We start from the raw sequence: 60,948 nt of genomic DNA, 5'->3' as shown, positions 1-60,948 counted from the left end.
TTATTGTTGACTCAATGTTGTTATCTTTAATGAAATTATTTATTGTTTCTATGACTTAGTATTTGATCCATCTATTCTTTAAGATTAAATTAATCTCCAATAAATATTAACCATTTCTCAGTGGCTTTTAAAAAATATGATTTTTATTGCATGGTTCCCAGATGTATTTAATTTTTCTGCTTTTCTACATTTGTTTGTGAGATTATTAAGCCCCAATATATGGTCAATTTTTATAAAATTGAAAAGTATGTAGAGCTGAAAAATATGCATAATCCTTTCCATTTCCATTTAATAGACATCAGGCATCTATCATATCCAGCTTTTCAAAAATTCTATTCATGTCCTTAACTTTTAAAAAATTTAGTTATATTTGCCTAGGTCTGAAAGAGTATACTAATATTATAATTTTATGGCCAGTTTCTCCATATAACATATTTAACTTTTCTTTTAGATAATTAGATGCTATCCTACTTGGTATATATGTTATATTATTATGAATTCATTTTCTATAATACCTTTCAGTACAATTCAGTTTCCCTGCTTATCTTTTTAAATTTTATTTTAATAATATATTATTTTTCCAATTAAATATAAAGATGATTTTCACCATTCATTTTTGTAAGGTTTTGAGCTCCAATTTTTTTTCTTTCTTCCCTCCTTTTTTTCCTTCCTCCCCAAGACAGCAAGTGATCTGATACAGGTTATACAAAGATTGTGTCTTTTAATCAAACCTATTTTTGCTAATGCCCTGAGATAATGTTTACTACCTCTGCCTTTTTTTTCTTTACCTCAGCTGAACTCACAATAGAGTTTGCTCTAATCCCTTAATTTTGAATCTGTTTCATATTTCTTGTAAACAACATCTTGCTAGATTCCATTTTCTCATCCATTTAACTATTTTCTTCCATATTATGAATGAGTTCTTCCTGTTCACATGTGCAGTTATAATAGTTAATTTTTCCCTCCACCTTATTTTTCTTTTCTTTTTTTTTCTTGAAATGCACAATTTTATTTATTTATTTTTAGGTTTTACATGCACATTCATTTTTTATAGGCAAAATCAGTCAGTTGATAATAACTTTTTATTTTGTTTATCAATTAAGATAATTTTTTTCTATTATTATAGCTTTTTATTTACAAAACATGCATGGGTAATTTTTCAGCATTGATCCTTGCAAACCTTCTGTTCCAACTTTTCCCCTTCTCTATACCCTCCCCTAGATGGCAGGTAGACCAATACATGTTAAATATGTTAAAGTATATGTTAAATACAATATATGTATACATATTTATACATTTATCTTGCTGTACAAAAAAATCATATCTAGTAAGAAAGTAAAAAAAAACCTGAGAAGGAAAACAAAAATGAAAGCAAACAATAAGAGAGAGAGTGGAAATGCTATGTTGTGGTCCACACTCATTTCCCATAGTTCTCTCTCTGGGTGTTGCTGATTCTCTTCATTACTGAACAATTGGAACTTCCACCTTATTTTTCTATAATTTTTCATTTTTTTCTCATCCTATCATTATAAAGAGGATGCTGAAGAGTATGGTCAGCATCAATACTCTGTGCTTGATCCATTCTGATTCTACCCCCTTATATCTCTTTTCTTTCCCTCAATCAGAGCCCAAGAATAGCTTATTTTTTTCTTTTCCTTTGAACTCTCTTCAAAATATATTCTTCCTGTTAGTATATTTTACATATGACAATCCTTTCAATAATCTGCCCTCTTTATTATTACTCTTTATTATTACCCTCTTTGCTTTTACTCCTGGTCTCCCTGTTGAGTTAAATGTATTTTGGCAATCAACTGTGTGTGTATATTCTTCCTTTTTTTGACCAGTTCAAATGAAAAAGAGGTTCAAGTGGTACACATTCTCTCTACCCCTCCTTCTTGTTGGAATGTTTTATTTGTACTTCCTGATTATGTGAAGTGATTTCCCCTATTCTTCACCCATTTTCCTCCTGGTGTATATTCTTTTTTCTCCCTTCTTTTAAAATGACCAACCTTGACAAATTCAATTCAGGACAAATCTGTCTTTTTTAATTCCCTCTATAACTTTTTAAATTAATTAATTTGTTTTTTCCTGAAGCATTTGGGGTTAAGTAACTTGTCTAAGGTCACAAAGCTAGGAAGTGTTAAATGTCTGAGGTCAAATTTGAATTCAGGTCCTCCTGACAGGGCTGGTGCTCTATCCACTGTGCCACCTAGCTACCCCCCCTTATAACTTTTGATATTAGGATTTTGAAGAGACACTTGCATAATCTTCCCCTATTAGAACATAAACTCTTCATCCTTGTTTAGTATCTTCTAATTTCTCATTTGTAGTTAGCTTTTTTCTATTTCACTTAATTTCTGTTTATATTTCAACATTTGTATCTAGCTTTGGTCTTGTCAGTAGGAATGTTTGGAAGGAGAATTAATGTTCTCCACTCTTAGTCTGGACTCCTGATTCTTTTTTGCTTAACCTTCTAAAGTCTGGATTCTGCTTACATGTCTGGACATGTCTGTTACCTGTCTTTGTTTAAATTTCTGGACTAAATTTGGATATATCTTAATTTACTAGCTCCACCTCCTGTCTTATCAAAATCCTGGACCTATTTTGCTTTTCTGCTCCCGAGGTTCCAGTACAGTATCTACATCAAAGTATTTTGTGAAATTTAAGAAATTGGTAAGTTACTGTTCATTTGTAACCAATTTTGCTAGTTTGTAAATAATACCGCTGAATCACAAAAGGACTCAATTTCATTTTACAAAATTCAGATCACTCATTGTTCTATGCTATAACGATAAAGAATTAAGAGGCCATTTCCAGTTTGATCGTTATTCTTAATGTTTTAATTTCTTTTTCTAAGAGAATATTTTTGTGAATTTTATGAACAACAATGTATAAACTACTGCTTCAAAAAGCATTCCAATACTTGATCAGTTAATATGACATACTTTCACATTTATACATTTTTACAGAGTCCACATAAACCTAATTTGTAATTGCCAGGTTTAGGTTTCAATACTATATGCAAAACAAAGACAGTATGAAATGAAAGTTAATGCTGGTTTTATTCATGAATCATTTTGAAGTCTAACTTTATGAAGATGAAAAAAAAGATCCACAGTATGTTAGTTAGAAGGATATTTTCGAGCAAAAATAACATTAAAAGATACACTGAAATGAATGGAATTAGAAATTAATGACAGACTAAAGAATCCACTATAAAAACCAGTCTTCTAGTATGAAGGAGACTCTTTGCTAGCTATCAGTGATAGTCATGGCAGGCAACTTGACAGAAATAACCAGAGGCTCCCCATTCATAGATATCCAAATCTTTTCTATTGAAGGGACATAATACATAGGCATGAATAAAGATAATTAGCAGCAAAATCAGGGAGAGGAGTGGGCAAAGTAAGGAATTTGTGAACATGCTCTAAGAGGAGATGGGCTGATAAACATTACTTGTTCCTATTCCTCTTTTTAAAAAAGTATACTTTTCTCCATGAAAATTTTCCTGATTTTTCCTAGAGTTAACAACTAAGAGACTCTTAGGAAATCAGGTTAACACTTAGTTCTATAACTCTCTAATGTACTTTCCCTACAAAGCTATTACGGTTTGTCTGGGTTTTTGTCTTCTCTTCCTATTAGATCATAAGCTTCTTGAGGGCTGGCACCATGTTATTTAAACTATTTCCCCCGAGGCCAATTACTTCGTCCAGCTTCAAGTTGTGAATTGTTGCTGAATTAAAATGCCAATGGCAAGAAATTCTACTGTCTTTGACAAGTAAGAGCACCTGATTGAGCAAGGAGATTTGGTTCTTGTCCATGCTCTTAAGCTACTGAGCTCTGTCTGAGCAAGACATTTCCCTTTTCTGGATCTCAGCCTCTTCATCTGAAAAATACAGAGATTTGACTACCCGTTTTCTAAGGTTCTTTTAGCTCCAAGAATATGAGGTATTACACAGGTGTTAGAATACAGGCCCAAAATTTCTGGGAGATAATAACACACAAGGGACATAATTTATAAGCTCTGCCTAGGGCATACAGATTGCTTTTGTTTCAGCTCTAATGAGGAACTTCTGAGGTCTTACATTTAAAATAACTTGATATTTAACTTCTCTTGGCCTACTGTTTTCTTAGCCTGAGAGATTTGGACCAACTATTCTGTAAGGGCATTTCCAGCTCAAAATTCTAAATTAGAAGTTTTTATTTCATTAGCTGATCTGTTTATAATGTAAACAGAAAAGATTCCAGAGCTTCTAGAGCTAAGGCAATTTTTCATTGTGATTACATTTTGCTGACATTTCCTCAATTTAAAGCAATTTCACCGCCTGACATTCACTTTTTTAGTTTTCTTGAATTTCCAGGTCAGGACTTAAAACTCAATATGAAATTCTACCTTGTTTATCAATTTCTTAAAACATGTTTCTAATGTTTGCCCAGATCATATTGGTCTTTCTTTTTCTTTTTAACAAGGATTTGTGTCTAAGTTCAATAAAAATAGAACTGAGAATAAGATTCTAGGTTTTTTTTTTTTTTTCAGTTTTACAAATTCATTTTAGAGATATCAAAACTGGAACTTGAAGATATAATGATAATATTTGACTTTTTCTTCTCTAACTTATATTGCTATAAATTAGCACCCAACACATCCACTTCAAATTGGAAAAAAAAAAATAGAAATTTCCTGCTAATATATAGTCTTGGTCAATGTTAGTTTATATACTCTGCATTTTCCACTTGAGAAATGAATGTGCAAATACAAATATAACCAACATTTCTTTGACCAAAAATTACTGTAAATACTCTTACATACTCAAAAGGAAGACACTATAGGTGACATCCCAATTTAATATCACTGGTTCTTGAACATCTATTGCCAGCAATAGATGTTTCAAATAAGGAAAAAAGAGCTTTTTAAATGAAAAGGTAAAATATTAATTTTCTTTTACATCATGCCATATAAACACTCATAGTTCTCTTTTGTGCAAAGAATAGAAAGTTGTAGGTCTTTCTATAATCAAACAGTCTCTTCTGGAAATGATCCTTTTTCTTATTCTCCACAACTGATCAGTGTTACAAAAAGAGCCCCTGGCTTACATCAGGGAGACATAAACCAGTTTTCATTCTGAGTCTGCTAAAGCCACCTAAAAAAATTAAGCCTCATTTTCGGGTAACAAATCGTACATTGATGGATTCTCCAGGTGTCAGAAGCCCATGTGTTTTAGCATGAACTGTTTTAGTTAGAGGAGAAGTTTTGATCTCAAAATGTTGAAGCAGCTAAAAAGAAAAAGAGAGAAAATGAGCATTCTAACTCTCTAAAGTAAAAAAGTGCAGTTTCCCTACAGGATAAATATTTCATTGTTGTCAATTCCAGGGAGCCAAAGTAATGATAATTTTGAAGAAAATTAAGTTTACCTCCTGGAGAAATACTAAATCTGTGAGGTCTATTCATTTGAAAAAAGAGCATTCACTCCTGAACACTAGCCTAAATGATTCATGGAAGAGCCCGTAAGTCTATACACATTTATTGTGCAACACCTTCGCCCTAAGGCAAAGCTGAGGAACTTAAGGATCTGGGCGACCTGATCTTGGATCTCAGCTCTCCTTCCCCACCTGTGTGATCTTGGGCAGGTTACCTGGGCATTCTGGGCCTCAGTTTCCTCATATAAAATGCAAGGGGAAGGAGATATCCACATACCTCCAAGGTCTTTTCCAACTCTAAGTCTATATTCCTATGATCTCATGAGCAATAATACAGGTCACAAGTGAAAAATCAAAAATTTTAAAGGCTTAAATTTTAGTATTCATTATGAAAGCTCCAGCTTTGTCCCTTCCACTTGGAGTTTTATATCAGTATCTAACATACTGGAAATTCAAATTGGAAGTAAGAAATAGAAACTTCCTTATAATATATGTTTATTTTAGAAAATGTATACTGTGTTCTTCATCTGAGAAATGAACTTGTAAATATGACCAATATTTCCTTGCCCAAAGAACAAAAAAAAGTTATTAATTTAAAACTCTTGCATATTCAAATGGAAAACAATGTATATATCCAAATTCAAGGTGCCTGGTTTTTAAACACCTATACCCAGCAATTGAAATTTCAACCAAAAAAGAGAGAGAGAAAGAGAGAGAGCGAGCTTTAGAATGAAAAGATAAAATATCAATTTTCTTTTACATCACAGCAGATAGCATAGGGATTTATTTTTTAGCATAAGACGATTTAGGAGAACTTGTTAACCTAGAACTTGTGAAGTTGTTTTTCAAATATTTTGATGACTATATTTCAATATCATTGGTTTCTTCTGTAATACTATATATTTTATTTTATATATCTTAAAATATTATATTATTCTGAGAAATGATTCTGACTTGATTCTGAGAAGTGATCAGACTGCCAAAGGGGTCCACACATAAAAAAATTAAGAATTTCTCATTTAAAATAATATTTTCAAGTTTTCAAAATTATTTTTCCTTTTTAACCTAAAACATGCTTTTTACAAAACATAATTCAATTCAGCAGAGTGAAAGGGATCAAATTACAATATGCATCGCTTACCTGTATCATTACAAGATGAATTTCTAGCTCTGCTATTCTTCTTCCTATACAGCTACGGAGGCCATAACCAAACGGGATGGAACCAAAGTTGTCTACTCTGTCCATATTTCCTTTCCTCAGCCAGCGCTCAGGTTTGAAGTCTTTTGCCATTGGGAAATTTTCTTCTTCATAAGATGTAGCATAATGACATAAAGCCAATTGAGTCTGAGAAACCATTTACAACAGAAAAGAATTGTGGCATATAAAAGCTGAGTTAAGTGAAAAATATTAAACAGTCACTACAAAGACATCTTACCCAGAAAGTAACCCATGAAACCATATTATAATCCTAAACAAGGATATATTTGTGTCTTTTTTTAAAAAAATGGTAATTTTTAAAAGCACCTATTATCTCTCCTTCTTATGATTTCTTCCAAATTGAAAAATGGAAAAAAATGAGAAAAGAAAAAAAATTAAAAATATATTTATGTTTCAGCAAAAAAAAATTCCTACATTATCCATATACAAAAATGTACGTCTCATTCTGTGTTTTATCACCTTTCTGTCAGGAGAAGGGTGTCATGTTTCATCTTTAGTATTCTGAATTCATGGCTTACCGTGAGATCTAAAATCTTAAAGCTACTATTCCATGAAAACAGTTATTGTATAATTTACTCTCTTCATTATGCTCATTCTGCATCAGTTCATAGAGGACTTCCTAATTTTCTCTGAAATGGTCCATTTCAACATAATTATAGTTATGTGTGTGTTATTGTCCTTTGTTCTCAAAGAGGATCAAAATGATATCATTATGTTAGTCAAGTTATAGTGTGTCTGACTGTGGTTCCTCAGACGAATACAAACTCAAACTCTTCTGCTGCAAATATTCCATTATATTCATATTATTATTTGTTTTTAATTATATTATTTATTATTTGTTATATTTTATTATATCATAATTTATATTATATTATTTGTTTATTATATTTTGTTTAGTTTATTTTAATTTGTTTAGTCCTTCCCCAATAGGAGAGCACTCTCTTAATTTTCTATTTTTGGCCACTATCCAAAGAAAGCTGTTATAGTTTTCTACACAATGTCCTTTTACTCCTTCTTTGTTCTTTCTGGGATATCAGCCTGGTAATAATATCGGTAAGTCAAACAATATGTACCATTTAGTAACTTTTGGGGAAGAGCTCCAAAATCCTTTCTAGAATAGCTGGACCAATTCATACCAGTTTATCAATGCACCCATTTTCTGATAACCTCTCTAATAATTATCATTTTCCATTTTTGTCAATTTTGCTAAAGAGGACTTTATTTTTGTATGCAAATAATTTCTGGCATATCTAGATTGACACACTTTCAAATATCTCACAACTACTATATTTATTTTGAATAAGAGTTCCTTTTCTAGCTCTTCTTCTTGGTTTTGTCAGTAATTATACAGAATGCTGATGATTTATGTGTATTGTATTTTTGTACCCTACAACTCTGCTGAATTTATTGTTTCAATTAATTTTGGAAAGTCCTTTAAGGTTTTCTCAATAAATCATCATATCACTGGCAAAAAACAATAATTTTGTTTCTTCTCTGACTATGCTTACTCTCCCAATATTTTTTCCTTATCTTATTACTACAGCAGCATTCCTAGGAATGCCTCTAATAACGATAATGATAATGGGGATCTTTGCTTTATTTCTGAACTTTTTGGAAAGATCTGTAACTTTTCTCCATTACATATAATGTTTACTCTTTTAAAAAATCAATATTACTATTTTATGGAAAAGCCTGTCATTTATTTTTATGCTTTCTAGACTATTAAACAGAGAAAGTGTTGGATACATTTTTTTGATAAAATTTTTAATTTTCCTATAATTTGTTTTTTCACTAGCCAGTTTTTAGAACTATGCTACATTGTCTCCAATTACTTTTTAATTTTTTCCTTTAAGGAGATTTTATTGAATATGACTTTTATTATGCTGAAACTACTAAATAATGTATTTAGTATTTCTAATTTTCCATATTTTTGATATTTTTTATGTTCCATTATGTGATCAATTTTTGTAAAAGTACTGTGTACAAACAGCTGGTGTCAGGCTACTCAAGGTAATGAAGCTGAGGACCAAGTTCAATTAATATTTCAAGGGGAAATAAATTTATATCACATTCTACTTATCAGTCATAGTAGGTGCTATAAACAGATTAGCAATAAGTAAACTATTTTCTATTCCTATTTAGTAATTTCTAGAGCTCTATCAATGTTTAATTTTCCTATAGTTCTATTTAGATCTTTTTCCCCCTTTTTTATGCTTTGGTTAGATTTACCTAGATTTATCTAGGTCCAAAAGGGTACAGTGAGAGTCCCTACTTTTATAGTTTTACTAACTATTCTTCCAATTCACTTTTCCTTTAAGTATTTAGGTGCTATGATACTTGTATATGAAGTGCATATGAAGGGATATAAAAATGTGAGTTTTATTGAGGAAAATCTTAAAGAACTATCATTAAAAAGTAAAGCAATAACTTCAGTAAAGTTGCAGAATAAACAAAAAAAACACATAAATCAACAACATCCTGTTACCAACAAAACCCAACAAGAAGACCTAGAAAAAGAAATTCTATTCAAAATAACTGTAACAAATTAAGAACATAAAATGCTTTTAAAAGTTATATTAGGAAGATAAAAATCCCCAAGTGAGTTAAGGCTTGCAAAAAATTGCTAGGAACAAAGAACTTTGCTTTTCAAGTTATGTTGAAGATAAGGAAAGGAAGAAATAATGAATAGGAACACTGCAAAAATAAGAAGGATGATTGTTAATGGATATCAGCTAAAGCAGAATTATTTAACTTCTTTTACATTTCTATTTTTTATATCATGAAGAATATTATTTAAGTTGGAAATAAAAAAGAAAAAAGGTTAAAAGAGAAATGGAAGGAAACACCTACCACATACCAGGCACTATGAGTATGCTAAGCACTACAAAAATGATCTCATTTGATCCTCACAACAACCCTGAGAGGTAAGTGCTATTATTATCATTATTGTTTCACAGTTGAGGAAAGTGCTTTCTCAGTCATCCAATAATTACAAAAATATAAATAAAAAGATGCATAAAAGGAAAATAGACTTTGAGTAACTGAAAAAAATCAATGAAGTTGTTGGAGAATTTATCATGAAATCTGCCTTGATTCTCATAGAAGAGAAATGGGGCACTACTCACACAGAATATTACAGAATATCTTATAGACTTGGATTCAGTTACTGATGTTTTTGCTTAATTATTTTCCTTTGTCACAAGGGAGAAATCAGCAGGAAGAAGGAAGAATTTCTCTGTATAAATAACTAATACAAAGATAAAATTCATTAATGAAACATTTCTTTGTAAATTCATCAATGCAGATTTTTTTTTGCATCTATTCCAAATGCATCTCTTATGCCTCGGTAGGTGACTTCCTGAATTGTTATCACTAAAAAGTATTCATCACCTTGTGTCTAATCTAGTAATGAGACTCTTCTAACTCAGCTAATCTAGTCTTCCCATGACATCCAGATTTGTCACTGGGTCCATACCACATTTTACAGCTTGATATAATCAATGCTCCCAAAACAACTTTTTTTTTTTAGAATTAAAGGCTTAATCTATACAATAATGAACAATCTAAATTGCTGAACTTATGAAAAAAGAGCAAGACGGCATGTAGAATATATATAACCCCAAAAGATGTTCCCCAATAGGGGAAATAGGTCAAAGGATATGAACAAACAGTTTTCAACAGAAAATCTGTAGAGTATTAACAAGCATATGAAAAAATGCTCCAAATCATTAGTAATACAATAAATGTAAATCTAAACAATCCCAGTGTTTCACCTCACATACCTCAAATTGGCAAGGATGACAAAAAGATGAGAATAGTCACTGTTAAAGGGGTTGTGGAAAGACAAGTGCAATGTCCTCTGACCCAGAGATTCTACTACAAGGCTTACTCCAAGATCACTGATAAAAAGAAAGTCCAATATATACCACTATATTTATGACAGCTTTTCTTGTTCAAATTGGTAACAAGTAGATGTCCATCCACTAAGGATTACCTCAGTGGTAAAAACAGACTGTGGCACATGAATATAATGAAATATCACTGTATTATAAGAAATGATGAATGATATATATAGAGATAAATGAAAAGGACTATATGAAGCAATGCAGAATGAAGTACAGCCAAAAAAAATATAGACAATGACCATAAAAATGAAAATGAACAGAACCATTACAAAAAACAAAATCAAAAATCAGTGTTTTAGCATTATAAAGAACAAGCATGGCTCAAAGAAGAGATTCAAGAAGATATTTCTAACTTTCCTTTGCAGTAGTGGGAGATCCACAAGTGTCATATACAGCACATATTTTCAAACATTTTTTTTGATGTACTGATCACTTAAGTTGATTTAACTACTTTTTCTTTTCCCTTTTTTGTGTCTTAAAAATACTACATATTATTTAACAAGGCTCTTTTGGAATGAGAAAGTAAGGATACTAAGGGAAGGAAATAATTGTGAGGTTTAAAAATGAAATGAATAAAGTATTTTTTTAGTGGAAAAAAGCATTTAAAAACTCTAAGAATGCTTTAGCTACTTTATTTTTGAACATCCAGCATTTATAGATAAGATTAGATTTGTAAGGTCGAGTAGGATCTGGGCTGTATCCTGAGCCCCATGCTCTTCAGAACTCTTCTTTCCCTCCTGTCTTTTCATCCCAGTTATAGTCTAAAGCACTGTAAATATGCTATGGCTATCTGTCCTATCCTAAGCAGACCTCTACAATATGGAACCAGGATCTCCACAGCATTTTTTTGGATTCTAGATGTCCTAAATTATGGATACAGATGAAATTTATCTTTGATTTCTGTTTTGCAGAGGTTTGAAAGATTAAGGAAATAAGAGAAAATGTCTCGTTTTTTACCTTATCCTATGACCAAGAACTGTGAAACTCAAAATTACCACAAGTCTCCTAACCTATAGTACAAATGGATAATCCTTCATAGAATCCTTGTTTAAAAAACAGTTCAAAAAGCAATCTAATTATACCCAAATAAAACTGTATGTATCATATTAATACCACTATTAAGTCTGTTTCCCAAGGTGAACAGGGAAAAAGGAAAAGAACCTATATGTTCTAAAATATTTACAGCAACTCTCTTTGTGATAGAAAAATGGAATTTGAGAGGCTGCCCACCAATTGAAGAATGGCTACATACGCTTTAGTATATGATTGTGATAGAATACTACCATGCTGTAAGAAATGATGAGTAGGTTGATTTTTGGAAAATATAGAAAGACCTGCATGAAATAATGAATAGAAACAAAAGAATGTTGTATATAGTAATAGCAATACTATTGGAAGAGTAGATATGAATGATAACACATATATATTGAGAGAAACATACACACATATGAATACTTCAACAAACTACAAAGGACCTATGAAGGAAAATGCTACCTCCATAAAAAGAAATGATATGTAGAACTATGTACTGTACAATTTCACATATTATATACATGCGTGGGTGAAATGATGGCTTTCTTTAGCACGGGGTTAGAAGGAAGGGAAGGAAACAACCTAGAACTCAAATGTACTCAAATGTATAAATACAATAAAAGAAAGTTCAAGTATTATCTTCTACATTTTCTGATCTGTACAATAGCTAGTTTATTCTCTTCCAAATTACCTTGTATTCAATTATTTTGCATATGCTCATATTTACTTTATATTTACTTGCTGCATATATTTGTATATCTATTTTTGCCTCTTCCATTAAAATGTAAGCTCCTTGTGTATAGAGATTATTTCATTCTTTGAACTAGTATTCCCAGGATTCAAATAGTTTTTGGCACATAGGAGAAATTTAAGAAAAGCTTGTTGATTGGATGCAGCATGGATTGAAGAGATGAGAGACTAAGATATTGGAAACCAGTTAAAAAGCTTCAGTAACAGTCTAGGATAAGCAAGGAGAGAAGAGAGACCTAAAATGAAGGCAGAGGCCAAACAAAGGAAGAGATACAGCCTAATGAAGATAATCCATTAGTGGAAAATGAAAATGGTTACCTAAGAAGAAAGAGCCTAAGGAAAAAGCAGCGGTCACAAATGCTCCAGAAGAAAAAACTAACCAGCAGTAGGGGCCAAACACTATGCAGAAGTCAAGAAGGATGAGGTCTGAGAAAAATCCATTAGTCTTAGCTATAAAGAAATTATTGATAACTTTGAAGAAAGTAAATTGAATTGGGTAGAATTGGAAACCAGAGTACAAGGGACTAAGAAGTATGTAGAAGGTGAGGAAGTGGAAGTAATGAGCATAGTAGTTTTTTCTAAGAATTTTGATCACAAAGTCATAGATTTAGAGCTGACCACCTCATTTTACTGATGAGGAATCAGAGGTCCAGACAAATTAAAGAACTTGCCCAGCACACTACATAGGGGGAAAAAAAAGGAGCAGAGCAAGATCTGAAATCAGGTCTTCTAATTCTGAATCCTGGGTCCCTTTAGACTATATCAATAAATACAGGATGCTAGTCTGAGTAGAGGGTTTTTCCTTAAGAGGGAGAAGACTTGGGAATGTTTCTGGGCAGCAGGAACAGTTCTGGGGAATCCAAAGAGAATGATGATTATAGAGAGATCTGACTAAAGGGGCAAACTCCCTTCAAGTCAGAAAGTACAAAAGTCAACAGTATAAGGAAAGGGGTGGAACTCTTAACAAAAAAAGGAACACATTTTCCTCTGACTGAAGGGAGGAGAAAATGGGGGAGAATGCAGAGAAAATTTAAGGTAAAGAACTGTATTCTTCACTGCTCAGATCCCCTGAATTATTGAGTTCAAATCTAAGCATGTTAAATGTGTACTATTTGAAGGACGATCTCAGACTTACACTGTGTGGGCCCTCCAATGGACAGAACTAGGACTATTAACAGGAAATTAAGGGGAAACAAGTTTTAGATTAAAATAAGGACAAACACTGTAATATGATCTGTCCTTTCTAGCCAACTCTATACCATGCAACCTGCACTGCAGCCATCACCTTTATCTCCTAACCCTCCTACTGGAACTTGGAACTCTGCCCTTGGGTTGACAAACTCTAATGGATGAGCTTCTACCTCATTGTGTCTAGAACCAAGCCCTGACATCCCCAGCCATCTCCACACTATGCTGCCATCTCTATGGCTACCTCTTTTTTCTACCTCTCCTTTATTGGTGTCTTCCTCCAGCAAAATGCAAACTTCTTGTAGACTATCCCTTTTCCTCAGTACAGTGCTTAGCATATAAAAAGTGCTTAATCACTGCTCAATTTATCATATATCTATTTAAATTTCACTAAGTAGTGAATTACTTGACACTCCACATTTAAATAGAGACTATAATCCATTTTACATCAATTTACATCAATAAGCATTTACTCATTTGCTTATAAATTTTTTCCTGAGTAATAACTACAAGTGACCTCTCTTAAAAGTAATGCAGTATAGAAATGTGTTGGATTTGATTGTTGATGGAATTGTGAATACATCCAGCCATTCTGGAGAGCAATTTGGAATAAAGTTATCAAACTGTGCATACCTTTTGATCCAATAATTATTACTGGGCTTATATCCCAAAGAGATCTTAAAGGAGGGAATAGGACCCACATGTGCAAAAATGTTTGTAGCAGCCCTCTTTGTAGTGGCAAGAAATTGGAAATTGAATGGATGCCCATCAGTTGGAGAATGGCTGGGTAAATCGTGGTATATGAATGTTATGGAATATTATTCTTCTGTAAGAAATGACCAGCAGGATGAATACAGAGAGGCTTGGAGAAACTTAAATGAACTGATGCTGAGTGAAATGAGCAGGACCAGGAGATCATTATATACTTCAACAACAATACCATATGATGATCAGTTCTGATGGATGTGGCTCTCTTTCAACAATGAGATGAACCAAATCAGTTCCAATAGAACAGTAATGAACTGAACCAGCTACACCCAGGGAAAGAACTCTGGGAAATGAGTATGAGCCATTACATAGAATACTCAATCCTTCTATTTTTGTCCACCTGCATTTTTTATTTCCTTCACAGGTTAATTGTACATTATTTCAAAGTCCAATTCTTCACAGCAAATAACTGTATGGACATGTATACATAGATTGTATTTAACATGTACTTTAACATATTTAACATGTATTGGTCTACCTGCCATCTAGGGGAGGGAGTGGGGGGAAGAAAGGGAAAAATTGGAACACAAGGTCTTGCAATTGTCAATGCTGAAAAATTACCTATGCATATAACTTGTAAATAAAAAGCTATAGTAAAAAATTAAAAAAAAAAAAACGGTGTTGGATTTGGAGTTCAAGAGTAGGTTCAAATTGTAGCTCTGCTACTGACTCCTGATGTGACTATAGGGAATTCATTTCACTTCTCTGCACTCAGTGTCTCTTTGGTTCAGATGATTTCTAGGTTTCTAGCTCTCACGTTTTATAAAAACCTTTCATCCATTTATATCTTGTCCTTCAAAACTCATTAATTCTTTAATTAGGAATGGAACCATTATTTATCTTCTTTTGTATCCCAGGTTCTCCATCCTTCCCCAATATCTTATACAAATGCTCAATAAACATTCACCATTGTTTTAAAAAGATTTAAAACTGAAGTAACAAAAAAATACAGGACTAGGTTGAGAGAAAAAATAAAAAAAGGAGTGGAGAATATATTAAGCACTGTTCTTAGTTTTAACTACTTTTAGTTCTTCCTCTCCTTTTTTTTTTTTTTTTTTTTAAAGGCAATGTTCTGAGGGATACTGGAACTTCCTAAAGTAGATCACTGAGGGAAATTAGAAGGTTCCTTTCTGAAAAAAAAATTATCATTACACATTTTAACTCAAGGTTCATTCAGCTCCCTTTTTACAACAAAGTATCTGCAAAAAAGGGAATGTTTTGAAGTTTTACCTAAGTAACTAGAGAAAGGATTACAATTCCAATCATCTCCCCTAATTACATGCCAAACTCACTCCTTTTGGAATTAGATATCCTCCGATAATCAAATCTTCTTGGGTTACTCTACCATTTCCTGGTAAAACTGGAAATAACCTAGAGAGATATAAAACATGGAATAGTTTTAATTATTGCAAAGATAAACAATTTATATCCCAAATAACTGCATATTTTAGAACCACAATTCTATCAAATAAATAGCTCCCAATATACCTGGAAGAGAAAAAAAATTTTTGATTAATGAAAACTAGTAGACTGAAGAGTTACATTTTTTGTAGAAATTAAATGCTAAATTGTACAATAGACAAGCACTTCAGTTGTTATGCAAATAAAGCTAACAAGTCAGACATGAAAAACTTGCCCTTGATGTATATTAGGCAATGCACATTTTGTCATGAATTTTTTTCCTTATTGAATAATCCAGAAGCTTGAATAATAAATGCTGATCTTATTGGGCATAGATAAAAAGTTTAAGTTCTTAAAAGTAGATGCAAGATTTAAATGAACTGGCTTTCTAAGTTGTTCATTATAATTACCTTGGGAAAGGAATTGAGGCTTTAAAGGTATACTTATTTATATGACTTTTGAAATCTTTCTACCTTAGGGTTTCCTTGAGCAGAGCTCTGATCAATGGTACTTTGGGGATATCCTCTGCTGTTGGAATATGTTTCTTTCCCAAATTCTCAATGATCTCATTATACACTGATTGCTGAACTTCAGGATGCTTTGCCAATAGGTATGCAGCCCAAGACAGAGTGAAAGAAGTCTAATTTTTAAAAACAAACAAAAAACATACATGTATGCACAATTAAAACAAGTTACAAAACAACCAAACATTAAATGCTTCAAAAATGAGGATGTCTAGATAAGACATACCATTTTCTACATATACAGGTATAACGCAGTTGAGTTATAAGGAACATCTAGGTCAAATGGAGTTAAATTACATCACATGCTATTTCTCCATAATACCTTTTACTTTGCCAAAACAAACATGTCTCTTTCTAAATCCATCACAGAAAAAAAAAAAAAAACTACAGCCTAAATATTCTTGAAAACAAAATCATCTAATATTACAAATGCTATTTTTAATAAAGAGCAAGAGATTTTATTTCTGAATTTTTTTTTTTTAATCTTAGTAAATACAGAATGCTTAACTGGTTAGGACTTAAATTGGTCCCTAGATTCAGGATGGAATTACTCTATAACTATTCATATCATTCTTTGGGAGGAAGAATAGTGGCATAGTTCTCAAATTCAGTACCAATATTTCTAACTACTTGCATTTAACCTCAAAGTTTAAACTAATATTAATTTTTATCATTTTTATAATTGTTATTTTCTTATGAGTTCCACATAATATTCCACAATAAATTCCACAATAAAAATGCTTTTCCCAATATCTAAAATTTGAGTTATATAGCCCATAGCAGAGTTTTCTCTGAATTATGGTTTTGTTCTAGGCATCTCAAGGTTTTTCGAAGACTTTTATAATAAAGACTCAGTCCCAGTATAGCTAAATTCTGAGAGCTTCATTATTAGATTGTCTCCAGGGAAAAGGAAGTCATACAGAGGCTGTGATCTGCATCAGCAGACGGAGTACTCATCTTGATCAAAACAAATTAAATAGATAAATCCGCAGATCTTTGAAACACAGAGAATTTTAAAAGCTAAATAAATGTCCATAAAAAGAATGGCAATATGAAAGTGAATAGGAGTACTGTCACAGTTTGTCAACTTATAAATCGAAATTGAGGCACTATCTTGGTAACTTGGAAGTTTTTCCCTTCTCTATTCTTCTTTCTATAATATCCGTACCTACCACTAGATGGCAGGAGGAAATTACATCTGAGTCACTTGTCAATTCTCAGACATTGACAATTATGATAAAAGATCCTAATTCAGTGTTTAAAAAAAAAAAAAGGCTGTTTAAGATGTTCTGTAAACCGAATATTATGTAAAATTAAGTCATAAATAAATTATATCATATAGAATTTTAAAAATATGTAATTAAAATGAAATTCTCTTCTACTGGCATCCTCTCATAATATGTAAGCTTTCTCAGAGCAGACAGTTTTTTTTTTCATTTTTGTCCTTGCTTTCTCATAGTTTAACAGATCTTTTTTTTTTTTTAATGCTACTAGAAGCAGCTTTCCATTTTTTCGGAAAACCTGCTTCTATTTAAAATCCTTGAGCAATGACCTACTGCATCTAAGAGCTTCATCTAAGAATTTCTATAGTAGGCTGCAAGAAATTTTCCCCAACTTATTCCTAGTCCAAGAGTTTCCTGTTCTCTCGATTCCATACCTCAAGTTTGGCAAGCTTTGTCTTTTCTTTTTAGATTTCAAGAAATAAAAACAAGCACATATTAGCCACTTAAATTTCATATAGGTAATAGATATATACATATCTATGTAAACATATATGTATATATGTGTGTATATATAAGCATATGTATATACAAACATAAAACCAAGATACAACAATAACAAAAGAGATTATTTCATTATATAAACAAAACTCATCTTTCCTGCCAGATCCATGAAAAACAATTAACTAAGACTGAGACTCATATTGCTTCTAAATTACCATATTCTATATGATGTTTTCTCAATTAGCATTATTTCAAAAAGATAAGTTCCACATAGGCATGGAAAATCACTTGCAAAATATGTGGAATTTTTGCAAATGACACACTTCATTTTCTTAATGTTGAAATAACTTTGAACTACTCATCAGAACTCATAGGTCAGTCTTCCCAACAGGGGAGGAAAAAATGTGATTACACAATAGTTTTTTCTGTAAAAATTATACCCTCTTAAGTTCTCAGCATCTCCTTTTTCTCTCACTCCCAACATTACACCCGCATTAGTAAAAGACTTAGAAGCCAATAAAAAGAGATCTTACAAAATACTATATGAAATGTTTCACAATCCCTTGGTGTACCTTCACTTTATAATTTGTAAGAAAAATGTCATTTTCTTTTGGAAATCTTTACCAACCCAAAAAACTTGTTAAACAAAACCAGAAATTCAGGCAGCATTAAATTATGCAATGTCCTTAAAGTTTAATAAATCGAATACTTAATTTAAAATTTATAAATGGGGGTCTCATGAGGCTGTGAAGGCTTATTAGGTGAAAATTTGCTTTAATTTTTAAGAAAACAAAACAAACCCGAACAACTTACTGTGTCAACCCCCGCCAGGAGCATTTCAGTCATATTGGCATAGATTTCCTCTAAAGTTAGCTCTTTGCTAATTAAGAGGTAGGTGAGCAACCCTCCTTGGATGCTTTCCCCTCTATCCAGTTGGGACTGAATGTCCTTCAGCTTATTGTCAACATGAATCTGGCCTGTTTAAAAATAAAGTTATTTTTTTAAAAAAAGCTTAGTTGAAAACACTCTATAGTTTGGATGTCATCCTACCTTAGTCCTGACAATCTCAGAAACAACTCCATTTCAAGGTTATTATTAGTCTGAAAATAACATAATTTTGGACCTTGAAATAGAAGCTACATTCAAATGATCACTTTTACATGTAAAGATGACTATGTAGGCATATATATTCCACTTATATATTAATTATTTATTTAAATAAATATGAGCTACATTCAGAACAAGGCAGTTTCACACACAAAGCTAAAAGTCAATGACTTCACCTTCTACGGAAAACATGAAAAACCCACTCTTGCTTGGCAGGGATCTTTACTATTAAATGGAAAAGTAACATGAACTAAAGTAGTGGCTACTAAACCATCTATGAATTTAAAAAAAATTAATTTCAATGTAACTGTATTCCTTTGTAACCCTATGTATTTTATTTTATCCTTTTTGAGAAGGGATCCACAGACTTCTACATACTGCCAATGGGGTCCATGGCATAAAAAATTAAGAACTTTTGCCAGAATGGGCAGTGCATTAGCCTCAGAGTTAAGAAGTCCTGGGTCCAAGTCCTGCTCTGATATAGATTGGCTGGTATTTCCTTGAGAATCATTAAGCCTCTAGTTACTTGGGCAACATCTCAGCTACAAGTTATATAGCAGGTGCCTGATGGTTATCGACAGATAAAATTCTACAATGGGAGCTCCCTAGGGTAATGAAATAGCATATTCTGAAAAAAAAAAAAGTATACCCAAGATATAGCTGTATGTACACCTTTATAGTGATAGAATTGCAATAACTTCTTTTGATATACAAAAACCAGCATTATCTTTTTTAAAATATCCACATATTCAGTTTCAATGACTGCACTTTGCTGAATCAGGAGCAATCATTCTAGAACACAGGGGGATTTCCAGGAGTTAAATAAAGTCACTAATGATTCCATTGTGTTTACTTAGAAAGTTTTTTTTTTTTTAACAGAATTAGGAAATATGCTTTCATTCCTTCTTGCCCTGCCACATTACCCCTCTCCACAAATGGCCTATTTCATAGAAAGCCAGCATGGCTAGGGCAGCTTCTCCAGTCTTCATCAACAGCAAAGCTTGGCTAGTTGGGCTTGGAATAAGTCAAAAAACTCATCCCCTATATTTTTTTCTATGAAAAATTCTGATATTAACAAAAGAAAGCACATTCCCTTCCTGAATTCAGTCCTCATTCTTACTTAGCCCTATCTCTCCTGAGTCCACTCTCTTATCATCAACTACCTATTAGACATGTTGAAGCAGATATTTCTTAGATATTTCAAGCTCAACATGTTGAAAATAGAGCTCATCTTTACTTCAAAACCCTCCCCTTTTCACAACTTTTCTATTACTGTTAACAGCACCACTATCCTTTCCAGAGTTCCAACTTCATAACTTGATATCATCTGGGTTTCCTCACTTTCACTCACCCCTTATATAAAATCTCTTGCCAAATCTTGCAATTTCTACTTCTATAACATCTCTCACATCCATCCCTTTCTCCACTTACCCACTCCATATAGTTATCACCCTACTTTATGTCTTCATTAGCACTTTCCTGGACTATCAAAACAGCCTTTTAATTTAACTCAAGCTTCATCCCACTCCCATCCAACTTCCACAATGGCTGACAAAATGATTTTCCCTAAATGCAGGATTGACTATTTTACTCTCCTGTTTGATAAATTCTACTGATTCCCAGTTAATTTCTCTGAGAGTTATCACTCTTCTAGCTCTTAAAGCCTTTCACAACTTGTCCCCAATCCACCTATATAACTTTATTACATATTATTCCCTTCATGGGCTCCACAGTCCAGCCAATCTAGACCACAAAATAACAATTCATTTCCCATTTTCATACCTTTCAGTGATGATTCTCCAAGTCTGGAATATACTCTCAGTTCTCCTCTGCCTCTTAAAATCCCTGGTTTCCTTTGAGACTAAACTCAAAAACCATTTTCTACTTGAGATCTGTTCCTATCTATTCAGATGCTAGTACCCCTTCTCCTCTACTACACTGTATTTATTTCTCATACACACATACACACACACACACACACACACACACACACACAATATCTGTAAACAAAGCCAAAGCAGGTACTGAATATGTTTAAGAAAAATTCAGTAGGACAGAAAATGACAAAATATTTGAAACATTTCTTCCATTTTAAAATAATTTAATAAGAATTTGCAAAATCCCTTAGACTAAAAATTCAAGTGAAGAAAAAGTTTATAGTGAGTCATATATTGTTGACTTAATCTCTTTCACTGTGTGCATCCCAATAGAAGATCAGGCTAAGGAGAAAAAGCCTGACAAGTTGTTAGTCAAGAAAGTCAGTTGACTATGCAGTGAGAAAATTTAAAGCAAATATATCAGAATTTATACATCTAAATAGTGTTCTTCTTCAAAAGCATCTCCTTGTGAGGAATGAGAAAAATTTAAACAAATATAACAGAATTTACACATCCAAATAGTGTTCTTCTTCAAAGGAGCCCACTGTGGTTAATATTTTTTTAGCATTATTTGGAACTTCCTTTCAAATTAATTTTTGAGATAGTTTATTAGTCATACAAGAAAATTAATATGATTTATAGCTGCACTTGAATTTTTTAAAAAATACTCATTAAATTTGATTGTTTTTGTGTTTGTTATAAATGCTGCCATTACTATTTTTCACAGAAATGTATAGTCAATTGAATTATGAGTTAAACTTTTGTGGGGTAATATGTGGGATTCAAAACTGGTATTCTCTACTTTCATATCCATTTCTGTATCATTTTTAATTTTTATAAATTGATTCCCATTGTTTTTTAAAAAACTGAGTAATTTACCAATATATACCCTGTCTCCTGAATGCTTTGTTTTAATCTCTATAACAAAGAAAAACAATTACACATCTATGACCAAGAAATTAACTGTGTTTGGTAGCTTCTGCAACATTCTGTAGCTATAATCCTTCGTTCCTCTACCAAGAAGAAGGATGTCATACCTTGTCATTCCCTTAATATGTTATTACCAAGAATGATCACATTCTCTATTCAATAGCTTTTGTTCCAAATGACTTTCTGCTGTTTCTGAAAAATCATTTCTATCCTCAAAACATGAATATTTGCTACCATTGAGGATAATTAAAAGAATATACCATAAGCTGTAAAAGTAAATCCAAAAGAGAAATTTAAAATTAAAAAATTTAATCCATTTATTGTTTTATTGGAACAAGTGAATATTCATTTGGATGTATAAGTTCTGGTATATATAAGAATTTTATTCAATCATATTATTCATGTTTCATGTTAATTCTCAAAACTGAGCCAAAGGTCTGTTTACTATAAATAAACTGCACATCAAGTCAATCTCTGCCATAAATAACTCACTATCTTGGATAAAAATTAGTTATATGATAGGTAGTAGAGTCAGAGTTTTATAAAAAGTGACCCTTCAATTCTTCTCTTACTAAATTTGAAGAGTCCATCCCAGGATCTGCAGAATTCTTTCCAAGGTTTAGGGATAAGTGGACGAAGCCATTTGGGAATAGCTCCTGCATACATGGTGGTCTTAAACATACTAAACATCAGTTTCAATGCTTCGATATATTCCACAGTCAGCGGGGGGACACTGTTTTCCAGGCAGCCCAAACGACATTCATAAAGTATAGTAGCAACTCCTAGATGGGAAAAAGGTTAAGAGTTTAAAAGTTCAATTCTGAAATGATGACATTATCAAGACATAAGTTATCATAATAAAAATAAGTTTCAAGAGCTTAGGAGACTTAATAGAAATTGACAAATCACAACTTCATTTTTAAAAAAAAATTTTTTGTTTTATTCTGAATCTTAGAAATAAAACAAACATTTACATAACAAAATGGAATATAAAAAACAGAAATTACACCTGAAATTACAGATCCATTATGTATAACTTGCAATTTCTTTCAAATATACAATGAAGTTATCATGTAACTTTTCCTCCTCCCCCTCCAAACTTCAAGATGGCTACCCATTAAACATAAATATGTACTGTGTGTATATGTATATACATATATGTGTATATACACACACATACATACATATATACACAAGTTATATTTCTGGATGCAAACAGCATCTTCCTTCATAGGTCCTTTGCGATTAGTTTGGGAGTTTATAATCATCAGAATGACTTGATCATTCAAAGTTGTTCTTGAAATAATACTGCTGTTACTTTGTACAATGTTCTCTTCATTCTGCTCTTATTATTCTTCATTATTTCATGAAGGTCTCTCAAGGAGTTTCTAAAATCAATGAGCTCATTTTTTGCAGCAGAGTAATAATAAACATTTTTTCTATTCTATTCCTTCCCAAAAGAACATGACTATTTGACTTGATTAGATTTTTTTATTATCTCTGACACTTTATACTTAAGAACTTGGAGGGTCTTTGGGAACTCTGTCTCAATGGATTGTTGAAGAATGAACAGAAAGAGAGATGATAGAAACAAAGAGACAAAAATATGTAAAAGTAATCTAGTTATTCAGTTTATTATATTGCTATCTTCATTAGTTTATGGTGATTTCTAAGTGATTCCAAAAGTCAGTAAGGCTTTAAGTAGTTATGAATCAGTCTCTTCAAACTAAAAATAAAGGGATGGATCTAGATCCGAAACTCAACCTTTTTTTTTTTTTTTTTTTTTTTTTTTTTTTTTTTTGATGTCATGGACTCGTTTGACATTCTGGTGAAATCTATGGAATCCTTTTGAGAATAATTTTTCTAAATACATAAAATAAAACACATAGGACTGCAAAGAAAACCAATTATATTGAAATATTTATCACAATATTCTTAAAAACTAAATTCACAGATCTCAAGTTAAGAACCACTAATAGATTATTTTTAAGATTCCTAATATCTAATCTCATTAAATCATAAAGTTCTTATGGAATCTGAGTATTAGTACCAGACTATCTATCTACATTTCTATATACTTCAATAAATCATTTCAAATTAATCCTAAAATGAAATATACATATGATATAATGCATTTTGTCACATTTAAAGAAATTTTTTCAAAACTAATATATCTAGGCTTTTGTTATTATGTATGCTACCCTTTTCAGTTTTTTAATTTCTTCTAATCTACAAATTTAAAAATATAAAAACGTCTACTGTATATCCATACTATTTTCTCAGATTTTATCCCTTTTTTCTTATCAGCAATCACACCTTTGCTTAAAATGGGGGCCATGATGACAGACAATAACTTTAGAGAATGCTTAAAGAGTATTCCTAGGGCTAGTGTGAACTCTCTAAATGACAGACACAACTAGATAGGACTAGCTTTACTAGCAAATGAAACAAGTGATTATAAATATTGTGGAAATTAAGGGATTATCACGATCCTAATTCCTATCCCAAAATATTTTTCCCATAATACTGCCATGGTCTGAAATTCTACCAATAGAGAGATTCTTCTGGACCAAGGGGAAGAAAAAGAATATTATTATTAAAATTAAAATGAAATAACACTACAAGGAATGGTATATAAAGCCATAACAACTATTATTAGCATTTTAGGGTGAACTAGTTTAACAAACTATTTTCTAAGATGATATAATTGAAAACTGACTCGGTAGGAGAAAAACAATGAGATGGGCTTGGAAAAAAGTACTACCTAAGAAAGACAGGCCTGGGAATACAAAGTCCTTAAAAGTAGGAACTGTTTTTTCTTTCTTTCCTATTCCCAGGTCCTGGCATAGTGCCTTACACACACATCATAGGTAGATACTTAATAAATGTTTGTTATGTGAACTAAATTAAAATGAACTGGAAAAGGGAAGAGATTAGAATGTGTCAAAGTGAGCAACCAACAAGCAACAAGGGTCTTTTTAAGTAGATATCTGAAGCTACTTTACCACAACAAAGAATACATTTTGTACCTATATTTCAATTCATCTCCTTATTTTGCGAAGGAATAAGCAATCTCTAATCTTAGAACCAAGAAAGGTTTTCATGCTTTTACTACTATACCCCCATATTCACTCTCCAAAGCACACAATTCCAGTTAGATGCTGTCTACATCAGCACTTTCTCCTCAATTACTCTTCTAGTTCAACAGTTCTCCTTCCCTTCTCCATCTCTTTTCCAGTCCAGTGCTCACTGCCTGCTTCCTGTTATGTTATTGCTTCTTTTGTACTTTCCAGGATCTTTCTGTCATTTAAACATAAGTATAATCCATCTTGCATCACCCTCCCCTATAGAATTGTTGTAACTATATGTAAGGCAGATAGTACAAATATAATTGCACTAATGCTAAAAGGGGAGAATCTTAAGCGTCCTTCCTCTAGCTCCTAGGCCAAATCTATGTGTTATAACAAAGACCTCCCGAAGAGCACAAATTATTATTTAGTCTTCCTCATATTAACTTGTACATAAAATAATTAAAATATGCAGTTCAGATGAAGTTGATCTAATATCCTTCTGAAATCAAGTGATATATAACATATAACATATAAACAACAACAATATATAACATATAACATCCATAAATATATTTGAAGAGCTATATGTTTCAAAGACTATTATCAAAAGTTGCTTTTCAAAACAGGGACACTGATACATTATTGGTGGAATTGTGAACACATCCAGCCATTTTGGAGAGCAATTTGGAACTATGCTCAAAAAGTTATCAAACTGTGCATACTCTTTGATCCAGCAGTGTTACTACTGGGCTTATACCCCAAAGAGATACTAAAGAAAGGAAAGGGACCTGTATGTGCCAAAATGTTTGTGGCAGCCCTGTTTGTAGTGGCTAGAAGCTGGAAAATGAAAGGATGCCCATCAATTGGAGAATGGTTGAGTAAATTGTGGTATATGAATGTTATGGAATATTATTGTTCTGTAAGGAATGACCAGCAGGATGAATACAGAGAGGACTGGCGAGACTTACATGAACTGATGCTAAGTGAAATGAGCAGGACCAGGAGATCATTATATACCTCAACAACAATACTGTTTGAGGATGTATTCTGATGGAAGTGGATCTCTTCGATAAAGAGAGCCTTAATTGATCAAAGATGGACAGAAGCAGCTACACCCAGAGAAAGAACACTGGGAAATGAATATAAACTGCTTGCATTTTTATTTTTCTTCCCCGGTTATTTATACCTTCTGAATTCAATTCTCCCTGTGCAACAAGAAAACTGTTCGGTTCTGCACACATATATTGTATCCAGGATATACTGTAACCTATTCAACATGTAAAGGACTGCTTGCCATCTGGGGGAAGAAGTGGAGGGAGGGAGGGGAAAAATCGGAACAGAAATGAATGCAAGGGATAATGCTGTAAAAAATTCCCTGGCATGCGTCTTATCAATAAAAAGATATTAAAAAAAAAAAAACAAGTAATCAGAAAAAAAAAAAGTTGCTTTTCTCCCTTAAAACGATATTGACTCTTAGACTAATATTCTATTTAAAATCTTTTCCTATTATATGATTATGTTTGGATTAATGGTAGTATACATTAATGGAAAAGCTATGACTTTTCCAGCCTTATACTGCCAACCTTGTTAAAGGAATATTCTGGTGACTTTGCTCCTGATATGGGTTCATTAGTACAGAATGAATTCTTCTATATTTCTTGATGCCTATAAATATGCCAAAAAAAAAATAACAGCCATGGGGAATGATTCAAATATACTACTGTTTATTCATTGCCAGAACTCTTTTTGCAGAAAATATTATTGTACTCAGGTTCAATAATGTAGAAAACAAAAAAATCAAATGAGAGGACATCCTCACAACTCTCCTCCTAATGCCACTGACAAGAAAATTTGAATCAATTCTGAATAAAATGCAACAAAGCCTCATTTTTTCTATATTTAAGGTATTCTGACATAAGGGAATTTTCCATACAATTGAAGCCTATCTCTTCAAACAAAATACAAAAACAAAAAAAAAGCTTTAAAGAATGGTTAGCATTCTTGATGGAAATCTCTCCAAAATGTATTACATCCTTCTTTATCTCCTTAAAGAGTATAGTCAATTTAAACTCGATGATCAGAGTCTCCATTACACATATTAATTACTGAACTTTTCTGGGATAACAGACTGTTAAGGATGTTCTAATCTACCTTCCTATCACCTTTTAGTGATAAAGCAACAGAGGTCCCCAAGGTGAGATGACTTTTCTAAGGGGGTCATATAGTTAACAGGTAGCCAAGCTGTGATTCCAACCTTTGAGTCTTTTTAACTCTAATGACTTTCTATATATCATTAGTGGCTAGTTAGGTTTATAGAACTAATTCACTTTTTACTAAATCACCTCAGGGGCAGCTAGGTGGCACAGTGGATAGAAAGCCTCGAGTTAGGAAGACTTGAGTTCAAATTTTACTCCAGACACTTACTAGCTGGGTGACCCTGAACAAACCATTAACCCTTTTTGCCTCAGTTTCCTCATCTGTAAAATGACTGGGGAAGGAAATGGCAAACTAATCCAGTATTATTACCAAGAAAATCTTAAATGAGTTCACAAAGAGTTGGACATGGCTGAACAACAAAAATAGCCTTTAACTGTTTTCTATAATTTTCCAAATTCTTGTATCTGTTTTAATTTTTTTTTCTTTTCTTTCGCTCTGAGTCTGACAGTGGCATTTCAAGATTTTGTCAGTTTCTTTATGTCTACCAGCCCCTCTCCAACATATAATTTTCTGTAGCATTCAAGGAAGAATAGGCAATAGAAAAGTAAAGGTTGAGAAAACAACCATAAACTTTCACAATACATTTTATGGTACCAGATGACCTATCTTATGGTAAGACCTTCTCCTTTCCCTCTTAGAGAAAAAAAAAAGATCTCTGGTTTTGTAAAACAAACACATGAACCTCTGTGAAATGTTCACTCATCTTCCTGATCTTATATGGTAAATGCCTCACCTTCCATAGAGTATTTGAAGAAAAGATTATTAACATTAGTCACAGTTTCTCCATCTGCTTCCTGACTCTTGAGGATGTAGATTTTCTTAATCAAGTCAGCAATAACTTGGTTGACTTCTCCAGAAAAAATAGCTACATCTTTGGGTTTCAAAATTCTTTGTCTCAATATGCTTCTCATCTTTAGCCATTGCTTGCCTTCCCTAAAGAAAAAAATAATAATTTAATTTCTAATCATTTTATACAAATGTGCGCAGGTGAGAAATTAAAAGGAACTTGTAAAACTTTCTCAAAGATAGTGAAGTAATTATTAGAGTTGTCAATCATTCAGATAGGAAGACTAAACAATAAAAGAAATAAAATTTAAAGGAGAAACTTGAGATGGATATAAGATAACATTCCTTGACTTTGAAAGTAATAACATGCTAGAATGGAAGATTATGGAATCTTTGTCCCTGAAGATCATTAAGAGAAGAACAGACAACCACTATTTACCACTGCTTACTACCTTTGAGCCTATGTCTAGACTTTTAAAATGTGGAAAAAATTAGTTGCTAATATAAATTGTATTGATACTGACTTAAAAGTACTATTTTGTCCTTTGAAAGACCGAAATTATAATAATATGTTACATAAAAGTGTTGCAAATCAATTAACACACTCAAATATAAATATGAACATTTTAAAGATTATTTTAACCCTTTGTTAATAACACTGTTGAATTTTAGTTCAAAATTATGATCTGATTGGCCAGCTCTGGTTTAGAAATTTATGTCACTAAGATCAAAACAGACCTTTCATGTCTACTATTTGAAGATTTTTAAAAATTATGATGGTTTTCGTTGGATATGTGAATACCTAAAATTGCAACATGCTTTTTAAGAACTATCTCCTTTTTGTAGAAAGATGGACAACTGAGATCTGGTTGGCAAGGAACTTCCACATGAATTAACACTACTGATCTACAGTAGCACACAATACACACAATTCACCTTCCTGAGATTGTATTTTTAGCTTCTCTTTTTTGCAGTTAAGATATTACACAAATAAGAGAAAAATAATTTGAAACTATTTTGAATAATACCCCTTTGCTATAGTTTTAAAAATAAGGATAAAATACAATAGAACAAATGTATGTGTGTGTGTGTGTGTGTGTGTTTTTAAAATAGATATTTTTTGAAGATCCTTGTGCTAAGCACTGAGATAAATAAAAAAATCTACAAAAACCACAGCACCTTCAAGGAGCTTACACAATCATTCTAATTGGAGAAATAGTTATGATATACAATATGCAAAGCAAATTACATTACAGATACAAAATAAAGTGTTGTCTGAATCTTGAGGGAAGAAATGTTTAAAGAGATAAGTTGATAAAATCTAAATTGAACTTTGAAGAATGGGTAGGAATTCAATAGATTAAGAGAGGGCAAGAAGACATTTCAGACATAAGGTACAATGTGAACTCCCAGAAGCACAGAGAATGCAGTATATGCTTGGGATCAGGGCAGTGGCATTTTGTTGTCTCATTTGCCCACAAAAAGAGATTGTGGAGGATCTAGAACAACAGGCAAAGGAATTTGAATGTGATTTTGTAGACAACAGGAAGCCACCTATAGATTTCTGAGAAGAGGAGTCTATGAATAAAGAAGATTATTCTGAGAGAAATATGAAGAAGAGATTAGAGGTGCAAAAACCTATAGTAAAGCTGCTGCATTATTATGGGTGGATGGTAAAGAGGTTATACTAAAGTAGCAGTATCAATAAAGAAGATAGCATGGACTTGGAGGGATTTTGTGGAGATGAAATCAACAAGATCTTATATCTGATTTTATATATATGTATATATGTATATGTATAAGTATATGTATATATGTATATGTATATGTATATATGTATATGTATATATGTATATGTGTATATATGTATATGTGTATATGTGTGTGTGTGTGTATATATATATATATATATATTTGAGGTGAGGATAAGGATGAAGGAGAAGTTAAAGGTTTACTAATATGTTGGACCACATAAATAAATGGTTAGACTACAAATAGAACTCAAAATCTATAAAGAAAATAACTTTATGAGATATGAACATGATCTCATTTTGGAGCAGAGTTTAATAGTGCCAGTGGGATATTCAGGTGGAAACTTATGGCAGCTGAAAAGGTAGGTCTAAAGCTGAGAAAAGTGAAGAGCTTAGAGCTGTAGTTACAGATGATAATTAGACACAGAAGTTGAAGCTGTGAGAATATGTATGAGTACCATGGGAAAGATTATAGGATAAAGAAAAGGATCAAGGTAATAGCCTTTTTTAAATTATAGTAATGACTACATATGAATATTGAAAATTGCAATGTACTATTTGAAGCTACAAATGAATACCTTGGAGAAAAACCCTACTAAGAGGCTAGAAAGAAAATGAGAAACCTATGAAAAAGCCAAAGGAGGCTATAGTTAGATGAAGAGCTAGAAGAATGTGGCATTTTTTTAAGTCCAGGGAAGAAAAGACCACCTAGTAGGTCAGAAGTATTAATGTTGAAGAATAGCAGAAAAGTCATTGAAGTTAACAAATTGGAGGTCAGTAATAATCTTAGAAAGAGCAGTTTCATTAAATTCATAATGGGAAAAGCATGACTGAAATGGATTGATGTGAGATAGAAACTTTGGGTGTAAAACAGTAAATGGATGAGCTGGAAGATCCAAGGGAAGGATTTTTTAAGAATGGGGTAAACCTGAGCAGTTAAAGTTCTGTATGAGATTCATTAATTACTGACACAGTCTAAACACATGTACGTACTTACGCAGAAATAAGCCCAGTAGATCTCCCTCGTAAGTCCCTATATTCCTGCCAGGACTCCATATTGGCTCTTTGGGGAGTGGTTCCCTCAGCCCGGAGAACCTGAGCCACCATGTCTCTGTCTGCAATAGATACTACAAATTGAGGACCAAAGTGAGACTTGAAGATTTTCCCATATTCCAGTGTGTGTTTTTGCTGCAATATCATGGAGAAATCAGAAAAGATTAAAAAATACATATTAAGGAAAATATTCTACACAGATACACTTTTATAAAAGAACTTTTTCCTGATTTTGCCAAAATATGTCACAAATTAAAGTCTATTTTACAGAATGGTATACTGAAAATTACACTGGATTTGGAATCTGAAAATCATGATTCAAGTCTTGGTTCTACTGCTTAAATGCTAACTTAAACTTTTTGAATCTTGATTTCCTTATTGATATTGTGAGACTATCTACTTCAAGTTGTTCTGAGGAACACTTTGTAAACAGTAAAATTCAGGTAAATATGTTATTAATATTACTGAAGTAAACCTATATTTTCATATGATTAAAGATATTTTTCAATTCCTAAGACAGAAGTAAGAGATTTACTTGATAAGGTAAAGCATTAGGAAAAATATATTAATGTGTATTTCAAGTAAAATAAAAGAGAACCTGTTGTGGTAAAATAGTTATATCTATGACCTATCTGAATAAAAAGGTCAGGGTGTTTCTCTAAATCAAATAGCTTTTTAATAGTAGGTTATCTAGCATGCACACAAAACTAAAGCTTAAATTAGATAAACTGAAGGTAGGCTAAAAGAGAAGATGTTAATATATAGAAAAGGAATTATAAAAAAAAAATTAGTGTATACTGAACAGAATTTAGGAAGAGGTAATGAATTAAAATATTTTTTATGCTAAGTGAAAAAAATTATCCCAGACATGGAATACATGATGTTAAGAATTATCAAAGAAAAGAAGATAAAATACAAACCAATTTTATTCAACAAATTAACAAAATTAAGCAATACTTTACATTGAATGTGAGGCAGTGTAATATCTAGTCCTTCTGTGTGGTATGAACTCTTCTGGCAATCTAATTGACCAAGGGGAGTCCCAAAACTCTCTTTCTCTCTCTGACTTTGGGGGGAACTTAAGCTCTTCTGAGAGGCCCGCCCCAGGGAATCAAGATAAAGTGGTTTCATTCTGTTATCTGGGTGGGACTAGTTAAGTCCAGAACCACTCCTATTTACCTCTACTGAATTAGAAATTAGCCCAGAGACATTCATTCAGTTCCAAGATTCTCTATTCTGATTCCAGCTCAAACTGTTCCCAGACCCCACCAAGAGCTGCTCCCAGCTTCTAGCCAAGGTTTCAATTATAAAAAGAAGCAGCTCAATGCTCTTTGCAGCAGAGGACCTCAAAACAGAAATCATACCAGGTCAAGGGACTTCCTTTGGCATAGCTACCTGCAAGGGACTCTCTGCCTGCTGAAAGACATTCTCTTTTAATTTTTCCCTCCTCTTTGTCTTTCTCGCCTATTTTCCTAACAAGACCTTATTCACTTTCTCTGCTAGGATAGGATTTTTCTGCTAAAAACTTTACATCTCTCTGTCCGGACTTTGCCACCAAGGAATTCAGTCTTTCTATTCATGCATAGCAAAGGCTGACTTCTCGGCGCCAATAATAAACTTCTTTTACCAGTCTAGCTTTTTGGGTTCCCAAATTCTTTTATTAAGGACCTCTGCGTTGCCAGAAAGGATTCCCACAACTCCCTGCCCTGGGCTGAACCTCATCATTTAGGGACACAATCCCGAACCTCATCATTTGGTTCCCTGACCGGGAATGAGGGGAGCCGAACCTCTTCATAATGACCCCTTCTCACAATTTTTTAAAAATTCATTAATTGAAGGAAAAGCCAAATTTTAGAGCTTAAGTAAAGATGTATTTTTTTTTTTCTTATTCAAAGTCACAGACTCTCTAAAATTTATGATCCATGGACCCCTGTGGTCCAATGGATAGAGGGTTGGCTTTGAATTAGGGAGAACTTGCTGATTGATATATATATCTCTGCTATGTGAGAAAGGGCAAATCATTTAAACTCTCAGTGCTACAGGCTACTCTTTAAGCCTATAAATAATTGAATTACTGATCTGGATTGGTAGAGGGAAGCCTCCACAGTAAGATTTCCCACATGCATGAAACACACTTATAGAACCACTCTCAAAATTGTGCAGAGCACTATGATAGACTCTGATTTAAAGTTGAAATAAGACATAGTCTCTGCCTTAGGGCATCTAGAAAGGGAATGGTTATACAAAATAAGCTATAATAAAAAATTGTTAAATGCATAAAAAGTTGTAAATAAAGTGCTGCGTTAGGTTTAAGGTCTGAGGGCTTAAAAGTAATTACCAAGTAGAGGCAACAGGGAAGGCTTCATGGTAGAGTTAGAATTTGAGTTGAGCTTTAAAGAAAAGGGGAGGGGAAAATATACCAGGTATAAGGAACAGCAACAACAAAAAGGTGCCAAATCAAAGCTCTCAAATAAATAAGCAAACATTTATTAAATACCTACTATATGATAGGCACTGACAACACAAAAAAAAATTAAATAGTTCTTGCACTCAAAGGAGTCTAAATACTTTTTTGGGAAAACAGATACACAATAAAAGAATGGGAAATACAATCCTCCTCACCCTTTCTGGTTCAATTGATGTAGTCACAGAAATAGTCACCCAATATTTAATTTTAATATGATTTTTGAAAAGTAGCATCTTGTAGCAGCTAAATGGTGCAGTGGATAGAACACAGATCCTGAAATCAGAAGGACCTGAGTTCAAATCTAGCCTCAGACACTTAATATTAAACTAGTTGTATAATCCTGGACAAGTACTTCTACCCCAATTTTTTTTTTTTAAATTAGCATCTTGCATCTTGTTACTTTGAAACATCCCTTTATGAGTTTCTGAGTCAAGAAGACAGCAATGGTATTAGCTGAACAAACAAATTAACCATACTCTATGAGCTTTAAACAACTAAACCCCCAGACAAGTTCCAAAGTATAGAGAATTCTAAGACAGCTCCCTACAGATAAGATGCTTGCAAGGGGGAAGAGATTTTTCTCTTTTTCTCTTTCCCCTCCTTTCCCCGGACTGGCCATGTTGTTTAATAGCAAAGCAGAAGGCATTCAGTCCATGAGTTCTAGAATCCATCAGTTTAAGAGCGCTGAAAACACAAATGCAGAGGCAGACTCACATACACACTCCAGATAACTCTAAATACAGAAAAGACAGTCTCTTGAAAACAGAAGCAATTTTAAGACTTAGGGACCATGGAAGCAAAGTAGAGAATTTAAGCCCAGCTGAGAAATCTTCCTGCAAAAGGGAGCTTCAGGAGATCTCTATAAAGTAGCTAAAGTGGGGAGAGGAAGAAAGGGAAAAGAAAAAGAGGGAGGGAAGGAAAGAGGGAAGGAAGTAGGGAAAAAGGAAGAGAGAGAATGAGAAGAAAAAGACAGACAGACAAGGAGTCTATTATATTTCTGTTTGATCTCTGCCTTCCCAAGAAAGCTGTATTTGTGGGTGAGTATACCTGCTTGTATGGAGAGACTGGTTTGTAACTTTATTTGGTGGTTATCATCTTAGTTTCTTTGCTTTGAATTAAATGATACTGGATGACTATTGATGGAAAGCCTAACGGTAGAAATCCATGAGCTCTAATAAAGTAGCTTTATTAGAAAAAGCTACTTAAGAGTGTTATCCTTAGAATCTACCCTCAGAAGATCAAAGCTGTTTGTGCAGATTGAAGGAAGTATATCACTGTGAGAGCTTCTTTTCTTTTCTTTTCTTTTTTAACTTTTAAGCATACTTGGATTGCTTACATTTTTGTGACTTGAAGTCAGGCATCTTGTATGAAACTCTTATGGACCATAGGTTCAGAGGCTAAGGTTTTCTTATGTCTTGGGAATTTCAAGTGCTTAATACCTTTTAGGGGAGAGCACATATCTTTTTGGCATTTCTTGGTATGTTTGATTTCATTTTCTTTTTATGTTACTCTGTTTATTAGTGAGAAATGACTTTATACTTCTATTTAGACTGCCCTATGAATTTCAAGGGTCCATTGTGAAAATTCTAGGAGCCTTTACAAAGGGCAAGGTTCCAGATGATTTTTTTTGTCTCAACTTTCAATTGAATTGTGTGTTTAAAGGAACTCTAGAGAAATTTCATGTACCCTATGCATTTCAGGGACCCAGTTCAGTTTCTTACACAAAATGTGAAGGAAAAATTTCCAGTCAATCCCAGGTTACCTAAAGCCTGCAAGGAGAACCCAGTGACTTCAGAGCTCTACAGAGGATCATGAAGGATTGATTTTCTTTTTCCCTTCTCTATTGCCCTTGGATTCAGAAAGGACATACACTAAGACAAGCAGTAAACTATGAGAAATTTGTAAAATGACATAATTGTGAAATTGATTAGCATGTATTTGGAAGTGAGTGTAATCTCCAGACCCACCAGTTTATTGTAGGCATTTCCTTGTAGAAGTGTTTTTTTGTTGTTCTTTGTGAGCAGTACCACATGACCTTTGCCAGAAAGCAATTTTAATTGATTTGAGGGGGTGCTGGTGGAACAGTATAGCATCTTGGAATGAAAAAAAAAAAAAAAAAAGAGTATCCAAATGGAAAGGATGTTTAACAATCAAGTCTTAAAGAAAGGTTAAGACAAATATGAATAGAAGGTAATTGATTTGGTAAATAGATCATTGATAACTTTACAAAGTAGAAGAGTGAAGAATAGTGAGAAGTGATCTCAGATAGGAAGGACTAGAGAAATGAAATGGGTGGTGAGAAAGTAAAGGAATATAATATGGAAACTCCTTTCAAGAGGTATGGCTATGAACGGGAGGAGAAAGGTATGATAGAGGTTTGACAGAAAAGAAGTAACAAGAGAAGTTTTTCTTGGGAAGATGAAAGAGGTCAAATTTTTAGAACAGATGAGAAGGAATAAGTGAAAATGAAGAGATTAAATAGTAACAAAGGAGAAGAGATTAACAGTCAGAGCAAAGGAGACAGGAGAAGAACATGAGTAAAGGAGTCACATAGGATAGGATTGACTCTTCCTCTGAGATAAGAAAAGAGTAGATTGGAATAGATTAATTTTTGAGAATCAGAGAAAGGGGAATTGAATCTTCACAAAAAAATTTTAATCTTAGGGAGTAGGAAATAGGAAAGTATCATCTTTTATAAATATTGAGGCTGAGAGTGAGATAGTTTAGAGATAATTACCAAAAGGAAGTAGACAGAATATCATTAAGAAGAGAAGGAATGCTGAGTAGTGGTGAAGATCCACTAAAATTTATAAAGCTTGTATATATTGTAAAATATAAAATTTATAAATCACCCAAATTTTGGGTCGCTATTCAGCTATAATCATTAGCCTAAGAGAAAAAGCAAAGAAAACAGAAATCAAGGGTTGCCCAGAGTTGAAGATTTAGCAGAGGAGCACAGTGAAAGGTCTGAGAAGTCCAAAGTTTTCTAGGATAAGATAGTCGTTAGTGACTGACAAAAGTGAAAATCATGGAATAAAGATTATGTATGGAGACATGTGAAACTAGAGTAGGGTCAATGGTCTGGAAAAATAAAGGGTCAGGGGATCAGAGACCACAATAAGGGCAAAAAGCAGTTTTACTTAAGTAAAAAAATTTTGGGAAGATGAGATATCTTTTTTTAAGTGGATTTTTTAATGTTCAAGATGTTGAGGGAATGTATTCCATAAGATTATGAAGTTTGTGGTGTGAGTATTCCTGAGTAAGGCTGAAGTGGGTTTCCTTGGGAGTTGGGGGTAAGGATTTGTGTGGTTAGGATGTTAACAGTGTTGGTAATGTGAATGTTGAAGTTTAAAAGGATAATAATAGGGGATGAGATAGCAAGAAAGATTGAACTAGGTGCTAAAGTAATTTTTAAAAAATTAATAGAATGAAAACTGGTGGAGAAGCATGAGGATGGATGAGGAGAGGGGAGCATAAATGGGTTGGAAAGATTTTAAAGAAATTAAAGTCAGAAGGAAGGCAGTAGAGTGAAAAACAAGAATTATAATAATAGAAATTCCTTTTCCTATAAGAACTTGCAAAGCTTTTTTGTGAGCATCTTGAAATAGTTTTTTGAATTTTAATTAGGGGATTAAAATTATTCATTAGGATCTAAAGCAACATTGTCTTATTTATCTTTTTAATAGTTTATATGAAACAGGAAGGTATCAACTTGGTTGTGTAAGAAGGATTAATTCTAGGCCCCAGGGCAGGGGGAGAGGTTGATACTCAGTTTTGTTGTTAACTTCCCACTTTATATCTCTCCTTATTAAACCCCAGCTGCAATGAGCCAATGATTTATCTCTTATCTATCATTCATATACATAGGGCTCAGAAACACTTTGCCAATCACTAGGCAGAATAAACTGATTTGGAGAGAGGTTTGGAATCATTTTTATAAAGAGGGTAACCAAACTAAACAAGACATAAATAAAAGGACTTCTATGAAGCAGTGAGCCGAACTACAGTTAGATAATATCAGCTTGTGGTGAAAACTATTAGCATGTTCTGAGTTGGTCCTAATACTGTTTTTTTATTTTTGGAGTCACTAAGCATTCTCAGCAATACAGTGATCCAAGAATACAATTCCAATATAGACTTAAGATGAAAATGTCATCCTCATCTACAGAAAGAACTAAGAGACTGAATGCAAATCAAACCACACTAATTTCACCTTTTTTGTTTTTTTTTCTTTCTTGTGGTTTTTTCTTTTGTCTTGATTTTTCTTTCAAATATGACTAAAATAAAAATATGTTTAAAATGATTGTACATGTATAACATATGTCAGATTGCTTACTGTCTTGGGGAATTGGGAGGGAAACGAAGGAGGGAGAAAAAAAACTGGAACTCAAAACTCTTACAACAATGAATGCTGAAAACTATCTTTACATGTAATTGGAAAAAATAAAATACTAATAAGGGAAAAAATTAAATTGCTGAGAAAAATGTTACTGTGTAAAAAGTATAATTCACCCCTTTTAGTTCCATGATTGAGCATTTCTGAATGCAAAAGGTAGCTTTTAAATAGTTGCATGATTGTCATATGATTTCTATGATTCTATTTGCTCATTTTAATCCCTGTTATGATGAACTTCATGAAGTATTATTAATCCACTTGAAAGTATATGTAATATGTTGTATCTAGGATATACTGTGACATATTTCACATATATAGGACTGCTTGCCATCTGGAGGAGGGGGTGGAAGGAGGGAGGGGAAAAGTCAGAACAGAAGTGAGTACAAGGGATAATGTTGTAAAAAATTACCCAGGCATATGTTCTGTCAATAAAAAGTTATAATTATATATAAAAAAAGAAAATATATGTAAAAGGGCAACTAGGTGGTAACTAAGTGGATAGAGTACCAGCCCTGAAGTTGGGAGAACCTGAGTTCAAAACTGACCTCAGTCATTTAATACATTGTAGTTGTGTGACCCTAGGCAAGTCATTTCACCCCAATTGCCTCAAAAAAAAAAAGCATATGTGAATAGAACTATCTCTATAGTGTTAACTCTGACTTAAACAGATTATGATTTTATTTCGTTTCTGCTTTTTCCAACAATGTTTTCATTATTTCATCACTTTCCTACATCAAAGGAAACCCATTGGACTCATCTAACATTTTGTTAATAAGAATTCACTCAATGTTTTTTAAAAGTTTAAGAATTTAATAGAATTAAATTTAAAATATCTTGGAAAAGAATTCATAAATTTCTCTTGGCATCCATTAATATATTGTTAAATTAGTATCATAGCATTTAAATGTAGAGCTACTGGACAATTAAATGTTTTTAGCTGTGATGTTAATTTCCAAATTCATATATATATATATATAAATATAATAGATATATATGCATATATGTATATATATAATTTACCGAATTGAAAGCCCTCCACAATCTGCACAAGTAATTATTTTTCCAAGCTTATTTTCTACTAATCTCTATAATCTTCTCTCATTAATAGTTCTGCTTATTGCCTCTCAGCTTCAATACATCTCAATGCTCTCAAATGTCCCTTCAATTCTCATCCTGCCTATCTGAAGTCTATTTATTTTGTTTTCATTTAAGTTTATTTTTCAGTTAAGAATTTTCTTTCTCCCACCCATTTAAAAGAAAAAAAAAACCTGTAAAAATATGCGGTCAAGCAAAACAAATTCCCACATTCTCCAAGTCCCAAAAATGTCTCTCATTCTGCATCTTGAATCCATCACTTCCTTGTCAGAAGTGAAGTATTCCCTCATCAATTCTCTGGAGTCATGATTTGTCACGGCTCCATGTCATTGATCAGTTTTTAATTGCCTATTCTTCTTTCAGAGCACAGATCAAATTCCACTTCTTGACCATCCCTGTCCTATGATTTGTTTTTCTACCGGGCACCTCGTACTAGTTGACTGTACCACTTATGAAAGCCTAATGATCTCAAAGGTCATTTCTATAATGCCTTGCACGTTATTTAATTTTTTATGCCTATCTTATCTGACCAATTAACAATCAAGTTTCTTGAGCTTTCTTCAAGTGACTTTTGTAGGTCCAATAGCACCAAATAGAGTACTGTGTATAAAATAGCTGCTTAATAAATATTTCTTCATTGAATGATCGTGGAGGGCCTTTCACTACTTTATTTCATTAGAGGCACACTAATGGACATCCAGTTTAAGTTAAATAAAAACACACATACCAGAAAAAAAAATAAATTGTCTAATGAAAGGATAGTGGTGACATCAAAGCACTAAGAAATTATCATAGAACAATACAAGATACAGTTGCCTGAAGGTTACTAGATTTTTATGATTTGCAAAATAGTTTTCTGGCGATGTCTTTAAAACCTATTTCTATAGGGTAAATCAAATCATGTTCCCCTTGATTTCTAAGTGGTGTCCGCATTTGGACTGGTCAGGACACAATGTTAAAACCACGTTTGATTAATAACCACATGAAAGAGGGTTCCATTTGTCATCCCAACATTTCTAATACCAGGAAACAAATCACGCCTTGAACCCAGCACCAGAGGCTGACAAAAAGGACCTGGAGGCAGAGAATGGAAAGGACCGCTAGAACCGAGGCGGCCCCGCCTCCACCAGAACTAGGGCAGTTGCATAAGGGCTGCTCCCAGAAATCTGTCAGGACCTTTCCCCGCCCACTACATGACATTCCACCAATCCGAAAAGCACTCTCGCTCGGCTCGCGCTCCTCCCGGTACTTTTCTTCCCCCAATCTCCCCGGAGTTCCACGTGGCCCCCCCGTGTCTCCTAAGCAACCATTGGCTTGGGCTTGCTTATTTTAGACTGGGTGAGGGGGAAATTGCAATCAAGAGACATTAGTATATCGAGAACTTCCAAACAGTGGAGAGATAGGCAAGAAAAGAAACGTCATTGGACTAGGGACTACAACTCTCAGTACAAGACTCTCTTGACACATCCTTGTAGATTCACCGTGCACTAACTGAACCTTCTCCCCTCCCCAACTCTCCCGTACCCTACAGGATCAAACTAGTCTATCTTTGCGCATGCGCCTAGCCGACGAAAGCTTAGGGATCGGACTCTGGGAGCGCGTGGTGGCGGTATCAAAGCCCTTGAGCCCCGCCCCTTATCTTGGAGGCGTTGGAAGGAGGGGCTCGAGACTGAATCGCGCGCCGTTGTGTGCTAGGCGGGGGACGGAGAGGGTGGTAGCGAGGAATGAGGGTGACGTTTGGCGTTTTAAAACCGCCCTCGGTGAGAAGCGCGAGTTTATACCGCAAAGCGCAGTCTCTCCCTTCTCTCATTTTCTTTTGCTTTCTGTGGTCGCGCCGATTTAAAAAAAGGAAGGCAAGAGAAGCCAGTACTGAAAATTTCTCCCATCGATGTTTTCCTCCCTAATACTAATGATAATCTGCTTCATCTCTGCTCTCACCCACATCAGCCCATTCCCTCCAACCCGTCTCTTTTAACTCGCCCATGAGGTAGCTATCATAAAGTAACTCGTCTCTCATCATGAAAACCATGATTCTCAGCCCTTTTTACCACCTTCATCCTCTAGGATCTCTCAAGTCACTATCGTGACAAAGACGATCACTGTCGTCGCCTTGGGCAAAGAACCACCCACTTTAGACCGACTGCAATTTAGGTTCCTAGAACTGTACACGGGTTACACACACACGCATCCTTCCTTACATCCCACACATGTCCTATGATTTGTTTTTCTACCGGGCACCTCGTACTAGTTGACTGTACCACTTATGAAAGCCTAACGATCTCAAAGGTCATTTCTATAATGCCTTGCACTGTTATTTAATTTTTTATGCCTATCTTATCTGACCAATTAACAATCAAGTTTCTTGAGCTTTCTTCAAGTGACTTTTGTAGGTCCAATAGCACCAAATAGAGTACTGTGTATAAAATAGCTGCTCAATAAATATTTCTTCATTGAATGATCGTGGAGGGCCTTTCACTACTTTATTTCATTAGAGGCACACTAATGGACATCCAGTTTAAGTTAAATAAAAACACACATACCAGAAAAAAAAATAAATTGTCTAATGAAAGGATAGTGGTGACATCAAAGCACTAAGAAATTATCATAGAACAATACAAGATACAGTTGCCTGAAGGTTACTAGATTTTTATGATTTGCAAAATAGTTTTCTGGCGATGTCTTTAAAACCTATTTCTATAGGGTAAATCAAATCATGTTCCCCTTGATTTCTAAGTGGTGTCCGCATTTGGACTGGTCAGGACACAATGTTAAAACCACGTTTGATTAATAACCACATGAAAGACCATTTGTCATCCCAACATTTCTAATACCAGGAAACAAATCACGCCTTGAACCCAGCACCAGAGGCTGACAAAAAGGACCTGGAGGCAGAGAATGGAAAGGACCGCTAGAACCGAGGCGGCCCCGCCTCCACCAGAACTAGGGCAGTTGCATAAGGGCTGCTCCCAGAAATCTGTCAGGACCTTTCCCCGCCCACTACATGACATTCCACCAATCCGAAAAGCACTCTCGCTCGGCTCGCGCTCCTCCCGGTACTTTTCTTCCCCCAATCTCCCCGGAGTTCCACGTAGCCCCCCCGTGTCTCCTAAGCAACCATTGGCTTGGGCTTGCTTATTTTAGACTGGGTGAGGGGGAAATTGCAATCAAGAGACATTAGGATATCGAGAACTTCCAAACAGTGGAGAGATAGGCAAGAAAAGAAACGTCATTGGACTAGGGACTAGAACTCTCAGTACAAGACTCTCTTGACACATCCTTGTAGATTCACCGTGCACTAACTGAACCTTCTCCCCTCCCCAACTCTCCGTACCCTACAGGATCAAACTAGTCTATCTTTGCGCATGCGCCTAGCCGACGAAAGCTTAGGGATCGGACTCTGGGAGCGCGTGGTGGCGGTATCAAAGCCCTTGAGCCCCGCCCCTTATCTTGGAGGCGTTGGAAGGAGGGGCTCGAGACTGAATCGCGCGCCGTTGTGTGCTAGGCGGGGGACGGAGAGGGTGGTAGCGAGGAATGAGGGTGACGTTTGGCGTTTTAAAACCGCCCTCGGTGAGAAGCGCGAGTTTATACCGCAAAGCGCAGTCTCTCCCTTCTCTCATTTTCTTTTGCTTTCTGTGGTCGCGCCGATTTAAAAAAAGGAAGGCAAGAGAAGCCAGTACTGAAAATTTCTCCCATCGATGTTTTCCTCCCTAATACTAATGATAATCTGCTTCATCTCTGCTCTCACCCACATCAGCCCATTCCCTCCAACCCGTCTCTTTTAACTCGCCCATGAGGTAGCTATCATGAAGTAACTCGTCTCTCATCATGAAAACCATGATTCTCAGCCCTTTTTACCACCTTCATCCTCTAGGATCTCTCAAGTCACTATCGTGACAAAGACGATCACTGTCGTCGCCTTGGGCAAAGAACCACCCACTTTAGACCGACTGCAATTTAGGTTCCTAGAACTGTACACGGGTTACACACACACGCATCCTTCCTTACATCCCACACATCTCCTATCTCAGCTCCAAATCTCGCTTTATCGAACCCAAATTCCTCCTCTCTTTACCTCTTGGCAGTTTACAAACGTTTTTGGTTAAAACGTTTGGTTAAAGTTAGTAAGTGGGCACAAGTCCTCGCTCCCTCCGGTCTGGTTTGCTCGGACTCAAAAAACATGTGGCAAAAAGAACCCACCGCGGAATCCCACTACTTCCCCCAACTCAAAACAAAAAACTCCAAACCTCGACACTTTCTCCTTTCCCGCCTTACATAATCAGGGACCCTGCTATTCGTGTGGATGCTGAAACGTTCCGTGCTCTAATTAGGGTCCCCTCCCAGCCTCCAGCCCTTCGAATTCTCTAGTCTTGAAATAAGATTTCAAGAGTAAATGTACTTCGGACAGACCCAGTTAGGGTACTAGCAGTGACATCCAGTCCAGGCTGGTGTCACAGAACAATTAACTTCTAGGCTAGTTTGCAACACAAAGCAAGCAAAAGCACTGGGGGGTTGGGTGAATAGAAAAATATATCTACCTGGATTTCGTGGATGCGGCTAAAGCCATCCTTCCAGAAAAATTCCACCAGGTTAGCCAGGGTTTTGGGCCCTGGCATTTCCTCTAGGGTCTTCACCTTTAGATGCTGTTGCTGCGAGGTGGCCGTCGGGACCTCCCCTACCCCTGCCGCCACCATCTCCTCTTCTTTGTCCTCAGCTCCTGTTCCTGCCGCATTATTCCGTACCTCCAAGTTCTGGCTGCCAGAGAGTTTGGGCAGCTGGTGAAACCTGCTGACAAAAATCAGGCGATCAAAAATCCCATTCCATTCAGACACTAACGCTGGCTTGTAAAGGGCTTTCAAGATCTTGGTAAAGGGAGCCATTTTTAGAATTTCCACTTTTTAAAAGTTTTTGTTTTGTTTTGTTTTGTTTCAGTGGCTGTTCTCTTTTAGGTTGCTGTTTCCTCGGTTTTAACTTGTACAAGCAGCTCTTCTTCAAACTCTTACTGCTTGGGCATCAGTTTACACAGACCATTATTAAAGGCTCCCTCCCCTAAGGCTGGAAAAGGGGGGGTGGTCTGTGATGAGACCAGAATAGAATGTATCTATTAATATTTTTATTCAGAACAGATCAATTTACCAATTATGCAATTTCCTTAACCACAAACTTTTGTCCATGCTATGCACCCCCTATCTTGGCATATACGCCCACACAATTTAAAAATAGAAATTATTTCCTTCATTAAAATTAGCGTTGATTATGATATAATCTAGTTAATTTTTCTGCTTTTAACCTTTTTAAAAACAAGAGATTAGATTCTCGGTAGAAAGAACTCAAGCAATTATAATTCAGCATGCCTTGGGAGATACAAAAACAGGGCAATAAAAACGAAGTTTTACCACTCTGTATGACAGTTCTTTCTATTAAGAGCAACGTGATTTTACAAGTTCTTGTAATAATTAGAATTATGTTTTTGGTTCGTGTTTTGTAAATGTCATTAAGAACAATTAACTTTTATTTCTTCTAGGAACACCCACCCATTTTTTCCAGCACTGACTGTCACACCCTTTGCAAAATCAATTTGCTGATGAATTCTTTTACCTTTTGCCTTGGTGCTCTGATGAACTCTTGATTGTGCCTAAATTCCTACACATTATAGCTAATCTAGGTCAGTGAGATGAATGTAGTTAGGTTCCCTGAACAGTTGGCTTTAATTCACAAGCATCTTAAAAGTGTTGAGACATTGTTGCACAACAGTTAAAGACGTGCAGAGTTCTAACTGAGGGTGTTTTGACCACTCTGCGTCCAGATGCCAGTGCCTAGTTGGAATCCCACAAAGAGAGTTAATGTTGGCAGCAAATATCGTGATTTTCAGAGAAGGAAAACCTAGATACATAAGAAAGTCTGTTCTTTTGAAGCCTGAAAGAATAGTGACAATGCAAATTGTATTCATGCATCTGGGTAATTTTTTTTGAAATTATAAATACAAACTATTGTTCTTTAAAATTTTTGATTTTGTGGTGGAAATTATTAACATGGTAACATATATACATATTTTAAATCTTCATATTATTTGAAGTTTATAGAAAATAAGAGGTTTTTGTTATTCAGTCACTCCAACTCTTCATGACCCCATTTGGGGTTTTCTTAGCAAAGATAGTGGAGAACTTTACCATTTCCTTTTCCAGCGAAGGAAATTGAGGCAGAGTTAAGTGACTTGTCCAAGGTCACATCAGTAAGTGTCTGAGATCAGATTTGAACTCTTGAAGATGAGTCTTTCTGACTCCAGGGTTGGTACTCTATCTACTACTTCATCTAGCTGCCCTGGGGGGAAAACACTATGCATCAAAGAAGATATATATGAAAGTGCTTTAAAAGGACATAACTATACAAGTGCAAATTATTGTTTTTTTGTTAACAATACGTTATTTCATTTTTCTTTGTTTCTTCTTCCCCCCTCCCTCTTTGTCTCCCTCTTTCCCTATCTCCCTCTTCTTTCCTTCCTTCCTTTTCTTTCTTTCTTTTTCCTTCCTTCCTTCCTTCCTTCCTTCCTCCCTCCCCCTTCCTTCCCCTTCTCTCTCTCTCTCTCTCTCTCTCTCTCTCTCTCTCTCTCTCTCTCTCTCTCTCTCTCTCTCTCCCCTTCCTTTCTTCCTTCCTTTTTTCTTTCTTTCTCGAGGATATTGCACTCCTTGCTGTTCTACAGCCAAGACACATTTTCTCTATTGGTGTCCTCATTCCTGAAATACCATCCCTCTTCATCTCTAGGAGAAATTAGGTGGTCCAATGGTTAGAGTGCCAGGCCTGAATGAGGAAGACTCATCTTTCTAAATTCAAATGTGGCTTCAGACACTAACTGTGTTATTCTAGGCAAGTCACTTAAACCCGTTTACCTTAGTTCCCTCATCTGTAAATGAGCTGCAGAAGGAAATGGCAAACCACTCCAATATCCCTACCTAGAAAATCCCAAATAGTGTCATAAAGAGTCTGATTCCATTGAAACAATTGAGCAAAAACAACCTCAACTCAACTCTAACTTCTGTTTTTCCTGGCTTCAAGTCCCAACTAAAATCTCATCTCCTAGGGAAACCTTTTCCATATCTCTTAATTCTTAATTCTAGTGCTTTTCTCTCTTATTCATCCTGTACATATTGTTTATACATACTTATTGTCTCCCCATTTGAACTCCATTGGAAAAGGGCCAATATTGTCTTTTTTTGTATCTCTAAGGCCTTATTATTTACTATGATAGGAATAATGAACACTTTCTGTTGAGGGCCATTAGACCAAAGGAAAAATTATTATTTAGAGATAGAAATGGGCATGAATTATTAAGAAATAGAATATCCCATTACTTTAGCAAATTCACTTGAACAAGCCACATGCAAACCTCTATTGCATAAACACAATGAAAAAATGATTTTTTTTCAGGCTTTTAGTCAGTTATGCAAGAGTGAAATGAAGAAGAGAAGAGAAAGATACTGAAAAGATACACAGAAAGACCAATTTACAAACTGAATCCTATCTAGTGATCTTTCAGGATATTATAGCCAACAATTTAAAAATCTTAGGTATGGAGAACAATTAGTTCATGATACTCTCCTCAACTCTCCCAAGAGCCAAATGAAAGTAAATAAAGTCCCATACTCTTCTAATCTTCTATAATCTCAAATTACTTAATCAAAGATCCATTTCTGCATTAACAATTTTCAAAGGAAGAAATATAAGCTATCAACGATAATGTGAAAATCTATTCTAAATCACTAATAATTAGAGATAACACAAATTAAAACAACTGAAGGTCCACCTTATATTTAGTAGCAGTGATGAGAAAAGAGGAAGATAACAAATTAGGAGGTCCTACAGGATAAAAGGCGCACTAATGCAATATTGGTGCAATTGGTACAATTAAATTGGTCCAACCATTCTGGAAAGCAACTTGAAAATATGCTCAGAAAGTTGTATGCACCCTGTGAAGAGAAAGGAAAAGAATAAGCATTTATACAGAAGCTACAGAGTTCCAGACACAGCTAAACATTTTATAAATATTCTTCCAAATTGAACATGTGCTTTTTTGTTTGTTTGTTTGTTTTTTTAACATATATTGTATTACTTGCCATCCAGGGGAGGGGGTGGGAGGAAGGGGAAGGAGAAAAAAAATTGGAGCACAAGTATTTTTTTGCAAGGGTGAATGCTGAAAACTATCTATGCATGTGTTTTGAAAATAAAAAGCTTTAGCCCTCTTTGTAGTGGCCAGAAATTGGAAACTGAGTAGATGCCCATCAATTGAAGAATGGCTGAATAAATTGTGGTATATGAATATTATGGAATATTTCTATAAGAAATGACCAACAGGATGATTTCAGAAAGGCCTGGAGAGACTTACAAGAACTGATGCTGAGTGAAATGAGCAGGGCCAGGAAATAATTATATACTTCAACAACAATACTATATGATGATCAAGTCTGATGGACCTGGCCATCTTCAGCAATGAGATGAACCAAATCAGTTCCAATGAAGCAGTAATGAATTGAATCAGCCACACCCAGCGAAACAACTCTGGGAGATGACTAAGAATCATTACATTGAATTCCCAATCCCTATATTTTTGTCTGCCTGCATTTTGGATTTCCTTCACAGGCTAATTGTACACTATTTCAGAGTTCAATTCTTTGTGTACAGCAAAATAACGGTTTGGTCATGTATACTTATTGTGTATCTAATTTATACTTTAATATATTTAACATCTATTGGTCATCCTGCCATCTAGGGGAGGGGGTGGGGGGAAGGAAGAGAATTATTGGAACAAGGGGTTTGGCGATTATTGGTGCTGTGAAATTGCCCATGCATGTAACTTGTAAATAAAAAACTATTTTTAAAAAAATAAAATAAATAAATATTTTTTAAAAAGAAAAGAAAAAGCTTTATTTTTTTAAAAAAGGAATTTCTGAAAAAATACTCTTCCATTTGATCCTTACAATAACTTTGTTAAATTATTTTGTTCAGTCATTTTTCAATTGTGTTTGACAAGGATCTTCTTGGTAAAGATATTAGAGTGGTTTCCCATTTCCTTATCCATTTCATTTTACAGACATGCAACTTAGACAGTGACTTGCCCAGAGTCACACAGCTAGTAAGTATCTGAGGTCAGATTTGAACTCAGGAGAATGAGTCTTCCTAGCTCAAAGCCTCGTATTAAGTATTAGATGCTTATTCTGTGAAGTAGATCTGTTATGTCCATTTTATAGTTGAGAAAACTGAGGTAAACAGAAGTTAAATGACTTGCCCAGAGTCCACAGCCATCATTTCAAAAATCACATTTTGAACTTGGGTCTTTCTGGATGAACTCAGTGTTCTATCCACTCTGCCACCTTTAATCTAGTTATAGAATTCCTAGGCCTATAACCCCAAAGAAATTAAAAAAAGAAAGGATCTATATTTGCAAAAATATATTTGTAGCAGCTCTTTTTATGGTAGTAAAAAAAAAATAGAAACTCCTATTGGTGAATACCTAAATAAATTGTGGCTTATGATCATAATGGAATGTTATTGTTCCATATGAAATGATTAAATGGTCAATTTCAGAGGAAACTTGGAAGACTTCTATGAATAGAAACAAAATAAACAAAAATAGAATAATTTATACAATGATAAAGTTTTAAAGAAAAACAACTTTGGATAAAACAGCCAATAATTTTAATAATCTAGTGTTTGACAAACCCAAAGACCCTGGTTTTGGGGATAAGAATGCATTATTTGACAAAAATTGCTGGGAAAATTGGAAATTAGTATGGCAGAAACTAGGCATTGACCCACACTTAACACTGTATACCAAGATAAGGTCAAAATGGGTTCATGATCTAAGCATAAAGAATGAGATTATAAATAAATTGGAAGAGCATAGGATAGATTACCTCTCAGACCTGTGGAAGAGGAAGGAATTTATGACCAAAGAAGAACTAGAGATCATTACTGACCACAAATTAGAAAATTTTGATTATATCAAATTGAAAAGTTTTTGTACAAACAAAACTAATGCAAACAAGATCAGAAGGGAAACAATAAACTGGGAAAACACTTTTACAGTTAAAGGTTCTGATAAAGGCCTCATTTCCAAAATATATAGAGAATTGACTCTAATTTATAAGAAATCAAACCATTCTCCAATTGATAAATGGTCAAAGGATATGAACAGACAATTTTCAGATGATGAAATTGAACCTCTTTATAGCCATATGAAAAGATGCTCCAAGTCATTATTAATCAGAGAAATGCAAATTAAAGCAACTCTGAGATACCACTACACACCTGTCATATTGGCTAGAATGACAGGGAAAGATAATGTGGAATGTTGGAGGGGATGTGGGAAAACAGGGACACTGATACTTTGTTGGTGGAATTGTGAACACATCCAGCCATTCTGGAGAGCAATTTGGAACTATGCTCAAAAAGTTATCAAACTGTGCATACCCTTTCATCCAGCAGTGTCTCTACTGGGCTGAAGGGAAAGGGACCTGTATGTGCCAAAATGTTTGTGGCAGCCCTGTTTGTAGTGGCTAGAAGCTGGAAAATGAATGGATGCCCATCAATTGGAGAATGGCTGAATAGATTGTGGTATATGAATATTATGGAATGTTATTGTTCCATATGAAATGATTAAATGGTCAATTTCAGAGGAAACTTGGAAGACTTCTATGAATAGAAACAAAATAAACAAAAATAGAATAATTTATACAATGATAAAGTTTTAAAGAAAAACAACTTTGGATAAAACAGCCAATAATTTTAATAATCTAGTGTTTGACAAACCCAAAGACCCTGGTTTTGGGGATAAGAATGCATTATTTGACAAAAATTGCTGGGAAAATTGGAAATTAGTATGGCAGAAACTAGGCATTGACCCACACTTAACACTGTATACCAAGATAAGGTCAAAATGGGTTCATGATCTAAGCATAAAGAATGAGATTATAAATAAATTGGAAGAGCATAGGATAGATTACCTCTCAGACCTGTGGAAGAGGAAGGAATTTATGACCAAAGAAGAACTAGAGATCATTACTGACCACAAATTAGAAAATTTTGATTATATCAAATTGAAAAGTTTTTGTACAAACAAAACTAATGCAAACAAGATCAGAAGGGAAACAATAAACTGGGAAAACACTTTTACAGTTAAAGGTTCTGATAAAGGCCTCATTTCCAAAATATATAGAGAATTGACTCTAATTTATAAGAAATCAAACCATTCTCCAATTGATAAATGGTCAAAGGATATGAACAGACAATTTTCAGATGATGAAATTGAACCTCTTTATAGCCATATGAAAAGATGCTCCAAGTCATTATTAATCAGAGAAATGCAAATTAAAGCAACTCTGAGATACCACTACACACCTGTCATATTGGCTAGAATGACAGGGAAAGATAATGTGGAATGTTGGAGGGGATGTGGGAAAACAGGGACACTGATACTTTGTTGGTGGAATTGTGAACACATCCAGCCATTCTGGAGAGCAATTTGGAACTATGCTCAAAAAGTTATCAAACTGTGCATACCCTTTCATCCAGCAGTGTCTCTACTGGGCTGAAGGGAAAGGGACCTGTATGTGCCAAAATGTTTGTGGCAGCCCTGTTTGTAGTGGCTAGAAGCTGGAAAATGAATGGATGCCCATCAATTGGAGAATGGCTGAATAGATTGTGGTATATGAATATTATGGAATATTATTGTTCTGTAAGAAATGACCAGCAGGATGAATACAGAGAGGTTTGGAAAGACTTACATGAACTGATGCTAAGTGAAATGAGTAGAACCAGGAGATCATTATATACCTCAACAATGATACTGTTTGAGGATGTATTCTGATGGAAGTGGATCTCTTCGATAAAGAGAGCTAATTCAGTTTCAGTTGATCAAGGATGGACAGAAGCAGCTACACCCAAAGAAAGAACACTGGGAAATTAAGATAAACTGCTTTCATTTTTGTTTTTCTTCCTGGGTTATTTATTCCTTCTGAATCCAATTCTCCCTGTGCAACAAGAGAACTGTTCGGTTCTGCACACATATATTGTATCTAGGATATACTGTAACCTATTTAACATGTATAGGACTGTTTGCCATCTGGGAGAGGGGGTGGAGGGAAGGAAGGGAAAAATCAGAACAGAAGTGAGTGCAAGGGATAATGTTGTAAAAAATTACCCTGGCATGGGTTCTGTCAATAAAAAGTTATTTTAAAAAAAAAGGTACTAGATCAAAGTTTGATAGCCCTTTGGGCATAGTTTCATATTGCTCTCCAGAATGGTTGGATCAGTTCACAATTCTACCAACAATGTATCAAATACCCCAGTTTTCCTACATCCCCTCCAACATTTATCATTATCTTTTCCTGTCATCTTAACCAATCTGAGAGATGTGAAATGGTACCTCAGCGTTGTCTTAATTTTTATTTCTCTAATCAATAGTGATTTAGAGCATTTTTCATGACTAGAAATAGCTTTAATTTCTTTGTCAGGAAACTGAGGAGACAAATTTTAAAATTGATATTTTATTCATTTAGATAGGACACAATATTAGTATGGTTCATCCTCCCTCTTAGGTATTGATTTTCTTTCTCTCCAAATTTACTAATTTTTTTTCTTTGTTAATTTTCTCCTGGGCCCATCAAAGAAGAAAAAAACAAACATAAAAAGTATGTTCATAGATGCCTATCATTTCATTACTTAGAGCAATTTTCTTCATTTATTTCTTTATTTCATATTTTAGACTTCATATTGACCTTATTTTTTTCCCTACTACTCTACATTTTTCCTTTTATCCAAAGTAACTTTACCATGACTCTATGATAATACCTTTTCATAGAGTGAAGATGATCTGGTGCTTGAAGTTTTTGCAAAGTTCTATCAAATTGGAAACTTTGAATACCACCTTGTAATAACTGAAGTTCAAACTAAATCTGGAAATACTAATCAGGAAATTAACCACCAGCTGCTTTTTTTTTTTTTTACTTTAAATAATTTGTAAAGATTTTCTGCCTTGTCATAGAAAGATTTTAAGCTGTTTTAGTGGAGGCGGTATTCACATTGGCAATATCACAGAGCTTTTGAAATACTAATGTGTATGGTACACCCAAGTTAAACAAGTCAAAAAGGTAAATTTATCTTTTAAACTCCTAAAGCAGTTCCTCTCTCAATTTCATACTTTTTGTTTCTGGTACCACCATTTTCCTAGTCATTTAAAGTGGAAAATTTGGAATCATTTCTGGCTCTTCCCTCTTTCTCATGCTCCACAGAAATGTATGAGTTTACAAGGCACTTTTAGTCAACTTCCATAATATTATTCATGTGTCCTCTTTTCTTCTTCCATTAATGTTACATCATCCTAGTTCAGACTTTGATGTTTTCTTCCTGGACTATTGCCATAGTCACTTTATCCCTTCCTTTAATCTCTTCTTCCTCCTCATCTGTTCTTTACTTAACTGTCACATTAATTTTTATAAGGTTCAGTGCCTGACATAACATAGGTTGATTGATAAAGCACGTTCTGCTTGTAAACCTTTAGCTTCTTCCTATTGCTTGCTTAGTGCAGTTGACACAGTACTGGACCTAGCGTCAAGAGCCTGCCTCTGCCATTTACTACCTGTATGATCTAGAATGAGTCACTCAACCTTTTCGGGTCTCAAGTTGTTCATTTGTGATATTAAGAGAGAGGATTTAAGGTTCTGTTCCAGCACTAGGTCTCTGATTATATAATTTTACAGCTATCTTGAACAATTAGGTCCTTGAAAATAGTAATTGAATTGAATTTACCAAAATAAATAAAGTTTTTCCAAAACAATCTAATTTTATTCTTTATGCATATGACTTCATTAATAAATATATTAATAAATCCATCTTAAAAACTAACTACAATGTGCACATAAGTAGTTATGAAATGACAGTAAAAGAACACATAAACTAAATAGCTTATTTTTAAAAAAATTTTAATAAACATTTTTAAAAACAGATTTATTCTTCTCACTACTCCTTAATCCCCATCAAACAAATTTTTAAAAAGCAACTCCCTAAAATAAAACTATCAATACATAGCTTCAGAATTTGGGAAAAAAATAATCTATTAGACATATCTGAAAATAAAAGTCTCTTTTTTAAATCTTAAGTTCATTTTTGTTTTGTCAGGAGGTAAGGGATTGGAAGGTTTTATCTTCATTATTTTGGATTTGTTGTTTAACATGCTGTTGTTCAACATTCTAAAATCTTTCAAAGTTGTTTTTTTTAATAACTTTTTATTGACAGAACCCATGCCAGGATAATTTTTTACAACATTATCCCTTGCACTCACTTCTGTTCCGATTTTTCCCCTCCCTCCCTCCACCTCCTCCCCAAGATGGCAAGCAGTCCTATACATGTTAAATATGCTACAGTATATCCTAGATACAATATATGTTTGCAGAACCGAACAGTTTTCTTGTTGCACAGGGAGAAGTGGATTCAGAAGGTAGAAATAACCCGGGGAGAAAAACAAAAATGCAAGCAGTTTCTATTCATTTCCCAGTGTTCTTTCTCTGGGTGTAGCTGCTTCTGTCCATCTTTGATCAATTAAGCCTCTCTTTATCGAAGAGGTCCACTTCCATCAGACTACATCCTCAAACAGTATCGTTGTTGAGGTATATAATGATCTCCTGGTTCTGCTCATTTCACTTAGCATCAGTTCATGTAAGTCTCACCAGTCCTCTCTGTATTCATCCTGCTGGTCATTCCTTACAGAACAATAATATTCCATAACATTCATATACTACAATTTACTCAACCATTCTCCAATTGATGGGCATCCATTCATTTTCCAGCTTCTAGCCACTACAAACAGGGCTGCCACAAACATTTTGGCACATACAGGTCCCTTTCCTTTCTTTAGTATCTCTTTGGGGTATAAGCCCAGTAGAAACACTGCTGGATCAAAGGGTATGCACAGTTTGATAATTTTTTGAGCAGAGTTCCAAATTGCTCTCCAGAATGGCTGGATGTGTTCACAATTCCACCAACAAAGTATCAGTGTTCCTGTTTTCCCACATCCCCTCCAACATTCCGCATTATCTTTCCCTGTCCGTCTAGCCAATATGACAGGTGTGTAGTGGTATCTCAGAGTTGCCTTAATTTGCATTTCTCTGATTAATAATGACTTGGAGCATCTTTTCATATGGCTATAAAGAGGTTCAATTTCATCATCTGAAAATTGTCTGTTCATATCCTTTGACCATTTATCAATTGGAGAATGGCTTGGTTTCTTATAAATTAGAATCAATTCTCTATATATTTTGGAAATGAGGCCTTTATCAGAACCTTTAACTGTAAAAGTGCTTTCCCAGTTTATTGTTTCCCTTCTGATCTTGTCTGCATTAGTTTTGTTTGTACAAAAACTTTTCAATTTGATATAATCAAAATTTTCTAATTTGTGGTCAGTAATGATCTCTAGTTCTTCTTTGGTCATAAATTCCTTCCTCTTCCACAGGTCTGAGAGGTAAACTATCCAATGCCCTTCCGGTTTATTTATAATCTCATTCTTTATACCTAGGTCATGAACCCATTTTGACCTTATCTTGGTGTAAGGTGTTGTGTGGGTCAATGCCTAGTTTCTGCCATATTAATTTCCAATTTTCCCAGCAATTTTTGTCAAATAATGCATTCTTATCCCCAAAACCAGGGTCTTTGGGTTTGTCAAACACTAGATTATTAAAATTATTGGCTGTTATACATCACCAACAAAACCCAACAGCAAGAGATACAAAGAGAAATTCCATTCAGAATAACTGTTGATACCATAAAATATTTGGGAATCTATCTACCAAAGGAAAGTCAGGAATTATATGAGCAAAATTATAAAAAAGTCTCCACACAAATAAAGTCAGACTTAAATAATTGGAAAAATATTAAGTGCTCTTGGATCGGCCGAGCGAACATAATAAAGATGACAATACTCCCTAAACTAATCTATCTATTTATTTAGTGCTATACCAATCAGACTTCCAAGAAAATATTTTATTGATCTAGAAAAAATAACAACAAAATTCATATGGAACAATAAAAAGTCGAGAATCTCAAGGGAATTAATGAAAAAAAAATCAAATGAAGGTGGCCTAGCTGTACCTGATCTAAAATTATATTATAAAGCAGCAGTCACCAAAACCATTTGGTATTGGCTAAGAAATAGATTAGTGGATCAGTGGAAAAGGCTAGGCTCACAAGACAGAATAGTCAATTATAGCAATCTAGTGTTTGACAAACCCAAAGCCCCTAACTTCTGGGAAAAGAATTCATTATTTGATAAAAACTGCTGGGATAATTGGAAATTAGTATGGCAGAAATTAGGCATGGACCCACACTTAACACCATATACCAAGATAAGATCAAAATGGGTCTATGACCTAGGCATAAAGAACGAGATTATAAATAAATTAGAGGAACATAGAATAGTTTATCTCTCAGACTTGTGGAGGAGAAAGAAATTTGTGACCAAAGATGAACTAGAGACCATTACTGATCACAGAATAGAAAATTTCGATTACATCAAATTAAAAAGCCTTTGTACAAATAAAACTAATGCAAACAAGATTAGAAGGGAAGCAACAAACTGGGAAAACATTTTCACAGTTAAAGGTTCTGATAAAGGCCTCATTTCCAAAATATATAGAGAACTGACTCAAATTTATAAGAAATCAAGCCATTCTCCAATTGATAAATGGTCAAAGGATATGAACAGAAAATTTTCAGAGGATGAAATTGAAACTATTACCACTCATATGAAAGAGTGTTCCAAATCATTATTGATCAGAGAAATGCAAATTAAGACAACTCTGAGATACCACTACACACCTGTCAGATTGGCTAAGATGACAGGAAAAAATAATGATGAATGTTGGAGGGGATGCGGGAAAACTGGGACACTATTGCATTGTTGGTGGAGTTGTGAACGAACCCAACCATTCTGGAGAGCAATCTGGAATTATGCCCAAAAAATTATCAAATTGTGCATACCCTTTGATCCAGCAGTGTTTCTATTGGGCTTATATCCCAAAGAAATACTAAAGAAGGGAAAGGGACCTGTATGTGCCAAAATGTTTGTAGCAGTCCTGTTTGTAGTGGCTAGAAACTGGAAAATGAATGGATGCCCATCAATTGGAGAATGGCTGGGTAAATTGTGGTATATGAATGTTATGGAATATTATTGTTCTGTAAGAAATGACCAGCAGGATGAATACAGAGAGGCTTGGAGAGACCTACATGAACTGATGCTAAGTGAAATGAGCAGAACCAGGAGATCATTATACACTTCGACAACGATATTGTATGAGGACATATTTTGATGGAAGGGGATTTCTTTGACAAAGAGACCTGAGTTTCAATTGATAAATGACGGACAAAAGCAGCTACACCCAAAGAAAGAACCCTGGGAAACGAATGTGAACTATCTGCATTTTTGTTTTTCTTCCCGGGTTATTTATACCTTCTGAATCCAATTCTCCCTATGCAACAAGAGAACTGTTCGGTTCTGCAAACATATATTGTATGTAGGATATACTGCAACATATCCAACATATAAAGGACTGCTTGCCATCTAGGGGAGGGGGTGGAGGGAGGGAGGGAAAAAAATTGGAACAGAAACGAGTGTCAATATAAAGTAATTATTAAATAAAAATTAAAAAAAAATTATTGGCTGTTTTGTCCTTTGAACTTAACCTATTCCATTGATCTACTAGTCTATTTCTTAGCCAATACCAGATGGTTTTACTAACAGCTGCTGCTTTATAATATAATTTTAGATCTGGAACAGCTAGGCCACCTTCATTTGATTTTTTTTCATTAATTCCTTTGAAATTCTTGATCTTTTGTTTTTCCATATGAACTTTGTGTTATTTTTTCTAGGTCATCAAAATAGGTTTTTAGGAGTCTGATTGGTATAGAGCTAAATAAATAGATTAGTTTAGGTAGTATTGTCATCTTTATTATATTTGCTCGCCCATTCCAAGAGCATTTAATATTTTTCCAGTTGGTTAGATCAGACTTAATTTGTGTGGAAAGTGTTTTGTAGTTTTGCTCATAAAGTTTCTGATTTTCCCTTGGCAGATAGATTCCTAAATATTTTATACAATCAGTAGTTACTTTAAATGGAATTTCTCTTTGTAACTCTAACTGTTGGATTTTGTTAGTGATATATAAGAATGCTGATGATTTATGTGGGTTTATTTTGTATCCTGCAACTTGATCTAGCAGCATTTTTACTGGATTTGTATCCCAACGATATCATAAAGAAGGAAAAGAACCCACATGTATAAAAATGTTTATAGCCTTTTTTGTAGTGGCAAAGAATTGGAAACTGAGTGGATGTCCATCAGTTGAGGAATGGCTAATAACTTATGGTATATGAATGTAATGGAATATTATTGCTCTATAAGAAATGATCGGCAGGATGATTTTAGAAAGGCCTGGAGATACTTACATGAACTAATGCTGAATGAAGCGAGTAGAACCAAGAGAACATTGTACATGACAACAAGGTGCAACTGTGATGAATTTGACTCTTTTCAACAATGAAGTGATTCAGGCCAGTTCCAATAGGCTTATAATGGAGAAAGTCATCTGCAGTCAGAGAGGGAACTATGGGAACTCACAACACAGTATTTTCACCTTCTTTGTTATTGCTGTTGTTTGTTTCCTTATTTTTTCTCCTTTTTTCCGCCTTTTTTGATCTGATTTTTTTTTTTTGTACAAGATGATAAATATGGAAATGTGTTTAGAAGAACTGCTCATGTTTAACCTATATTGGATTACTTGCTGTCTAGGGGAGGGAAGAGGAGGAGAGGAAGGGAATACACAGTTTTGCATGGGTGAATGTTGGAAACTAACTTTGAATGTATTTTGTAAAATAAAAAGCTAATATAAAATTTTGTTTTATAAAATTTGTCTCTTGTTGAGAGGCAAATTCATTATCATACTCTTAAGTGAAGCATTTTATTAGTGTAAGGAACATTTATTAGTGTAAAGTTTTGTGTTAGCCACATGATAGTATAAAATTTAAATACTTAAATGTAAATAATAATAACAATATTGAGAACAATAACCTTATGTTACCCTCTTTGCTTAGGGTTTGTTCTTATAAAAATTAATGAAAAAATGTTTTAATTGCTTGATTGAACCCTATGATTACTAGCCATCGGTTAGCTAAAAGATCACTCAATCACTTGGTAACTCTTAAAATGGGTCATAGCTTTGAGGAGACTGTAAGTTGTGAAGTCAAGTTGAATTATGTTGATGCTCAGAAACTCAGCAGACTGAGATGCCCATAAGAGATGTTATGTCCAGGGGGAGAAGCATGGGGACACCCTAAGAAAAGACTTTGGGGTTTTATTGTGTCAGAGATTTGAGTTTCCTTGGCCACCTGTTTCCTACATGTATCTCTCTATTGATGTATGTTTTACATACACCAACTTTATGTGCTGTAGGTTTCATGGGGAATATTTTGTTACTATTGTTCATGCTATGCCAATAAATGCTTTTGCTTTTGAACTAATTTTATCAACGATCTGACACTTGCAGTTGGAGTCCAATGAACTATAGGACTCCAATGAACTATAGCTTTTGGAGTTCAGACCTTAAATTTGGTGCATTCATCTTGCCAGGACCCACACCCAATCGATAGAGTAAGCTGAAAGAACATGATACTTTATGTTTGTGCCCTTTCCTTCTGGTAGGGTGGCAGCCTGCAGGAGAATGTATCCCTTGTGTGTATGGAAAGGAACTTTTCTTATCACTATTTGATACATTGTTTGATTAAATGGAATTTAAAAAAAATTAATCATATTGATAACTTTGGTTTGGGGGTTTGTTTTTTTTTTTTTTGTATTTCATTCATTTCTGAATAGGTTCTTCCCTACTACCCTATTCAGACCGCCACACTCTGTAACAAAAATTTTTAAAAGATAGGAAAAATATAATCTAATAAAACGAATCAACACATTTAGTATGTCCAATAGTATTCTAAATCCATAGTTTATCATTTTGGCAATGAAGAGAGGGAAATGCATTTTCTCAAGTCCTTCCTGGGACCAGGTTGCTCCTAACAATTATACAGCATTCAATTTTATTTTTAGCTTGTCATTCTTTGCACTTACATTTTTGTAATAATAGTATATACATTGAGTTCTGCTAGAATGTGTTTTGAAAATGTAAATGATCTATTTTGAGTATGATTCAAATTTTTAATTAGCTTCTTGAGATTTCTTCCAGGACAAACATTAGTAATGTAGAAAACTATTCTATTTCACAATAAGTCCCAAACTGTGACCCTTCTCACTCTCATTTCCACATAAATTTCAAGATGTTAACAAAGATGTTAAGGTAAAATGCCACATTTATTATATATGTGCTGCAGAAGCTGTGAGTAGAGCAGAGATTATATGACTTCCTTTTTTGACTTGGGCTGTGGTCCAAGGCCCCATCCACCCAGGCCCAAGACCTGCCCCTGCCCAATTTCCTAGGGGTGAAGACGAAACAGCAGTGGAAGTCAGCTGACACTATTTTGTGATATCCTCCTTAGCACTCTGGATATTTTAGAATCAGCAGGAGTCAGGATCAGCAAAATCCTTGATCTTTATTCTTTGTGGAGGAGAACGAATGGCGATAGGAAGTGAGAGGAATCGCAATATGAATCCGGCCAGGAGTGACTCTGGCTTTCTTACTCCACCTTCTAAATCCTGCCTCAATCTCTCTATAAGCCACAGATCAAAACCTGCACAGAGTAGTGGACAGGGTCATTCTTTCTCCAAGCATATGCTAATAAAATATTGCCCAATTGGTAATTAGTCTTAAGTGCTCGGACCTCAGTGCATCAACTCAGTTTCAGCCCATTACACTGTTGTATTTTTTAATATTTTGTAACCATTTAATATGTATAAACTTGGCTAGCACTTTCAAAATTAGATTTCTGTCTATTTTTGTGTCATTGACAAAGTTTTTGATGATTATGCTCTTTAGCCCTATTTGCCCCCACACAATGTAATTTTTATTGTGAGATTTTGCATAGTTTGGAGTTTGGGGAGATATTATAACCTGTAAATATTTTTCTAGTTTTGCTTATTGCACTCTGCATGAGATCATATATTTTTTTATTTCTTTGAATTTTTCAATTTTCAAATGCCTTATTTTTTATCTATATATTATATTACCTCATTGTACCACAGTTTGTTCAGCTATTCCTCAATTAATAAGTACCTGCTTTTATTTTAGTTCTTTGCTACTACAAAAATGCTATTATGAATATTTAGATATATATAAGAACTTTCTTCTTGCCTTTTACCTCCTTGGGATATATACCTGGCAATGAGATCTCTAGGTGAAAATGTATAGTGATTTAAAAAAAAACATAATTTCAAACTGCTTTGCACAAATGATTAGAACAATTCGCAGCTCTGCTAATTCTACATTAGTATGTTTGTGCTTAACTGTCTCGTTTTAAATTAATATAGTTCAGTGATAAAAGTAAATATGCATTCGAGGCTCATGAACCGTGGTTTTGAACAAGGGCTAATTCATGGAGTATCTTTAACCAGAAGTAACTTTTTCTAGGGGCTTATATGTGAGAGGGTGGTGCCCCAGGTGCTATGTTATATTTGAGAGTGCTTGTTATTATTTATTTGCAGATATTCTTTTGCCATCTTTGCAAATACAATCACAGAGAAGTCACTTCACATCTCTAAATCCCAATTTCTTAATCTGTAAATTCAGTGAGTTAGATTAGCTAATTTTTGTTTAAGTGAATAGGACTTCACTTTTTAAAAAACCTAAAATGTAAAAATTTAAACTTACAAAATATAAGTTGGAATTTTAATTTACATTACTAAATAATAATAGAATTATTAGTAATTCTAATAGCATTTTTCGAATAAAATCTAATTTGTAGCAATTCATTTGAGAAAGAACTTTTAGGAACTTAAAGATTATATAAAACGAGGTTCCTAGGCATTTAAAAAGACACTTTCAATGATTGCTCTTTATATATTTCACTCAAATATCCCTCATCTTCCAGGGAGTATTATAGGTACTTAAAAATGAGTAAATTGAAGTTGTGTGTCCTTCACACCCAATCCTACCTGTAATCCTCCCTAGCAATTGAGACAATAAAGATCACTAAATGAGATTGTGTAGTAGATATGATCTCAGAAATTATTATTGAGCTGTTAAAGCTATTCTAATCAACAATAAAGAAAATTGTTTAATATAATTAAATCT

The 60,948-nt window shown here is 34.1% G+C and overlaps 1 protein-coding gene across 1 annotated transcript; it reads right to left on the bottom strand.

Moving 5' to 3' along the window:
* Positions 1 to 2,812: 2,812 nt before the first annotated feature.
* Positions 2,813 to 43,589, bottom strand: LOC127554296 (cytochrome P450 27C1). Its single transcript, XM_051985695.1, has 9 exons — positions 43,215 to 43,589; positions 30,666 to 30,856; positions 27,865 to 28,064; positions 22,416 to 22,625; positions 18,743 to 18,906; positions 16,155 to 16,321; positions 15,573 to 15,651; positions 6,560 to 6,763; positions 2,813 to 5,274 (listed from the first exon to the last, which is right to left on the bottom strand). Exons 1-9 carry the CDS (start codon positions 43,554 to 43,556, stop codon positions 5,158 to 5,160), a joined length of 1,674 nt encoding a protein of 557 aa, XP_051841655.1. The 5' UTR covers positions 43,557 to 43,589; the 3' UTR covers positions 2,813 to 5,157.
* Positions 43,590 to 60,948: the final 17,359 nt, after the last annotated feature.

Source organism: Antechinus flavipes, chromosome 3 (assembly GCF_016432865.1).
Source record: "Antechinus flavipes isolate AdamAnt ecotype Samford, QLD, Australia chromosome 3, AdamAnt_v2, whole genome shotgun sequence".
NCBI lineage: Eukaryota > Metazoa > Chordata > Mammalia > Dasyuromorphia > Dasyuridae > Antechinus > Antechinus flavipes.
The sequence above is the reverse complement of the archived record's forward strand: the minus strand, read 5'-3'. Positions and strand labels throughout refer to the sequence as shown.

What these genes read in the sequence shown, in the direction of transcription:
- LOC127554296 (XM_051985695.1), bottom strand. Translation starts at nt 43,556, where the DNA reads ATGGCTCCCTTTACCAAGATCTTGAAAGCCCTTTACAAGCCAGCGTTA. An exon ending in GCCGCATCCACGAAATCCAG is followed by an intron (nt 30,857 to 43,214) that starts GTAGATATATTT and finishes ATGATATTGCAG; the next exon opens with CAAAAACACACACTGGAATA. An exon ending in GATATCTAATTCCAAAAGGA is followed by an intron (nt 6,764 to 15,572) that starts GTGAGTTTGGCA and finishes ATGGTTTCTCAG; the next exon opens with ACTCAATTGGCTTTATGTCA.